Source organism: Blennius ocellaris (assembly GCF_963422515.1).
Source record: "Blennius ocellaris genome assembly, chromosome: 8".
Classification (NCBI taxonomy): Eukaryota; Metazoa; Chordata; class Actinopteri; order Blenniiformes; family Blenniidae; genus Blennius; species Blennius ocellaris.
The window spans coordinates 24,697,937-24,770,025 of record NC_137657.1 but is presented as its reverse complement, the minus strand read 5'-3'; the positions used below and the strand labels follow the sequence as shown (position 1 = coordinate 24,770,025).

The window sequence follows — 72,089 nt, the reverse complement described above, 5'->3', positions numbered from 1 at the left end:
ACACACACACACACACACACACACACACACACACACACACACACACACAACTGTACTTTACCCTCCATATTCAATGCTCACCTTAAATTTTTTTATTTAAAATGTTTAACTACAGAAAAATAAAGCCGACGTGCACTGTAGTCAGACTAAATGTGGCTCATGATTTAACACAATCACTATAATAAGTCAACCATTTTTTTGTTTTTTTCTTCTTCTTTTTGGTCAGATCCAACCAAGCTAAGTTCATGTAAATTTTACTCAAAAAAAAAAACCCTGAAACAAAACAAAAGAACCCACAGAAATCCAAGTTTTTCTCTAGCTGTTGACAGTAATGACTACGTAGTCAAAAAGACCACCTGCTGGGCACAATAGCTAGATAAACACAACAATTTACAAGGGCTCGAGTTAAAACAGGTTCTGAACTGGTTCTAAACCATGCTATGAATGGTTCCCAGCCTGACCCGAGGCCACAGAGAACATCTTTTAGTGATTACTGATAGCACACCAGAAACTGAGCTCAGATCCACGAAGCAGCTACTGTCATTGGTGGAGAGTGCACGTACGCTACAGACTCACTGCTGTTCTTCAGAAGAAACGGGTGCAAGCCCTTGGTTTAGATCTATAGCCCAAGTGCTGACAACAAAGTGGCAGCAGCACGATTGGGTTACATAGTCCTTCCATAAAGCATTGCCTCATAACTGGTGAAAATTGAAAACGTTATTTACCTGCTGTATGACTTTCACCAAATCCTTCAGAACTTGGCGGCGCTTACGGACATCCTTGTTGGTGATGACCGCAGTGGTTAGGTAACGCAAGATGTGGGGGCACATAGTCTGGATGGCATTGAGATATCTGGAACACAGGAGGATAACAGTAATCAGACGTGATCTTTTAAAGGACACATACTATAACATTTTGGCTGCTTATCAGGTTTCTGACATTTCCAACAGATAAAAAAAAAAAAAGCCACTGATAAATGTCCTAACGGGACCTTCATTGCAACACATGGGTCCGAGCTTTAAGCCTTCTCTTTCATTAGAGTCCCATGAGAGGGGGGGGGGGCTGGCAACAAGATATAGATCAGTGAGCAGGGACCTGCCCAGTAGCTGAAACCCGATCCAGGAGGGACTGATGCTTCAACCACAGGTCAACATTCTGAGGGCTGAACACAAGAGAGACAACTCTGTTTCAGGCCGGTGCGAGTCTCACACCGGCTCTGAAGACGGGGCACTCCAGAGACAAATGAGGTTCACACGAAAACACCACGTTCTTTGTTCATATGCTCATCAACTGACATACAGCATGACGCACGTGTGATTGAAAAGTGAAAAATGTGAAAGTGAGAACGATTCCAATCCACTTAAGGGCCATTCCTCCATTTGTCTTTTTCTTAGTAGACTTCATCCATATTCCCAAACCGATCTTTGGATGTCAACTCTATTTTTCTCAGCTTTATGTGCTTGATGAGGGCTCTGAGCAGTTTTCAGGACGTGGGCCGCTTTTTTATGTTTCTCACTTAGACGAGCAGAAGAGATTCCACCACAATTTCATGGCTCGCTACAGTCCTCATGCCACTCTAATTGACACCAAAACAGAGAAAACGGTCTAAGCAGATGTTTTTACAATGTGGTACATGTCTACAACCGAGAGAATAAATCCTCATTCTGGAGTTTTTCAATACTGGCTGGAGCCTCATCGCACCATGCCCACTGCTGCTGTGCGAGGCCTACACATTACATAACAGTATGAAGTAAATTCATTAAAACGTTACATTAGGTGGCTCATGAAAGCCTCTTATGGTTTCCGAAGACCTACTTTTGAAGTTCAGCAACCACTCGGTCCTCCACTGGCCAAATTAAATCTGAGAAGAGGAAGTGGTGTGGGCCCCTTCAGGACTCCCTTCTGGCCAGAAGAACACATGGCGTTCAGAGACGCCGTGCTGACAACAGTTTAATTAGTTGAATCAATTAAAGGGACAGGGGACCTGTGGCAGTTGTGATGTTGAGTCTAAAAACGGCAGTGGGCTACGTGGCAGAGCCGTCATCGGCCTGGTTTTAGGAGCACTCCTTCCCTCACTTTGTAGTTGCCCGACTCCCGTGGAAGACCGCAGTGCTCCATGCTGTGTTCCTGATTAACTGACACCTACTCACTCTCTTGGGGTCTCCAATAACAAGCAATCTTGCATGAGTCACTGTAGCATATCGTTCTTGGGGCATTCACCCTACCCCACTTAAGGGACTTCGTCTTTTTCCTTTTTTTTTTTTTGTGCACTGGTTTGCTGAAGATGCTACTGAGGCATGCAGCCAAGAAATCATGTACAAGTTCAAATTTCTTCTGCTCAAGGGGGACTGGGGGAGAACATAGGAGACGGACAAGGAAACAAGGTCCCATTTCACAGCTCGTCTGGAGAGGAAAATCATGTCGGAGCATTTAATGGGTGATTTCTGCGAGCAGGTCTGCAGCCGCTGCCCAGTTTCCACCTGTACCATGTGTAAAGACCACGGTTTTTCCCATGAAATTTGTGCTGTCTGTCAAAACAGCAGACAAACAAAGCTTGAGACCAACATGTGCTGACTGCAGGGGTAAGGAAGGTCAGATGTGGAGCTGAAGGCCAGCAACTGGTCACCAGCTCCAGCCAAAGGAAGTACTGGTCAAGGGATGGGAAACAAGAGCCAAGCCAAGCCTCAGCGGGGAAAACATGAGGTTTCTAACACTGTGAAACTGCAAAGCACACAAAACCTACCTCAGTTTGTCCAAACAGATGGCTGGGTGAGCTTTTCATGAGTAATTATTGGGCAGGCCTCCTTAATCATCCGCAATAAAATTAAAAACTGAGTAAAATTCAGGGAACCAGACATTGGAGTGTGCTGTGTTGTGGTCGCCTGTCATACTGTCTGTGGAGCCCAATCATCTGTACAGTTATACAAGCCCTGCAATCAGACCGAGGGGGAAGAGGGAGCTAAGACATCAAAATAGGTGGTGTGCAAATTCGAACGCAGTGTATAAACTTTCCGATCTGCGATACACATGGTCTGGTCCTCCACTCAAAGAGTAAACACACCAAGAAAAAAAAAAAAAAAAAACTTCTGAAACGTCTTTGAAAATACCAGCAGGGTTCACCAAGAGCCCACCGCCCAAAAACACATTTAAAGGCTAGTGCCTGATATACAATGACTGGAGACATATTTCAAATGGGAGATGTTTTTTGTTAAAACTGAAGGAGCAGACAAGACACACAATTTAACAGTGCAAGTACTTTAAGACAAACTGTGGCCACAAACACTTCTAAAACGCTAAACTCAGCGACGCTATACAATTTTCCAAGTAGCTTTGGGTGGTATATGCATTTGTAAATACTTTCTAGCATCGGCTCAACAATTTTCAATTTCCTGAGATTGTGGGATTAAGAAAGAGGAAGACAAAAAAAAACAAAAAAAACCCTAAAACACTGTAATATAAATGGTACTTACTGTGGCTGATACAAAAAGAGCTCAATGATATTGTCTCTGCCCTTTGGGTGGTTGAAGAAGACGAAGAGAGACCAGTGAATGAGCCATGTCCTCTGCTGGAGAGACTGGAGCGGGGAGCTCACCGACTGAATGGGTCCAAGGAAGAAATCCATGCAAGCAGGAGCGACAACAGGGGTGGAAGGGGCCGGGGAAAAAAAACAAAATTTTTTAAAATTAAAAATACACTTCAGTAGTTACAAAAAGCTCTGCATTTTCACCAGCTTCATCTGCGAACCCAAGTTCTTAAGTGGTCAGATGAGTGCATGGGCTAAAGTAATAAAACGCCACAGCAGAGCCGTATGCAAGTGAAATGTCAATATGAGGGTCTATGTAAGGGAATCTAAATGCCGTATCAAATTCTGAGAAGTGGGGCATTTACGTTGTTATCGACAGTCTCTCTCAGGCGGGTGAGGTCCTCCATGGCCGCCTCCCAGTTCTGCATCAGGATCTCAGAGGCCAGTTTGCCCCACAGAGAGTTGAGGGCATTCCTGTCTGTGGACGGGACCTGGAGAACAGAAGCATTTTTCCACATTACTCGACAGAACAAATGGCAACCAAGAGTCTTCACTGTGAAACAACATCTGCTTTCATCCACACTGAGCTGAGGCTCGTCACTGTTAGCTTGGCTTCAGTGGTACCGCCATATGGTCCAGTGACTTTTGTCATTTCCAAGGGATAAACAGATTCATTTACAAGCTCAAGAGGAAATAACTCATGGAAGCTTACTGAGGCTTTTATGAATTCAATTGGCTGAGGTTGTTAATCATTCATATTAACAAAATGTGTTACTTGCCTTTAAAGTAAAAAAAAAAAGGTTTGTTTTATTATTATTATTGGAGTTGAGCAGCAGCTCTTTGCCTTTGCTAAAGCTTTGTTAAATTCCATCATAATAAAAAACAGAAAAACCCACTTTATTAATAAAAGGACCAAGATTTACCAAAATGACCATATATTGTAAAGAATCTGGCGAGAAATTTCATATTACACCGTGTTCTAGCTCACAGTATAATATATTCCAGTGTGGTGGACAGAGCAATAGATGCAACATTTTCGTTCCAAGTAAACAACTTCACTTTCTGGAAAGTTAAAAGAAAGTGAAAATACCACAAGCTCCATATTTTTGTGCTACCAGAGCATTGAGATGTTCTGGTTTTAACAAAAGATGTTGAAAAAAATATTAAAAATCATAGCTGTTCCCCATGTACAATGAAGTTTCAAAATGTTGTAACTTTTGAGTCCAGAAACACGAGTGTGGCTTTGGTTGTGGTTACGAGCAGCAGCGTCGGACACTAAAGGAAGTCAGTCACCTGTTAACAGGGAAACCAGTTATTTTGAAACACCGGCCAACTCTGTTCGTCCAAATGTTGCTGGTGATTAAGTTGCTGGTGGTGTAAAAACTGTCTTTTGCCTCTTCTTGATAGTTCGGCGGATAATCGTTCACAGTCAGACGGACCTTTGTCATTCTCATTAATAATAAAGAATATCCCGATTGCGAACATCACTTGTGCCCTCTTGCATAACTGTGGGCGATGTTGCCGACGCTTGTCACATGTTACGCGCCGGGTGGTAGTGGAGAACTTTATCAGAGTACGTGTACTCCTTGCAGTATTGGACCAGATTCTTGAGCCAGTATAAATGTCCAAAGTGGCCAAAAGATGCATAAAAAGTCTAAAGCTGGAAAATCCTTGCAAACAAGAGGACAAATCTCTAAAAAAATAGCTACAAAAAATGAAATTAAAACAACAAAGTATATCTAGATTGTAGCTGTGACACTTCATTAATGCGACCTCAGTTTTTGTATGTAAAGGAATTTTTTTCCAAGTTTTTTTTCTTTGATTCAGGTCATTTGCGTGAGTTGCAGCTCCCGATGAAATTTAAATCGGTAGATAAACCTGAAAATGGCTCTTATGGTCACAAAGGATGCAGAACCCTGGTCGAAAGTATAAGTTGCCTTGCTTACATGGACCACATTTTGCAATAGCAATTATGATAATTTCAATCCAGTTCTGGACAACGATGGCAATATATGAGCTGAAATATAAACCGAAGGTAACGAGACTTCTACCTGAGGATAATTGCTCTCAACATGTTGCAGGCCAGCATTTGATTTTCCAGTACCAGGTGAAAACAAAAAGAAAACACCAGGTAATGAAATGCAGGTTGAAAAATGCCTGGAAGGCCCAATCACACAATTGAGACTCCACCCTGAGGCTCATGGGAAACTGTGCGCCATGGTAGTTCACGATAACACCGAACACCAGACGCAGTGACATGAGTCAAGCAGGAAGTCAGGGTGGGTGTCTGCGGAGCGTCCAGAGAAACGTAGATGCTAACCGCACACCCCCGTTCACCGTCGGACAGCTGCTGGAGTAGACTGTGAGACACGACAGATGTACAAGTAGAGGAAGCACTAAAAAAAGAGCAGGTTTCCGCTGGAACCCCACAAATTGGGAAGATTATTTGGCTATAAAGGGCTTTTTTTTTCTCTCTCTTCACTTGGCAAAGACCAGCCAACAGTCTGATAACATTTCAACAAGCTGCTATAATCCGAGACGACGGCAGGTAAGGGGAAAATATTGGGAAAATCTCGTGCGGTATTCCCCTAGAAAGTGGAACACAGTAAGAGCGTCTGTCCGTCCGTCCAGCCGGCGCATCCGAGCCTTTGATCACGGCGTGCAGGTCAGGTCTCCTTTGAATGATTGGGGAAGCGCAGAAGTCACAAGAAAGATCAGTATTGTGACTCTGGTCGGAGAACCTGGCTACAGTGGCAATATAAAAAGGTCAGCTTTTCATCTGCTCAAGTGTTTTGTTTGCCCCCCCAAATCTCTCTTGGAAGTCCCTGCCTGCTACGTTTGGCTGACCTCCAGGTCATTATGGCAGCTTTCTAAACACACACACTCGCATACACACACACAGTCTAGCTTTCAGCAGTGGCCACGCTAGAAAAGTTTCAGTACCTGGGTTTTTCCAGCAGTTACCTTAAGTTTCCATTGGTTTGTGAAATGGGCACATTTTCGCTGACTGACCAGCAACAATAAATTTACTGTGCTGGGGATCTGTCGGGATACTCAATCTTTATTCTTAACATTCAATCCCTGCATTAAGTGATGATATGAATAAGTTGCTCTTTTCGGGCTAGGCCACACTGTAACAAGACCTGAGGCATGGATTTTGCAAGGCTGGCTTCCTTCGTTTAATTGACTGGGTTTCCCACATTAAATGGCTTTATGGAGCCTCACCTCTCCCATACTGAAGGAGGGGGGAGGGAGACAGACAGACAAGGGGCCTGTGAGGATGGGAGGTCCACAAAAACACTGAAAAGAGAGAGCGAGAGAGAGAGGAAACGGCACACAGTCTCACTAATGAAATCCATTTCTACCTTTTGCATTGTCAAGCGTAAGCAACAGATATCTAGTTACAGGCCCCGATCTCGCTTGAACTTTAAATAAGGGGTCTAACAATTTGAGGAGTAAAAAAAAACAAAAAAACAAACAAACATGCTGAACTTTGAACAAAATACCTCAATTAGAGCAATTTTGGTGTATTTAGACTGAGTTGCAAAGCCATAAACAACTGTTGCTGGAGCAGAAGGACTTTTTCTTTTACAACAATTTCTTTTCTCTGGGAGGCAGCAGAGGTGGTAAGCTTGGATGAATTACTTGACATCTTGTCTCGGATGCATCTCTTCCTACTCCAGATTAGAGCAGATCAGTAAAACACCCATCAAATGGAGTGCCCAACTGCTTTGGGTTAAGAGGGTTGCTTGCAGGGAAGAGGGTTCATCACTGCTCAGAGCCACTGCCAAGTTTTTCAAGACGGGACGCTGGGGCAGAGTGAATGTGCATGACTTGCCGGAATCACTGACATCCGAAAGACGGGAGGCCACTCGGTGCAGTATCGAATGCCAATTAGAACAGAAACAAAAGATGGTCTTAATGTTTTTCACTGTAATGAATAGACAAAATGTTGATCTTATTCTTGCCCGTTCTTTCGGGGCTGGCTTTGGCACGAGGCCTTGCATTACCACAAAGATGAACGCTGCATCAAAGTCAAACAAAAAGTTAGAGGACGAGTGAGTGGCACTTGGAAACCGCCGTCTGAGACGACTGAATCCAGTGGTCATTACGGAACATTCGAGTGAACTGAATTTGCAAACGCTTGATGCAAAATAATGCCAAAGCGCAAATTCTTTTACTGGAAATGTATAATGGTTTCAAATGGAGTAATGACCAGAGTCAATGTGCAGCAGGTATGAAGATACCCGGCATGTGACGGGGTAGGAAACGAACAGTTTATCGATCAATAACCTCAATACTTTGATATTATAGAGCTGAATTTCATAGTTAAAATGTTTTGGTATTTCTTTGTCCGTTGACAAAACAAAAAAATCAAACCAGATGTTGCCCCAGCTTATTTGTTTCACTCTGTTGATGACCTCTATCAGTTGTCAAACTTATATTATTAGAAACACAAATTCCGAGCTAAATGGAAATTAACAAAAATTACAACACAAGCTTTGATTTCAAAATATTCACAGTTACTGTCACAATGATGACAGTTGCAGTCAATATATACTGCGAGGACGTCCCAGATAATTCAGTTTGAAAGTTTCTTAACTCGTAACAAGAAGATTTCTGCTTCCAATTGTCTACGGATCCCAACAGACATCAATAGTGTCTCATAATAGAAAGAATTGGAGTTAGATAGTTGGAAAGCGCAGTCTGGCTCAAACTCCCACATTCTGAAAACTCCTGGTATATTTGGACTAATGTATGGATAGTCAGAGAGTGTAACCCGTTGATCCAAACTCTCATGTAACCACTGAAGAAAATGTAGTCCACTGGAACATCACTGGCACAGCATCAATTTTAAAGCTCAGACTAAACCGTTTGCGTCACAAAGACACCGCTCGGTTTACATGAACATTTATGACAAAGAAAAGGCAACACAATCCTGTAACACTTTTCTGGGGAAACGGAACATGTCAAACAGCTGGAACACAAACCATTTTGTAGATCTCTGAAAGGCCATTTGAGAAACAGCCAGTCAGGACAGTCTCATTGTAGCTATCCCATTCACCGACTCAATACTTTTTATAAGAGTAAAGAGAGCAGTAACAGTAGGGCAAGAACCCAGTCACCATGTCTTTTTATATATGGAGGAATCTATAGAAGAATAGAGTTCCAGCCCTTCATCTGAACTGTAATGACTTCCTTCTGCACGGCTTAGTTTGGCATCATTGGATTTTTTTTTCCTTCAAAAACATTTCTCTTGAAAGTGACTTTATCAAACTCTTTAATGTACAAATTTTACCTTTGTCCTCAAAGCTCAACGCTTCCAATTCAGCGAAGAAAGCACAGTCTGATGAATACGGGCTATTAATCTTGTGCATTTCTTTTTTGACCTCCTCATCACGAGCATACATCCTCCCACAAGCACCTTGCAAATTGCGTATGTAACCCTCCGGATGCTAACCGAGAGACGCCTTGCATAACTAAACGCATAAGCTCAGAAGTCGTGACTAGGGACTCTCTGGCCACAGCACTCAAATCAATAAGCTGTCTACGGAGGCCCGCCCCGTGAGAAGACTACAGACAGATTATGCAGTCCGCCGCGAATTGCTTGGCCCAGTAAAAGATCCTACTCGAGTCCTCCAGCGGCAGTCTCCTCCTAATACAGGAGACGTGCGGGGAATTGAATAGGCAATGACGTCAGCTGTTCACATTCAATTACTTCTAAGTGTTCTTTTCCTCTCCTGTGCAAGCAGTGGCCTTTTGAGGAATTAAAGCAATCTAGCAAACATTATATGATGTTCAACTTTAATATGTCAGACAAATCCCTTAAATAGGGCTTATAAATGAGAGTTGTGAACTGTTACTGAGCTCCTGTGAAGAGAGAGGCGGGCGGGGGTTGACCAGTTATCAGCACATGGTAATGACGCCGGAACACTTACCAAGACTCGGAAGAAGTAGAGGTACTCGGCGGCTCCGGAGTAGTTTCCACACTCGTACTGGAACTTGGCATATCTGTACAGCGTGTCCAAGTATTCCTGACGAAACTTCAAGAGAAATACAGTAAGAGAGCATCAATATCACAACAGAGAGAATGGGAACCGTCGTCAGACCAAGTCAAACAATACTCCAGCATATTTTCAATTCAAACATGGGGCATGCTCTGTAATTCCATGCAGCTGCGGCGCCGACGAAGCCTCCAGTTTTATGTCATATTTGTTTGTGTTTCTGGGTGAAGGTGTTGAAATTTTAATCTCGATTGAAAAACAAAAACTGTAAATGTGTTTTGGATAATCCGAGTGGCGAGTGTAGCCGTTTCACCAAACTTATTTGTCGTCGAAACACAACTTCCCAGCCGCCGCGGCCCACCACTGCAAAATGAATGTTGAGTAAACACTGCTGTATCCTATCAGCGGGACGTTGTCGTGAGTGGCGAGAGAATATTTAACTTTCGCAACAAATCTGCCAAGATGTGGTGGCGTGAGCTAAATCGGAAAGGCATATGTATATATATAGCACTATCATTTCAGGCCTACTTGTCGTCCTACATTTACGTGTCCTACTTGACGTCCAGTATCTCGGGGCCATTGCGAGGTGACGTCAAGCCAGTGACTTGAGACTCGGGTACGACCGTGACAGGAGGTGGGCGCCTCGGCCCGCCCGAGCCTCTCCCACAGGAGGTACGCTGAGGACAGTGCACAGGTCAGCGGGATACCGGAGTGGGAGGACACCGATGGAGGGGAGGGTGAGAAGCCAAACATCACGGTAAATATAGAACCTCCGGCATTCTTGCGGCTCTATCCACGAGTCCCGAGCTCGTCCGTTTTATTCTTAACAATTCACCACAGAATGTAAATGTCCGCAGGATTTGTGCAAGCCATACAAACCCCGAAAATGAGTTAAGGGTTTTGGGAAGTAACTCTGTTTCCCTGCACGGCCCCGGCACCGCCCACTTCACCCCCTGAAACGGCCGCGGGTTCACACAGCAGCCATGGGAAAAGGCAGAAGTGAGACGTCAGCAAGTCCGGCCAACTTACGTTGTGCTTTTCTGCCAAATAGTCAAAGAGCATTCGTCCATCTCTGAAAAAAAAAGAAGAAGAAAAATGAGAGACAGTTCTTGCAGTTAGGGGCCCGTTTGGCTGACATCTTGGTGTTCCCAATTCACATTCAGGTATATTTTTTTTCACTTCTGCTCTAAATCAAGAGCCGTACATAAACCAAGGCTAATTTACTTTTAAAACAGTGTGATAGGATGTTTATTACAGTTGGTTTGTCTACTATAAATCTACGCTAACCACGTCTAACAAATTATGCCTGGTGAGTAAAGTGAAGACTGATTTGTCAGCACAGCCTCCGTCTCTGAGGATTTGTCAAACTTCCTCCAAACGGTTGCATCCCGAGAGCATTTTTACAACTCTGCCTGTGACCCCAGAGCTATTTATGCGCGCCACACTGAAAGCCGTGTGTGTTTTCTGGGGTGAGTTTGCTTTTACAATGGGAATATATGAGCGTGCGTCCGCTGGCACCGACGCGGCGTGCGTTAAATGAACTGCACTTCGGCCAGGCGAGGATTCCTTCGCAGCCTTGAGACGCGCGGTCTCCGCTCGGAGGCTGAAGATGGATGGTTTCTATAAGCTCCTGGGTGACTTCCCCTGCCGTGAGGAATGTCAGCCTGCTGTGCATTGTGGGAACGCCGGTCCTGAAACTTTATCAGAGCAACTCGCTGATGCACATGTTCAAATTCGCCGCACGAGGTCAGAAACCATCGCATACGTCCAGCTTGTAATGGCTACAAGAGTTAAACGAGGCAAAGCTTTTTCTCTTTGACTTCTTTACAGCCACTCCCTTGAACTTCACAATTTTATATTCATCGTCACAATATCGTTTTTCCTGCATCCTAAACCACACTTAAATATGTTTGTGTACATTTGCCTTTATTTATTATTATTGGCTGCATGTAGATTTCAAACATGAGTTTATCGTTTTAATAAAGTAAATGAGAGCAAAATTATTGGTTATCACAATCCACAGAGAGTATTTCCTTGCATATAGGGTTGTTTTAAAAGCTAAATGTGAAGCCAAGCCAAAATATGCACAACAATATGCCTGCTTAACTTTGCTACCGTCAGTACAAAATGAAAAACACAATAACTTGTCAATTCCGAACGTACACTTACAGAAATTCTAAGAATTTGTCCATTTACAGAAATCATTATGTTCAGGTTTCCTCACTAGTCGGCACTGGAATAGTTAAAACAATTCATGTAGGTTGCAGTTTTAAAACAGCAGCAGGAATTTCACAAGGTTTCTTCTCACGAAACCAGCAGCCTGTCAACAAGCCATAGCCTGCAGACTATGTTAGAAAAAGTGGAATATAATAACTCCGCTCATCTCAAGCATTTGGATAATAAGTTGCTTGGAGTGATTTTTGCTCAAGAAGTGGCTCCACTCGTGACAAGCTGGAATCGTTCACTTGGAGACGCTGCGATGCCTCCCCATTTGAAAAACTAATACGGCTCATTATGGATATGACCTTGTTTGACACGCTTCCAATTCACTTTTAAGGTAAAGGCTTCCAGAATTTAATGGAATATTTTGAGCATAAATACACTATTTTTGACTGATTTAATGAGATGGATTTTTGTCTTTTAAAACCGATTCTTGTACATCCGTTTTTTGGTTCGCTGCTGCATGATCATCAATGCGTTCATGAAACTATTTAAAAATAAAAAAGAAGATTCTGCATCAAAATAACTGAGAATTGTGCCCTCTGCTATCGACTACTGAACTCCTGCTAGTAGGACAACTGGAAGTTTATATCGTAACAACATGATGTATTATCATAGCGGAGCTTTGTTTCTGGCTTCAGCACTTGTAAAAACAAAGCCTGAAAAGTCGCAGAGGCCTATCAGCTAATTTTCACTGAAAATATCCTTAGTTGAAAACAGATTTCATTATTATGTAAAATTCCTTGTGGCTCTGCCTGGTGTGGACAAGGCCCCAGGGTTCAAATGTTAACCCTGAGCACAATTCCAGCACTGGATGATCCTTTAAGCCATGCATAATGTTAAAAACAAGCAGCTGCATCAAGCATAATTTCAAACAGAATGGTGGAATAAAACTGTTTGCATGGTATTTTGGCCTCAGAGACAATTCTTCATTTACCCCAGATGAGTTTCCTATTGTTTTACAAATTCATTGGTATGAAGAGAGAGAGAGAGCGAGAGCGAGAGAGAGAAAAAAACATGGCATTGTGTCCAACTTAAGACAGACACGAATCCCCAACCAAAAGGCAGATTACCTTCTTACTCTATGCTGACAGCAGCCGAACAATAAAACTGATCAGTGCCGCGTCGGAGTTGCCATTATCAGGCCTCAGATCTCACCCAACTGTTCTCAGAAATCTGTGGCTTAGAGTAAACAAATGTCTGCAGCTCAAGCACAGACTGGAAGGAGATAAATTGCAAAATGCTTTTGATTATCTGCACACACTTGTGCCAAGAAACAAGCGGAGGATAAAGAGCTCACCATGACCCAACTATGTGTATCGCAATACACAACAAAGCAGTCTTAATGACGTTAACCACAACATTATGACTTTTAGTATTTTTTTTTTAATTTCCTAACTTCGTTCAGCAGAGGCCTTACAAATGTTAAACCCATTATTTATTGAAAATGCTGCTTCGCAGATTCCACAGTTTGCATTGCTGCCATGCCAATAATAAATAACAGGTTTAATAATCCCAGGAATCAGGGCAGTAAGACCAGCAATAAATTTCACAACCTCACAAAGGCAAACCTTATTTTCCATCAAATCAGTTTTACGATATGGATTAAATGGGAGGAGGGGGGGAAAAAAGAAGGTAAAACAATGTTGATTTGGAGAATGCGTTACCTGGTGGACTGCATCTGCCTTGTCGTTTCTGGATCCTCAAACATTTTCACGATGGGCTCCGTCTCCGACTGCAGCTGCTTGAGTTGGGCCACAACCTCTGTCCTCTTCTCCCTCAGAGCTGATACAGGAAGGAGAAACTGTCATTGTAACATGGTATAATGCCAAGTACATGCTCTTTGGCTCAGCAATGAAAACACAGTAAACCTTAACCTTACTGCTAAATCAATTGTGAATGGAGTGAGTGGTGTTGTGCTGTGTATGCTAGTGTATGCGTGTGAAACAACGTTAAGCTGAAGGGATCCATTGATTTGCAACACTTACTATGAGGAATGTCCTTCTCGGAATAAAGGCTCCTGTAAACATCCATGGCAAAGTCCACCATGTTTGTATCACTGAGGAGGTCCAGTTTTCCATGAAGCAGCTCCTTCTCATTGTAGATCTATTAAAAAAGAGGGGGTGGGGGGATGGGGGTGTCAGAAAAAAATTATTGAGGAAACTTTTTATGAAGTTATAAACTAAAGTAGTGATGTCTACTACATTTAAATAGTATTCACTATATATTGATTTGAGCTCATCTTTCCATAACTTCTTGTTATAGTTTTATAAGCGCTAAGGTCATGTTATTGTGCATCAGTAACTAAAAATTTTGATTTATCCAAAATGTAAAAGCTCAAATTGAGTATGTACTGAAAGATTAATGTGCATAACAGATTTTGATAATCGAAATATCACAAAATGTATCTTAAGTTTACGTCACAGCCTCTGTATGCGCCGAGACATTTCCAACTTTAAAAATCAACTGATTGTGAGCTAAGTGGCTACTTGATGTTCAACAATGTTGACAAGCATCTTCCAGTCGGCTACTGATCAAAACTTTCAGACTGCAGTGAAGCTATTTGGACTAGCTTCTGTGTTTTATTGCTAACAGATCAATTCCATGTGCTAGTATTGTCTCAGTTGGTCTGTTTCAGGACGTTTCTTTTGTATTACAGCGTATCTCTGCTGGGCGGCTCCCACGATGATCAGCAAAATTTCCGTTGGCGAGGAAGCACCGCCCAGCAACTACCGACAAGTCGCTGATGCGGCTGAAACGAAACGAGCATTCCCGAACTTGTGGCCACGCGCGCGCCTGCTTTCAATATCAAGCTAATCGTAACAGACAGCAAAACTTCCGGAATAGTCTTTTCAACTGTATAATTAAGTCTTCCTCAATGTCATGTTTTCGTAGCGTTCAATGGCATTTACTCCGCTTTTTTATTCCGCCAGCCATATACTGGACCTCAACTACGAAGGAAATGATGAAAAAACGGTGAAGACTATTGATCGCGTGCACAAGTCGAGCGCAACGCTTTTATTTTGATAGCAAATTTGAACGTTTCCGCTCTCGACGCAGTGAAGTGCTGTACCTTTACGGAGCGGCACACAATGTGGCCAACTCCTCGAAACAGCGTGGCTCTAAAAACCGCTTAAAACACAGTTTTTCCGAAAAACAGCCACCCGAAAACACAACCAAGCGTCTTGGCGATAGAGTATGTCGTACCTCTTTGACGGATAGAAACTCCAGCAGCGGAAACACGAGATGGCGGTCTAAAAAGTGGGCAATTTTGGTGGTGAGGTCGTACTCCGCCATGTTTGCTTCGGAGGAAGAGGAAGTAGCAGTGTGTGACGTAGATGTGTAGCGAGAGACTGACCAATCAGGGGCGTCCTCACCCCCCACCCATCGACGGGAATGAATGGATAGTGATTTTACGACTCTTTTATTAAGTTTATGTAAACAACACTTGGAATCTGTACTTTATTGAATGTGTTTTGTATTTTTATAAACTCAAATCACCTCGCATGAGATTAAACTTTCTCTTTCTTACATCTTTTTGTCTTCATTTTATCTTTGTACTGTTGTACTTCAAGATTAAAGATATTGACTATCATAGACACAGATCAATAGACATTTACACTGTACAATGAAAAGCTTACTTTTCTGGTTCCCAACCTATAATTAACAAAAAGATATAGGATAAACTAAACTAAAACTTAAAGAAGAAAAAGAAGGAACAGTGTATTGACAGACGTAATACAGTATGTACAGCTAAATAGTTACAAAATAAGTTTATGAAGACTAAAATAAAGGCTAAGTCACATTATGAAAAAAGACAACAACAGCAGCCACAAGAAGTAATTCGAATCAGATGCAGTGCAAATAATGTCTCACTTTAGTATGTGGAGTAGTCCAAGTGTTAATGGAATTGCTTTACTGCACATACTATAATATTTACTTGTACTGTTTGTGTAGAATTGTTCATGGAATGCACTTTGTTCTGTTGTCCTGATGAAAATGTGTTATTGTGAATAAAGCTCAAAAGGAAAGCGCAAAAAGAGAAAGAACATGCAGGGATAAGGTTTAACATTTTATGGAATCAGATTAGACCAACAAATTAAATTGTTGTGCATCTGTCCATCTGTTTTCTTTACTGCTTAATCCTGTACAGCATCACGGGGAGCTGAAGTCAATCCCAGCTAACTATGGGCAAGGACAGGTTCCACTGTAAACCGGTTACCAGTCCAGCACAGGGCAAACATGGAGAGGCTGACAACAAGACCATGCACACACAGAGAGGACATGCAAACTCTACACAAAATTGCCCAGCCAGTACCCAGACCATCTCACTGTGAAGCAAGAGCACTCAGCAGTTTATGCTCTTTAGGGTAGCAGCGTGCTGGAGCCATTCCCATCTAACTATGTGCAAAAGCATGCTTAATGTCACCAGTAAATATAAAATAGATAAACCATGAAAAGAAGGATCCTGCTGTGGAGTTAAGACATTTCACAAAACTGTTCACCCGGTCATGTACAATTCTGTTACGTGTGTGTTTTTCTTCTCTTTGCTTTACTGCTTCCTCAGTAGGATACATGGCTGCAACTTTCGCTATTCCCATAACTTCCTTGTGGTGTTGATACAGTGAAGCATTTCATTTATAAGGAGGGATTCCAGTGAACACTTTGTTGAATGTGAAAACACTGGCTTCCCTCCAGACACAACCAATATTTCTGTGTGTGACTTCTTTATGAGACTAAAACCCTTTGAGGGCATATATAGTCACAATGAACACTCCAGTCATGAGCGTGCAAATTCAAAAAAAAAATTTTCTTAAACAAAAACAAGCAGACCATTTCCAATCATTTAACTTTTCCACACGGTTAGAAAGTCTTCACTGAGCATCTCGAAACATCCTCCTTCACTTCAGCAGCTGCCTCATAAAGGTGCCCATGTGTCAAACATTCCCAGCAGACCCCAGCCAATATCAGCGACTAAATGGCCCATCTCTAATAGGTTTCACTGCTGCCTTGTTTTCTAGACAACCACATGGAGCTGTCTTGTATCCTCACACAATTCTTCCCTTGTTAACACCTATTTTGCTTCCATTCTGACTTCTCCGTGCCTGACAGCAGGTACAAATGAGTCATCAGCAACCACCACTCACTGCAGCCAGTTTTACTGGGTGCTTCTGACACAGCCGACTCTCACTCAGTGGCAGCTCACTAAAAATGAGGAGAAAAAAAACTGCTCTTACTGTGCTGAAACCACTTTTTTTTTGTCAATTGCTTTGTTTTCGGGAAGTGTTCTGCACTTTAGAAGAGACATCTGTGCACTTATCTGACCTTTTCAGCAAGCAATTGTAAGCAAATTTATTGTTTCCAACTTCAGCAGTGTTTGCTGATATTTGGTAGTACTTATGCACTGTGATAAGAAACTATAGGTATGTAGTAAATGTAATAGTCGTATTGTTTATCCTAAGAGATGAAGTGATGTTAATTTTATGTCTATGTTTATACTTATTTTTGCTATTTCATTTAATTGGTGTGTCACTTTCGATACAGTATATGCAGAATTTTACAGTTAATCTTTTTTCTTCAGTTTCTTTCTTCTTTTTCCCACCATCACCAATTGTACTAATTGTCTGCACCATCGCAGCATCATGTATGGAGTAGGAAGAACACACCTTCATTCATCAGTATAATGCATCGCGTTTTGCTCGTTTTTGTTCCTTGTTTGTTCCATGTATTTTATGTATTTCATCAATTACAAGTTCCTCTCAGTCAGACTGCAAAAGCTCTATATCCTTGCAGCCTAGCTGCAAGGATATAGCTCACGTACAGCAAAAAGCAGGAAAAGCAGTTTTTTGGTACCAGCATTGCTTTTCCAAAAAGCTTTTGAGACAAGAAATACCAGTGTTGGTGTTTGTCAACTGTTTCCATAATTATACATGAACAATTTTACAATTGGGAGAGATATGGACTATATGTTTTACATCATTTGGGCCAGAGATTACCCAACCTTTGTTTCAAGGTTGAGATTCCAAATCCTGATTTCATCCTGAAACCAAGCAACAAACTCCACTCCCCAAGAAGATGATGATACAGCTCCTGGTGAATACATCTTTTGGATATGCTGACTGGGACACATCATCAGTGATATAACATCAGGGCCTTTGGGTGTTTAGGGTCATTCTACATGAGACACCTTCACCCAGGTGGCCCGACTGAGATTGATTACATCTTAGCCTGTGTCTCAGCAGCATTTGTCCACAGATCTGCTCTTTTGATCCGTAGCCACCTTGTGGCTTTCTCTCCTGCTTTAGTTGCAGACCTGATAGCCTTCTTTTTCACTTCCCTGATGAGGCCCAGCATTTTTGCAGAATGACCACCCTGAAAATCTCCAACTCCAGCCTTGCCTCGTGCACTCATCCACCAGCTCCTGATACATGGCATGCTTCCTCTCATTGGCTTCGTCCTTGCACTCTTCTTAGGGCATTCTGAGTTCCAGACTGATCAACTGCTTGGTGGAATCTGACACGATGATCATGCCTGGTCCAAGCCGTGTTGATGTTATGCTGGCTGGGAACTTCAGCGGTTTGCCAAGATCCACTTCCCGTTGCCAGCCTGTGGTGGACGTGAGGAGGCCAGACCTTGCCCGAGGTTGTGTGTTGGGTTTCTCTCCGGCTCTGTGGTCTTTGGCTTGTGGTAGCCCTTGATGGTGTTGATGGCAGTGGCTGTGCTGTCAGCAACTGGTCTCTTGGTCATGGAGCCAGCGATAGTGCCCGTCACCAAGGGCAGCTGCTGGGAAAGTGTTTCGGGGATCCCCAGCCTGAACATTGGGGACCGCATGGTGCCTCAGTTTTGACTCAGACATAGAGGTTGGCTGGACGTATTGGGACGTCATAAACGGCCTGGCTAAAACCCTGATGCAATGGAGGACTTCTTTCTCGATGTTGGACGAGGTGAGCTACGTGTGGCACACAGTGCAATTCAAAGAGCTGTAAAAAAAAAGCAGACAAAATGTGCCCTCCAAAATTAGAAAGTTAAAGCCAACTGTATTGTTCTGATGCTTGGAATTTACATGCATTCAGACGTACCAAAGAACTTTCTGACATTTTGAGCTGAAAACTATTGCCTGTTGGGATGGTTTTCATGTTTGACTTACTGATTAAACTAGTTGATCACATCATTGCAATGTTCTTCGAAAATAAATGTTAGTATAACATTTCACAATTTCTGATCGGGTAACTTTAGATAATTCAAATATTTCTGTACTGTGGGTTAAGCTATTGTTTGTAGTAGTTTAGAAGGAATACTTAAATAAAAACATTCAATACCCTTTGGTACGAGTTTGCTGTTTTTTGTTGTTTTATAAAGTGAAACATATGGTTCAGTCCTTCTCATAACACTGAAAATTTCATACAGAACCATAACAAGTAGAAAAAATCTCTGTGTGTCCTTCCAACCTTAATTTGCCACAAAATAATCAAAACTCAGTAATTGCTCCTCAATGAGACATAAACATGTGGACTATATTGTTCTTTTACAGTGTAATGTGAGTTGTGTACTTATATTTTATGAGAAGGCTATAATAGTAGTTATTACACAATATTGAATTAGGAAATGTTCACGGGTGCAGGCAAGGCCAAATAGGCATTCTCTTTAGGTTAACAAGCTAAATCAAAAATGACAAGAAATGATGTATTTATATGTGGTGTAACACTGACACGACTGCCAAATTGCCTCGGTTTCTCTTGGTTTCAACCAGCCAAGCTTTGCATAAAAAGGTGCTTGAGGAGTGGTATTCTGGATAAACATGCAGCGAAATTCTCACTCTTGTGTTACTTTTCTTTTCCAAACCCATGTCAGTGTTATTCTGCTCATGACTGAACTCATCAAATATGTCAAAACATATTCCCAGATATTGTTGAATCGATCACAGATTAAAAAGAAGAACAAGCTTCATTCTTGAGGGTGTTAAATTAGTTGATGTTCTTTCCGAAGATGGCAGTAACTTTTGTTCCACACAAAGAAACTGAATAGTATTAACAGTTTTAACTGCTCCAAGATCTTGCATTAGTCACCCGCTATCTTTCCATCATAAGGTGAATGAGAGATAGCACTCTATTTTTTCATCTGTTCACTACACATTGCGGAGAAATTAGGTGATTAATATGATTTTCGTTCCTTTATTCAATTAGATTACTTTTGATTATTGGTAGATTTGGTTGCCATTAGATATAAAAAGCGACCTTTGATCTATGTGCTCAATTCCAAATCAGGTTTTGGGGCGCTAAAGCCAATCCTAGCTGACAGTGAGCGAAGGGCGGGTTCACCCTCCTCATCTCACAATCCATTTATTAATTGTGCATGTATTTTCTATCTATAGAGCACCTTTCATAAAGTGAAATGTAATACAAAGCACTTTACATGTTAAAAACAGAGGCCCTCCCTTCACCCACAGACACAGGGTGCTGTCCACCTGCTACAGTTGACAAAAGGCCATTTTGACTCTGTCATTGTTTTGTAAAAGTCTAGGAAGCATCCTGAATAGAATCATCATCACCTGACCGCGACGTCAGTGCCACGGGAGCAACTTATGACTTGATTTATCCTGCTCAATCGAATCTTTTACAAGGTTTTTCTCCGAGCTTTATAATCTGCCAAATGTAAAGTGTAAAGGCATAGTAGCTGGTGTTATCTCAGACAATTTAATAACTCTTTGTTTTGTAAGATATATAAAAGTTTCAAATATTTGTGCGTTTAATGACCATTTAATTTATCGAGAAGCTATGTATTATTACAGATAAATAACAAACTATATATTTTATTAAATCTACCAACTTTAAATTTTGTGAGGCAAGGACAGGGAAGAACAGGCTTCCAAGGCTTCATGGTGGGGGGAAACCCGTACCCCTGTAATCTCAATGGCCACCCTGTGTGTTTCCCCAATTGTCACTGGATCCAAGCAAAGTCATTCATTATGCTGTCACCCATCATTGTATTATAAAAATTATAAAACTCAAACCTGAAAGTAATGAAGTAATTTGAAAGTGTACCACTAAGCTGATTATGTCCTCAATTTCAATTTGAGGGTATGTTCAGATTGTCTTTCATGTTGTTCTTGATTTGCTCCTCTTAAGTTGCTTAGGATTGTGTTGAATTGTTTACTTACTTCTCTGAAGAAGTAGACGTTATGGAGAACAATGAAAGCAAAGGGATGTGTCCAGTCTACTAATAATGAAGTACCCATTAAGGAGTTTCATTAAAAAGAGAAAAGAATTCATTAACTAACAAAGAAAAGCCAAACAGAAATATATTATGAAGTTAATTTTAACTCTTTAGTGGCAGCCTTCATTTTATTAACTTTTGGGTGGTCGCCTCATGTTTTAATCTGCTCTGTTCATGCCTCCTAGGCTAACTCTTCGGGAGAGTTCAGAAATTCATGTTTCATTCTGATATAAAAAGTAATCCACCTAACATCTACATTGTTCCATCCCAGGCTGTAGTGCTTTTCATCCTAATCGGGTGAGCACAGAGGGACGGACAATCACACACACTCGCATACAGGCAATTGAAAGTCACTAAATAATTTGAATGCACATTTTTGGACTTTAAGAGACCATGCAAAAAACACACAGGAAAGTGACAAAGATAGACAAAATTATCATTAAAGATTTGCCCTTGATTAACCAACAAGATATAAATGTGTTTAGAGTCTTTAGAGGCACTGGCAGACATATTTTTTCACCTCTAAATACAAGCCAATTTTTGGGGAATTAATGCTTAGCTAATCAAACCAGCTTCTGGCTGAATATTCATATTTTATGTACAGATAGTTGTACTCTTGGAAAGAGAGGCAGAAGTTGGTTTTTTTTCTAAAATCACAATGCCAGCTGAGGCATTTTAATTGTGCAGGCTTTTTTTGCAAACATAAGCCTAATGCTACTTAACTTTGATTATTGTTTGTCAGATCCAATGTTTGTGTGGATACAGTTCATGGTGGTCTGTGCTCTAACTTAACTATATCCTGGCAATGTTTCTGCAACTTTGTAATCTCCTCCTGCCAGGGGACTTCACGGTCAACCCAACCAAAAGGGTAACTAATGATTTGCTCTCCCTATTGTATCCAGCCAGGGTAGTGAATGAAGAGGTTTGGGCTAAGAGCTTATCAAAACTTTAAACAACGCCCATAAAAGCAAAGTAAATATAAACAGTCATCCACCATCTCTGACTCTGTAAATCAAAGCATGGCCGTGCTTTTGTAGGATGAAGCAGTTGAAAGCAGTCATGACTTTGACCACACATGATATCAGGTCAGGAACACCCAACACATTTGAGCATGCACAAAAGTTATTCATCTTTCTACGTGTTTGCCTTGTTGAAACTGCTCCTCAGTCTTAATGGGATAAACCTGAAGGGCTCTGGAGCAATGGCCCAAATATTCCATGAAAAACCTCAGTTTTCCAGTTCCATGAAAGCTTTCTTGGTCAGCAGATTAATCCAGAGAGAGGGAGATGAGATGACACTGCCAAAGGCACCGACCACTGGCCTTGTTCTAATACCTGTCAAAACATAAATCAATAAGATCTGAAGATATATGATTCGGCCCTTGATGCTGCAAAGCCAGGCATCCCTGCTCGGAATCTGTATTCAAGCATTTCATGCGAATTTCAATGATTCTTCCGTAAACTTTTTAGTTATGCATCACCTCACTCCGATTGCATGTCAGGTTATAAATCAGTGGCCCTTGCTCTTGACTTGGAGCCCAGTGCTGACTCCAGCAATGCCACACTCGACGGTAGTTAGCATGAAGGTTATCGACCTGGTTTGTGAGCCAGAAAGCAAAACCAACTCCCAGCAAGAAACCAACGGCATCAGGCATGGCAGAACATCTGCGCAACACATGTCGAGTCCACCAAAAAGCGTGCCAGACTTTCACACACATCAGCCGATCCCCACAGCCTGATCAATATTCCATAATCTTTCCTCAACTGCTTCTTCTGTTGCGAAAATCTTTCTCTCTGACATAACGTGAGAAAATAAATATGTGCACCATATCTGCAGTCACGTACAAGAATATTCAGACACTGAAAGAAATCTGATAACTCCAGATTAATGTCTTGGGATGCCGTGAGCTCTGATTACGATTCGATACACATCTCTGCAGTGAGTGCCAGTGTATATGTTTGCATCATGTGGAGTGGAGTTCACTGAATTAAATAAACTTATAAAACACAGAAAGAAAATAAAGCCAGTGAGCAATAGCCATGTCTTCAAGAAATGTCAACTATCATCTTGTGTTTTCTGAGCGGTAACAAGTATATTCCCTGTTTGACCAATGCAATAGCGACTGCTGTATTGAATGAGCTTTACCAGCTGCTGCTGCTTAAGATGAAGATGATGTGATTCAAGGATAAAACAGAGAGAAAAAAAAGGGTTTTTTATTTGGCTCGGAGGTGTCAAAGTTGTCACATCACTGCCAAATCCCCTCTTAGAGATCAAATATTCTCTTTAAAACAATTGTGTGAGGGTTATGCAAGCTTCAACGTATCTTCCAATAGGACTGTTTTAGAAAATCGAATACATTCCGGGAGGAGCAGAGCAAACTGTACACTTGGAAACGACTTTATGGAAGCGACTTGAGCTGTAAGAGGTTGCTTCTCATAATGAATGTGGCCGATCACCTGCAGTCAGTGCTGAGGCCGGTGGAAGGTAAACTCATGCACTGTAACGTTAAATACTTGTTCAAATTTAATGAGAAGGTACGATTGGCCATTAAATCCAATCCAGTGACACATAATATACTACATGTGGAAATACTCCAATCCGCAATAAGCAATCAGGCTACTACACGAGGTGTCAGGGGAGCAATACATTCTAAGCTATGTGCTGCACGAGGACCGTCAATTACCAACATGGTGCTGCTCTGACATGGGCCCGAATATTGTTCTTGGCACGGGAGCTATGACAGAGAAGAGGGGGAGAGTGAGGAAGCTTTAATTGTGATGTGCCATAACTTCCCGTTCAGGGCTCCCCAGTCAGGAGATGGGTGAGGTCAAAGGTGCAATATAGGGAGTCCATCAGAGGCAAAAAGCGTGCTGAAGTCATCTGTAGGGAGTTATTCACATTGAGGTGAAAGCAACTTGGTCAGACAGGGGACCTAATCAGATTTCAAAGTAAACACAGTGCCGCCGGCTCCAGAAGGTTGAGTCCAAACATTGCTGCTAATTGCATCTGTCTTCATTTTCCGCAACTCACTGTACGACACCAAGGAAAGAGAAACCTCGATGGAACACTAGCTATTTCAAAACCACAGAGAGCACCTCAACGTTACCTCAATTTTTAGCCCATAACTGTTCGTTTTAGAGATTGCCAACTCTGATTGCTTGTGTCAGAAATCAAAATATAATGCCTGTGAAGTGTTTCTACTGGAATATTTCTTTTTTTTTTTTTTCACCATACATGGAGACTGAAAAGGAAAATATATATATGCTTGTCCCATGTGCCATATGTGGGGGCTTCCAGAGCATGGAAACCTACGTAAGCACCAGTCAAGTAGTACAATTTGGGTTTTCAGATGACTGCAATTGATCTCCCATATTGTGACATTTCTGTGCAAGAGAGCGGCTCCAAGTTAAACAGGCGCTTTATGTCAAGAGGCTTTTTTCATCACTACTGCATCCAGCTGCATCTCAGAGTCATGGACAGTTTGTTTGCAGAGCACTTTTACCATCATGTCCTGAAATCCCAAGAGACACACCGGTTGCATGCTGTTGATTCAAGGTCATTATTGGGCCCCTTGACTTCAGTGGCACCTTGGCAGACCAGTGTTAGCCTCTTACCACAGAGGACAGTGTGCAATTGTTTTCATGTGGTTTCTTGGGTATTTCATGTTCCAGCAATAAACCCAACCACATATCAACTGACTGCCATGTGCAAACTTGAAAATTACAAACGCACTGAATGCCAAATCTGAGCGTAACTTAAACTGTACACAGTGTTATTATTTGTATCCGACAGGGAACATTTCACTGTAGCACTTGCACTTGCTCACTTGGTTGTTGTACCATATAAGTGTCCCTCAGGCAAAGACGAGCAAAGAACATCTCCTCACTGCCCTTCTACAGCTGAGCATCAACAAAGTATGCATAACAGCCGGCACCAGTGGATATGACATCAGATCTCTTAATTGTCTTTGTAACAACTTTGTGCTTAGTCTACATCAACAAGTGTGTAATGTGGTAAGAGAGAAGTGTATAAGCAAGCATAAGCAGTGAGTGGATGAGATTCACAGAGGCTCCTGGGGGAAATCAGGATAAAATGGTAGATGTGCTTGGAAAGCACATTTCATATTTTCAGAGGAAACTGTCCTACCCAATACTTAGAGAGGGAATTATAGAAAAATGGAAGTAGAGCATGAGAACGACATCCTCTCTGCGTGTCTGCTGCAGCCTGCCAGTCATGGTGCTCTATGTGGCAGACAGCTGAAGTGTAGGTTTACAGGATCATCGACTCACATTTGCTCTGTGTCCAAACCAAGATCTGAAAGAATAATGATGATAATAATGATAATAATAATAATAATAATAATAATAATAATAATAATAATAATAACTGCTTCTCGCTCTTGCTTCTCCATGGCAATAGATGCTGATCTCCTTTGATCTGAGTGTCTGCTGGTTTCCCATAGTTGAATGTTGTGAGCATGAAAAAGCACATGCATAGCACTCTTCTAATGAAAAAGCAGCACGTTTTGATATCAGAACAGTTCAAATCGGTTAAAGATTGTAGGAGAAATTGTGCGGCAAAGAAAGAGTCAGAATAAAAATAATAAACATTTGGATCACTCATGTGTGAATGCTTTCACATAATAATAATAATAATAATAATAATAATAATAATAATAATAATAATAATAATAATAATAATAATAATAATAATAATACGCCGGTGACGTATGCCTGACGTGTGCCGTCACAGGAAGAAAGATGGCGTCCGTGTCAGAAATGTACGATGTTGGTTGGGAAGGTAAGTCAAAGAAAAAGTACTTTTATTATTTTGTCAGTGACCCATTCTGTCATACTTTGAATGCGTCATGGGTTCCCACGCATTAGAATACGGTCGCGAGGAGCAGTCGAGACGAGCAGAGGACTTTAAATACAGGAGTTTACACTGCATCGCTAATGCTAGTTAGCACAGTGTGCTAACCCTTTTTCACTCTCCTGTGGGCGAGGTAACACATGGTAAATACCATCATATTTGTCCTCCGGGGACGTGATGATGGTAGAAAATCCGACGCGTGGATGTACAATGTGCCACGACGACTGGATGTGTGAAGACAGCAGCGAGCGCTTGTGTTAGCATGGTAGCATGCTCGTGTAGCGTCGTTCTGTAGCAATGTCTGTGGCTAACGCATCATCTGCCTTATCTTCTGATCCAACCCAGAACATCGAGATAACAACGCGAATATTTATATATGTGCGTGCGGCATTTTCACGTTGTACCTTGTTCGTGAGTTCATCACAAAATTAACGTTGTTTTATTGTTCACGTGCATGTAAACAAACGCCCAGAATATGGTCAGACACCTTTATTTCATTGGATATGTAGGATCATGTTAGAAATGTCATATAATACACAGTCCTGCATGTGGTGGTGCAGATTGTTCTTAGGATTTCCTATTCTTGATCACAGAGATGAGAGACAAGCTGCGGAAATGGAGAGAGGACAACAGCAGGAACAGTGAGCAAATAGTGGAGGTCGGAGAGGAGCTCATCAGTGACCATGGATCGAAGCTGGGAGACGACAGTAAGTGTGTCAAGATTTCTATTTATCAGTCTGTCTGTCTATCAAAAGTAATTGGAAATATTATGAACTCACAGCAGCTCCTATACTTTTCTGAATAAGATAAGATTTCTCTTGTTAGTTGTCCTTATGTGACATTATGTAAGATAATTGGCTTTTCCATCTATGTTCGCAAATAGAAACATTTTTGATTTAGGTTTTTTTTTTTTCTTCAATCAGAATCCCAAACCGCTCATTTTTCCTCGGTGAAAATAGTCAGACTAATGGTATTGACTGTTGCTTGATCCATACAGCTGTGAGAGATCTGATTGATCTATGTGGGTAATTTTCTTCTTTTGGATACATTTTCAAACAGGATCTCAGGTTTCCTGTGATGTGGAAAACACATACACAGCATCACTGCTGAAAGGCTAAAAATAGAAATATAGAATGGTTTACATTAAAAGAAGATTTAGGAGAGTTAAGGACAATAGCAATGCTGATTTTGTGCTTTAACATGTTGATAATATTCTGCGTTTCCAGAAATCTATTGTATTCCAGGCATTGTAACATGAATAAAGCACTAAACAGTAGCTCTAATGGTTTAAAATAATTCAGAGCCAACCCAGTCTATTGCCGTGCACAGTGCCCGGTACACTCTGAATTTTACCAGTATTTTATTTTGAGGCAGAAGTGCGTTTTACTATGCACATATCAGAGGTCACAATTTCCTTTGTAACATAACTGTCCTGTTACATTACCCCATAAAACTCTCCCTTTTCCCCAAGTCATTATGATTCATACGGTCTTTAAAAGAGGCGGATAAACACTTAACATGCCATGCTTTTATTGAAACCAGCCTTTAAACTGGCTGTGAAATGAGATGGCAATTATCAAAACAAGAACTGGAATCATAAAAGTCAAGAAAACATGGGGGATTTATTTGTTTTGGCTCAACCTGACAGATTTTCTTTGGGGTGGATCCGAATTTTATTATTCTTTTCAATTAAGAAAGGGGGTTCATTTGGCTGAACAAGCCCAGTTTTTCTTGTCAACTGTCGACCACGCTGCATTTATTCCATTAATTGGCTTCTGAAGCCAGGCTGTTAGTCAGTATGTATAATGTTACCATTGACTGAAAGAAAATAATAATTTCTAAAACATTTCTTTGTTTTATTGCAAACCGCGGAGGAAGCGATGGTTGTACTCGTTCGTTTGATGGAAATGTTACAAACTAGCTTTATTTGGTTAAATTTGTATATTTATATCAGGAAAGCAAACTTTAACATGGTGCCCAGTCTATCAAATATTGAAGGATGTAGAAAATGGACACAGTTATTAAATCACCACTTTGACCTTGATTCAAGCAGCCATTGATGGTTTTATTGCTGGTGTAAGTAGTCAGGGTAATTCTTTTACAGCAACAAATCACATTCATTCCATCTTGGGTTACTGTTGAAATGATATGGACATTCATTTTTACTCTTAGTGCAAACAAATGCTTTAAGCTGTTAACACAACCACATTAAGAAGTCACTGCTTGCTTTGGCTTGAGAACTACCGCCTGCTACAGTAACATGACTCTTACCAAAGAATAACAAACACCCCAGTGTGATATCTACATGAACAAATCTCATTTATGTCACAAGCAATTAACATTACTTTATTTTTTATGACTTTAAAGGTAGTTCTGCTTTCATTAAACCTCCTAAACTGTGCATATTCTCTGCTTTTCCACTGGTATCTTCAAAAATCCTGTTTTTTTTCCATCCTTCATCAATGAGCACTGTGTGTGGAAGATCTAATAATGAGGGAAACTAATGGTGGGGGTTAGCAAGAGATTTTCAGATAACTTTAGTATGAAAATGGAGAAGTTCATTATAACAACTTTTTTCCTTAGAAAGGGTGCACTTAAGTTTCTTAAATGTAACATGATTACTGAAATTGAATTAGTTTTATTTCCAGCTCTGTACTAGGAAATGAATAGCATGACTGCATATGCATACATGAGGGTGTTGCATGTTTTTACATTTCAGATAATTAATAACGTTAATGTTGCAGCACTGTAAGGCTTTAAATGAATACATTTTAAGTAAGATCATCGGGATCAGATGCCACGAGGAAAATGCTAAATGTGGTGTTATGTGTTAAATGGAATGGAACAGCTTTTTGAATGAACTCTTAAGCCACTGATTCAAACCATGGAAGCTTGTTTATGCGAGTACAAAAACATCAAATGCAGCTGTTGGGGATAGAATCCCAAGTTTGCACGTCAAGTGTACAGTTCAATATATCATTTTGTCGTATTACAGCAGACAGTGGAATGGAAAGGGCGTTAACACTGTCCTCTCTGTCTGTGTGTCTTCTGCCCAGTATGGATTATTTATGAGCAGGTGATGATCGCAGCCCTGGACTGCAGTCGGGATGACTTGGCCCTGGTACGTTCTCAACGCTCTTCTTCACACACCCAAGAGCTTCAAAAGCAATCGCTCACCCTCTCGCAGCCTCTCCTGTGTTTGCGGCACCCACTTTGCCAAATGTGAAAATCTGATTTTCATTTGGCCAAGTGGTATTACTCTCTCGGTACTTTGGAAAAACAATTTACTGAGAGTTGGAATTAGAGGGTGTAGCAAATGAGTGCAGGAGCTTCAAGTGTTAGCTCATTTTGGTTGTCATTTTTGGATTTAAAAGTAAAAAATTTTTGTTTCAAATCTAGAGAATTTATTTGCATTGAGATATTTTGGACTTTGTGATACTCACAGCTCTGCAAAAGGTCAAAACTTGCATGGGATAGCAAAAAGGACAGAAGATCGTAGTAACCGAAAAGCCTCATCTCCAATCAGTATGGATATGACGACTCCCCCGCCGAAATGAATGACTCATTGAGCACAGAGAAGGCAGAACTCAGTCATTACAATTAGTTGTCTGTTGGCTATCGTTTCGACGGCGCTGCCAGACTTTAAAAAGAGAAAAAAAAAAGCAGAAGGACCAGACGCAAGCTGATGGATCGTGCAAACGATCCAGGTCACACTGCAGACTTTTCCATCTCATTCAGGATAGCACTGAATGTGATTGCAGTCGTTTCTCACCTCCTTCGTGACTGTGATCAAATTTATCGTCAGTGTTTGGGGGGGGGGGGGGGGGACTTAAAAGTGGCTGTGGGAATCCTCACTGGTTATTTTGGGAAAGATGTGGCTACTCGAATGAATAAGTAGACTGAAAATTGTCGTTTCGACTGTCTCTTTCCAAACCAATGACATATTTTTGGGGGGAAATGTAAAAATCCTGACATTTTCAGGTGAATTGTAACAGAAAAAACCTTGGGTACTTGTGTGAGAGTGTAACATGAAGTTTAAATACCACCACCCATAATTGCTCTCTCCATCTACCCACATCCTTGCAGACCTGTCTACAGGAACTGAGGCGGCAGTTTCCAGATAGCCACAGAGTGAAGCGATTAACAGGCATGAGGCTGGAGGCTTTGGAAAGGTAAGCATCGTGGACCGAAAGCTCCAGAGAGAGAGAAAGAGAAGAAGTTAAGACGTTTTTTTTTTTTTTTTTCAAACACAACCTCACGTTTATGTATAGTACTTTGGGAGGAATGGGGGCAAGAAAGCGTTAGCAGATCATAAGAGGTCCAGTGGTCTGGGTGTGTGTGGGGTACAGTGTGTTTGTGTTGGATCGCCCAGCATTCCGTCTGGAGAAGAGGGCAAAGCAGAGAACAGAGGCTCAGCACTCGGTAGTCCTGTGGCCCTTTACCCTGAGTTAGGGATTCCCGGGAAGGAAGTGGTTGTGTCCTCATGTTATTGTGGGGGTCCCGCTGTCGTCTCTGGTTTCAAGTCCATTGTTGTTTTCCTTGTTCTTCTTTTACTCTTTCTATTTCCCGTCAGTATTTTCAGGCTTTATCGTACCGTTCTAGTGCCTGTGTCATGAACATGTCTCGGCCCTGTAAATATTGACTTGTCACCACAATCAGAGGGTCGAGCTCGAGGAGGAAAGATAAACAGAGGGGTATTTTAGTCTGTGCTGAGCTGAAATTAGGGTAATTCAATCTGTTTACTAGTTCGCTCCCATTCCCCTCCCAGATCACCAGAGCTGGTTTATCGGTTATGTCAGAGTTTATGTGATAATTGAGAGTGATTGCCTCTGCCCTGTCAGATTAAATAAACGGCACACTGGGATCTAATTGGCAGCAGACAGAGCTACACTTCAATGACATAACTTCAAACAGTGAGGCACCACGCACGCACGCACACACACACTTGGCTGCTAAATAAATAAAGCAAATCAAAGTGGCTCGTGAGTGGTTGCCTGGTGCCATCTGAAATCTCCCATAGTGTGGCTGAGTAATAATGTGAATGTGAGGGAAGCATCACTGCTGGAAGTGGGGCTGCTCATTGCTAATGGGAACCAGAGTTGCTTCTGTCTGTTGCACGGCTGTGGGCGGGACCATTCGTGATCGCAGAGCCACGCTTTTGGCTGCGAAAGCGTCAGCGTTGCACATTGCCACTAATAGAAACAGGAAAAAAAAAACAAGTTCAGGAGTTGGTCTTCAGTGCCTGATTCGACATGACAAGTGAAGTGCACAGGCCTGCTTCTGCCAGGTTTCTTTACCGTATGATTTGATATTTACAGCCCATAAATTTCTCCTTTAAACAGAATTGTGTGGGCTCCGTCCAATGGTATGACGCTTTGGACGTTGTTGCTTATCAGGTTCATATGTGCATAGTATGGTGTTACGTGTGGGAAGAGAGGCGGACGAACCGACAATTTAGCCGCGGATCTGCATCGATGTAATAGCAGCAGTTGTAATTTTGTTTAACAGTGAATCAAAGTGAACACAATCAAATGAAAATTCAATCTTCAAAACAGGGTGCTTTGCTTGTATTGATTTCATGAGTCATTGTGAAGTGAAATAAGCCTCTGCCCTAGTCGGCCATGTATGCAGCAACTTCAACTTAAATGTTTACTTCTTCCTTCAGATCGCTGCAGATTTCTGCACAGTCTCACTTTAATCACAGAAACCTGCCACACTGTGCACAGAAACTCGATTACCCTGAACTCTGCTTGATTTCCCCACCACCTAATTTCCCCTGACTGCAGACTGGGAATGAAACAAAACAAAACAAAAAAAAAAAAACCTCCAATGGTTTCTCTCTCTGCCTGTTTCCAAAGGTACGACGAGGCCAGCAAGCACTACGATGCCATCCTCCAAGACGACCCCACCAACACGGTAAGGCCGGGAAGCGGGGAAAGAAAGGGAAAAGTCCCTCTGCTTCGTGTTCTACTTTGCTGCACTTTGTGGTCTCAGCTTTTTTGGAGGGCTTTAAATCTGTCGAGGCACTTCGGTGTTCGCGGTGAGAGTGAGCTAAGTTAAACTCCTCTTGGCCTTTCTGGCCTCAACCACAGTGCTGATCAGCCTATCACCCACACAACTGAGAAGTGCTTTAAGGGAGGAGGGTTGGGGGGGGCATTGGTTGAAGACAGAGGGGGTTGATTCATGGTCTCAGTCAGTGGGAGACATGTTTGGTGGAAGTAAAGTGTAAATAAAGGTCTGGTCTTTGAAGTATGTGATATATTGGACATCTCAGATCTCCGCCCTGACTGAACACGGCTAAACTCCAGTCCCACCTTCTCGTTTGCCGCTCACTGGCCTCAGGTGTAAAGCAGGGCGAAATGCACACTAAGCCAGCAACATTGAGATGTCCAAAATAATCCCGCTCCCTCTCTTTTCCTTCTTCTCTTTGCAATTAACAGTTCATCACTACAAAATGACTTGCAGAAGCAATGTCCCGCCTTCACTCTGCCAATCCCACATCGCTATCCTCAAACATAACGTACCTGCTGTTAATTGTTTCCATCAGGGCGTGTGGCCACGCAAGAAAATACATCTTTTAAAGGCTTTTCGAGAGAAATCATAACCCTATTTATTTTGGCTACACCCCCCCCTCCCGCCGCCCCCACAAAGATGTTCCAACACACTTCCTGTGCCGTGCTGCCATATGGATCACTTTAGACGTATTAAATATTTTATTTCATCGGCTTGCAGCATGCAAAGGACACATCATAGACATGAGAAAAGGCACACCATTTTCAGCCTTAAACAAATAGAGAGACTCCCCACTGAAAATAACTACTAATCCTCACTGCGCCCCTGACGCACCCTGTCCCGCCCTGCTCGCTCTTATTGTGGCACCTCCTCGTCTTTATCTCGCACTGTGGGTAACCGCAGCTGTCGCGCCCCCCCACTGCGCTCTGTCTCGCTCCCACCTTCGCCATGTCAAGAAAATCCCATTTTATTTTGTGTTTTTTGTTGCTGTTGGAAGTTTGCACGTCGCATTGGCAAGTCAGCGCTTTTGAAAGTGAGCGTAGGACTGTTTTCATAGGCAGGTCTCCTCTGTTATATTTCAGTTTAAAGGAGTGCCTGGGTCACTGTGTGGGCTGTTTTCTCAAGCATGCGACAAGATGAATACTAGTTATAACCGAAAAAAAAGTCTTGAATTGTTTTCAATGTGTGCTCGACATTTAGTGGAATATGCCTCAAGTATGATTGCAAATATATATATATTCCATTGCAGTTGCTGCCTGGCATATAAACCTGTATCTGTGGTACAGTATCATCTTAACCAGGGGTGGCACAGTTGATTTTTCTCAGGAGCAACACACAAAAAGACTGCTAAGAAGAGCTGGGCCATGAGGTGAACTCAAAGTACAGTATATTACATGGTTTTGATAAGGTATTGTTTCCACTTTGAAGTAATTTGTGTTTTGTGTGGAACTCATTAAAATGGTCATTTTAGAGCAGCTGTGTTTCCTCACAAACTAAATGTGCAACTTGAGGAAAATAGAGCTGCATTTCAGGGAATAATTAAATATATATATATATATATATATATATATATCTTGTTAAAAACCCTACATCAAGGGTTTCAAACTCATTTTAGTTCAGAGGCCACATGCAGCCCAATTTCATCTTGAGTGGGCTGGACTTCTAAAATAGTGCCATGATAAAAAAAACGTTTGTTGTTGTATATGTGAGTGTATGTGACGCAAATGTCTATATTTTCACAAGACCAAACAATTACTACCAAAAATGACGACAATCTCAACATAAAGCCAATTTTAATGAAATCTTGTAGTAAAATACATTGAAATATCCCCTAAAATTATTCTAAAGCTGTTGCATTATGGGTGTTTTTATAATCTCACCCTGGCAGCATGGCTTTGAGGCACGTTTGATAGCAACGAAGTAGCTGGCTTTCGTGGCAGCATTACCGATATTTCGGCTCAGGTTTCAGTGTTGCGTTGTCTCAGCTACTCTGAAGAAATTTGCTTCTAAAAAAAAAACCAAAACAAAATCGTATTGGTTGGAACTCTTCACATTTTGCTTGTTGGTTTCGCGGGCCTGGTTTGGACATGTTTTGGCCCACATGCCTTTTGTTTGACCTGCATTATCCACCAATATAATGTTTTGGTTTTTTTCTGGGTTCGCGATTGTTATTGTAATACATCACATCCTGTATTAAAAAAAAATAAATAAAGGTTTGATTTTGCAAAGGTCCACTGCTTGTCCACAGGCCCCACTTAACCCACATTATGAATCGACAAGCATATAATATTACACTCTCTGTGGTAACTACTTATTTATCACCATGAGCATAAAATAGTCACTGCAGCTGCAGATTCCACGAAAGACTTGTTGACTGGAGCTGCCTGCATTGAGAGTTTGAGGCGGGTGGCAGGTCTAATAAAAAGTTAAAATGGATTTCTTTTGCTTGGTTTTTAAATAAGAATCAAAAATTTGTTATACTACGACACCATATTTAATTTTATTACCATCACGACCACATTAACGTTTATTTACATTGTTGATTTCATAATCATTATAATTCATTTGCTGATCAGGACCCAAGGCCACTATAAGCTTATTTAAATAGCAGATGTTTTTAAATAAATAAGCTATATAAATAATATCCAAAACAACCCTCGTATTTATGATGCCTCACATGGAAATAAGAATCTGATGGCTGCTGAAACCACTTTGAGGTGATTTTGTCCAAGTGAAGACTCAAGAGGAAGCCACATTCACGTCTTTATTCCTTGACACGTTGTCATTTTCATATAGAAAGTGGGTGTTACTACATGTTCTGCAATTGGTGGTAACCTGCAGCAAATTGTTTTGCATGCGTCCACTGTTTTGACAAAGGGAGTTGTAATTTTGGTGAATCCCAGGGCGCTTCCCCGCTGTGGCACAGATCTTATGGAGATTGCAGCGACATCCTCGGAAAGGGAACGGTCCATTTCCTGGTGTCTGCCCGCAGGGTCCCGCCTCCCTTTGTGAGCAAGAAGCTGTCAGTCAAATCCGCGGACTGGGAACAGAACAAGTCAGACAAATGGGTCCTCTATCCCTGGGACGTTAACCTTAAACCTTTTTTCCCACAATCCTCATCCTCTGAAGGTGGAGCGAGACCGTGATTACACCACCCGGGTCACCTGTTTACTGCGCGAGGGCGGTCTCCTCCCCACATGTTCTCCGACATGCTCGAAAGCAGCGGGCAGGGGATGGGCCTAAGAAATGGCGGAAAATTGGCGACCACAAGGAAGACTTGCGCGGCATCCCAGCATGCGAAGCAGAGATTGGAAACTGAGCTGTTGTAATTACAGGCTGTGGAATAGATGTGGTACCCATTAACCAAAATTGTTGAATCAACAAAAATTGCTCAAGGTTTTTTTTTTTGCCATGGGCCTGTCCAAAAAATGTTTCAAACTCTTAGCCCTTCCATTGCTCGCTATGTTCCGATACCTACAGCAACGAGCTGGCAAAATTTGTGTCTGCGTGCATTAATGCAATTTTTCCCACTTTTTTCACTTTTACAGAGTATTTTCAATCGTGCGGTGTCCACAATATTTGCATACACACATTTGCCACTTTTGTATTTATTTTGCACTGACCAGACTTAATCTAATATCGAATTCCACCGCTCTCGTTTTACCCCCATTTTTCAGCATCAAAACGGCAGCATTTCTTAAATAAGCCATTGAGGTCACATAGCCGAGTCCTGAGGTAGACCCACAATCAGTTGCAATTACACATTCATTGTCAGACAAGAGTATATTTGTCTGGATTTGATTGATGTGAAATTTAAAGCCACAATTTGGATTTCATCGACCACTTAAATATGAATATCATTTTATAAGCTAATTTAGTCAGAGTATGTCAAACAGATTGAAATTGCACCGAGGCTGTTGTGTCCGCAGGTGTAAACAAACCTTGAACAGGATTTTTTTTCTCTCTCTTTTTTTTTTTTCCATGTCTGTCCAGACTTGTCCTCGGCTAAAACCCCATTTTTTAATGTCAGCTTTAAGAATGTGCTAGGTGTGTCACCCTCGTCGTGATGGTTCTTATTAAAAAGGAAGGTTGCGGTAGGTCGAAGCATGGAGCCAGGGGTGATGTAAATAATCCAGCCCTCTCTCCTGAGGTCGCCTCAGAGCGCTAATTAAAAAAGAATCACGACAACACAGGGCGCAGAGGTTTTTTTTTTCTGGATCATTAGTTAGAGAAAGGAGGCGAGAGAGGAGGGGTTTGGAATCGCTTCACGTGGTGTGTGACTCTTCGGGGATACAAACTTCCATATGTTTCTTTGAGCCCCAAGTACTTCTTTATCTGGGAGAGGAAAACAAAAAAAAAAAAGTTGTTGGAGGAATGGGTACGGTTAAGGCGGGAGAGCACAAGAGCTAAAAGTTACAGTTTTCATTACTCGTATTTGTTTTATTAATTGTTCTTTCTGTTTCTGCTCTGGTGCTTTCTAATGAAACCTATTCAAAACTTGCTATTGAGGATAAATGACTTTTTTTCACAATGGTGAAGTAAAATGGTACCACATTTATACATTTGTGTCTAAGAAAGTCTATAAACCCCTCTATCTGATTGTTGATTTACTAAAACATCACAGTGAAGACAAACATTGACACTCAGCAGTCTCTACTCACAAGCCTACAAAGTGTTTTATTGTGGTTTTCATTTGATTTATTATGGTAATCTAATTTTGTTGTGGTGCAGGTAGAAATCCTTTCCACATGCTAATAGAGGTTCCCTTTGTTTTATGAAGATGTTGTCCTCTTTCCTGCATGCCTTCTTCGTCGTCTTTCTCCCCCCCCCCTCTGCTTGCATCTAAAATATGGTTTGTCAGCCAGGGCTTTGGTGTCTCAGCAGGTCTCTGTCCCAGCATGATGGATAAGTAGATTCCTTTTTTGACGGCTGTGTCAGAGGAGGCCCAAATTTACAGCCCCCTAGACATGACTCATGCTCAACCCTCAATGGCTTTGGTTATGAGCACAGGAGAGGAAGCCCCACTCAATCAAATGCCAGTCCATAAATTAAATAGGCAATGGCAGGGTAGTGCACTCCTAATGCAGTAGCAGCAGCAGCAGCAGCAGCCTCCTGTTAAGTTTTCACTCACTATCAAAAGGAGACAGAGGTCGGCTCGAGGCGGAGAACGGAGTCAAACATTTGGAAAAGTCAGAGTAGCAGAAGTAATACTTTCTAATTCAGATTGATGAGAATCTAATCCACCTTAAGGTCAGTTCAACTTCAAAACGAAGCGGAAAGCAATTTTCAGCTGATGTAAGTGGAGGCTGGTGTAGCGCTCCATGCGTGCCGTGCCGGCAGGAAGACAGGCGTTGGGGTTTGGAGAAGTGTGCCATTTTCCCCACTTGGTTATGGGATGACTCACCACTTTATCTCAGCCACTGAGCTCACTCCGGATCCCAAACATTGACTCATAATGTGTGTCCATCTTCTGATGGACACAGCCGCTAACTATGTCCAATTATGTCTTGATAAGCTTATATTCTCCCTGGTGCCACAATAATAAAATTAGCAAAGCGGACAAAGTTATGTTGATTGTTCAATGTGTCTTTTGTTGTTTCTGTCTGCGCTTACTATAATGCACTAAAGTGCCATTTCTTTTATAGAAATGACTTGGTGTCGAAGCGGAACTTTAGGACAGAGTGGGGTGCTCTGAAAAGACACTTACACTCCCATTTCTTACACACACTCATCCTCAGACAAACACTCGAGGAGCTCAGCTCCTAATCCTGTTTACTCTGCTCCGCAGGCAGCGAGGAAGCGCAAGATCTCCATACTGAAGGCTCAGGGGAAGAGTGCCGAAGCCATCCGGGAGCTCAATGAGTACCTGGAGCAGTGAGTGTGTTTCTACACGAGGTGGCGAGGGTCAGACTCCCCCTCCTCTTGTCTCCCCCCTGGCTTTTATTTTAATTAAAAATGGCTCTGCTTTCAGTCGTGCTGGCACAATCTGACCATGATATGCCAACAAACTCTTTCTTTGATAGCTGCAACATTCAGTGCTGTTAGTGTTGTACACAAAGGTCTACTTATATAGTCTTTGGATTGTTGAAAATGGACGGAAGAAAAAGTAATGTCATTTTGTGTTTTGCAGGTTTGTGGGTGACCAAGAAGCATGGCATGAGTTATCAGAGCTCTACATCAACGAACATGAGTAAATATATCTTTTTGGAATTGGTGAGAATGTGAATGGTGTGACTGTTGGTGATGCTTTCAGAAATCTTTTGCTAATTATTAAAGACATAATTGACTAAACTTGACAAGATTACCAAAGCTTGGAAAGGGCAAATTTCTGTGATATGTTGTCGTCTGTTCAGCTCAAACATGTTCAGAGGTGTTGAGGGACTTTTTTTTTTTTTTTTTTGAAGAACTTTCTTCTTCTTTCAGGGTTGGAGCGAGACAGCATTTTTTTTTGTGATTACACTCTGACCCATCTTTGCAATAATAATCTATTTCGACCAAATTCAAGCAAGACATTTTCAGGTGTTGACAGTAAACTGGAGTTTCATCATGGAAAGTCACAAAAATGGGTTGTTGGCATCATTGTTTTATCAAGACCAAAGACCAAACGATACGAAAAAGAAAAAAATCAATCATACTGAGTGGAGTGTTTATGCCGTGTGAAATCAGATATAAAATGATTCAGAATGGCAGCTGTATGTTCAGGTTGTATCTGTCGGTTTAACAGGGCTTCACATCACACTGATGGCTTGATCTCCTGAGGGCTGCTGGATGGTCACAATGGAAGGCGTTGGGGATGCCAAACTCAGCCAGGAGCCTGAAAGGAGCTCTGTCCATGTTTGTCACATAAGAGCAGTTTAATAGGATTTCAGTCTTAAGCCTCCTCTCCTCCATATGAGAGCAGAAAAGACTCCCTGGCCTCCCACTGATACTTCAGTTGCCAAGGAAAAATGCCAGACGGACAAGAGCAACGTAGAGGAAAAAATAATTTTGTTTGTGTCACCGTTTATCCGTCCTTAATTGTCTGGAGCTTAGAAGTTAGTGAAGCAGTGTCCGCAGTTAAAACTGTGGTTTTTGTACGTGTGTGTGTGGTGCGCCTGACTCCGCGGTTGCTGCGGTACGTAGGCAGCAGCAGCAGGAATGCGCAGCACGGTGAGAAGGCTACTTATTGGATATTTCATGCTTTTGTCTGGGGAGGCTTTATTGCTGTAGTAGCCAGAGGAAATCCAAGGGTGAGCGGATTATCTCCGAGCTTATCCCAACACTTCTAATATCACACCATTCACTCCCACAGCCCCTTATCTACAGGCGTGTCAATTTCTTTTCTTTGTTTTCTTTATTTGGGGTTACAAACTCCCTGTTTCCCCTCCTCCTCCTCCTCCTCCTCTTCCGGAAAGCCCAGCCATTATCGCCAGTCTTTTCCAAGAGGGACAGAGCGGCGGGCTGAGAGAAAGAGCGAGAGAACACTTGCTGTGAAATTCCCAGGAGAAGGTGGTGGCACTTTTCTTACCCCCCCCCCCACTCCAACTCCACCTCCAGCCAGAGAAAACAGAGGCTGATATAGAAGCAAGCAAGAGAAATAAACTCTCCTCCCCTCGGTGCCCAACACCCTGGAAGCTAAAAATAAACAAAGAAGTGTGTATTTGCCTTGGAGTTGTTGGGGTTGCAGCAGGCGGTAGCATTAACACATAAATAACATAATTAATAGTCTCTCTGTGTTGTCATTGTTTAAAACATTCCTTATGCCAGTAAGAGAGGAAATTATTTTGTCTGTTTGCAAGTAACGTGCTGAGCCATTGTCGGCGTCGACTCCTGGCTTCTTACCCAACTTGTGAGGGCATTCAACAAAATTGGACTGGTCGTCCAAAATTGCAGGATAAATAGTAATATTTTTTTTCCCAAACATACTTTGCACAGTCTGAATCCATTTTTGTCTCATACACAGTGGGAGCTGTGAGGAAAGTCACTGTTGATGGTTTTGCTCTCCTCCAAAAGAAACAAAAGTGATTCTTAGGCTTGCATGTGATGGTGACTCCAGACCGCTCGCGAGCTGCCATAGAGAGCGGCCCGGTGTTGGTAGGACGAGATGCCTCATTGTGAAAGGTAGGAGAGTTAAAGTTCTGGCCCCAGCACAAGATTCTGCTTGATGGCTGATGCAGCGGGGCTCTGTTGCAGGCCACGGCCGCTGCACGAGCACATCTGAAAGTCTTTACGGAAAGGAAGTGGTAATTGTAAGCAGCCCCCAACCTTCCAAGCCCTCTGATCCCCCCCCCCCCCCCCCCCCCCCTCCACATCTACTCAACCCCTTCCAACTGTTTATTTCTTTTCCCCCACCCCCCCTTCTGTGTCCCACCTTCTCTTCCCTCCTCTGCTGTTAATCTTTCAGCTAGTTACCATGGCCAAGTCTAAGTAGACTGATAAGTTCTTCATGTTGACGTGGACAACATTTGGATCACGTTGCCTCACCACAGAAAGAAAAAAAAAATCAGCCTCGTAGCATTTCACTCATATTTCAGTTTAGGCAGTTTGTGTCTATTCCCGCTCAGACAAATGTTGACACAAGGAGGGTTTTTTTTTTTTCTTCTGGTTTTCCTTTTTATTGATAAGGCTCGCACAGATTTTCAGAAACACAGACTACAAAAAGCATTCATCTTTCTTTCTCTTCGTGAGCCTGCTTCTTCTTCTGCAATTTGTGCATGCTGGTTTTGTTGTACAGATGTTTTATGGCCTCGTGCTCCGTGATATATTGTGTCTGCTCTTGTCTTGGCCTGGTCCAGAGAGGGGAAAACTGTGTATTAGAAGTGGAGTGGCAGCAGATTAGTGTGAGGTCAACAGCTCAGCAGTCTGCTGCTGAGAAGTGATCTCATCTGAGTATAGGCACAGTGTGCCAGCTCTTACTGTAGTGCTGACCTCAGGAAGGTAGTTAACTACACATTAAAGGCAGAAAAAACACACAGACGGACAAGATTGATCCTCAGTGTCCCCCAAAGGAGGGAGAATCACCACACTAGATGGGCTTTTACCTCTGCCAGCTGTCTGGACCGAGTACCCTTTACTGTAAGACTGAAGAAAAAAAACTTGATGTCATCTGGTGGATCTTTACACACCTCTGCAGTGTACGTTATAAGTCTGTCACTTGGAAACTGACCCATACTCCGCTGAGCTTCAATGTAGATTTATACCTGTAAATTTATTGGGCATGTATGTTGTGCTTCACAGTTGAGCAAGCTAAAAGATGACACATCCACAGCTGTATCAATCGGCTCACTGTTTGCCTTGTCGATTCCACAGCTATGGAAAAGCTGCGTTTTGTCTGGAGGAGCTGATGATGACCAATCCTCACAATCACTTGTACTGTGAGCAGTACGCTGAGGTAGGTAACCGCCTGGTTGTCCGTCATCAAGCACGGGGGTAAACTGCGAAATAAATATTAACTCTCTGTGAACGATGTCTCTTCGTAACACCTCAAGACACACTTAACGTCATCAGAGAATGTGGACTTGCAAAGGAAGGCGTGTTTACATGGGGGTGCACGTATTGTTTATTCAAATGCTGTGCTGTCATTGCTTGTGCTGCCCCTTTAGGTACAGCTCAATGGGCGTGTTTAATGTTTCCTTACACAGGTGAAGTACACTCAGGGAGGGCTGGAAAACCTGGAGCTGTCCAGAAAGTATTTTGCCCAGGCGCTGAGGTTGAACAATCGCAACATGAGGGCCTTGTTTGGCCTGTACATGGTGAGTACTTCTTCGCATGCAGAGACGATGAGATAGAATAAGAAGGGGAAGAAACTAAAACAGTCGAAAACCCCTTTTTTTTTTTTTTTTTTTTGTAACCCTGTGGTTTTGTCAAGGCTGAGGCTGGCCACAGTGTGTGTCAAGCAAGACTGGACTGTTTGTGTGTGTGTAAGTGTGTTTTTTGGGGTGAGGGGCGAAGAAGGGGCTCTCAGACAGGTCAGCTCTCTGCTGACTCAAACGGTGAACTCCAGCATTGGAAAAGTCTGCCCCTCCGGAGCTCTTTATTTTCGTAATAATACCCCTTTGGTGAGACTTTATGTGTATGACTTGAATAAATAAAGTAGTCACGGAGTAAAAGAGAGAATTGAGAGAGGGGGGAAAGAGCTGCCCCCAAGTATTTTGTCACTGTGAAATGATCCTACCAGGTGCTGGTTTGATTGTAGTCGTGGTTGCAAAAAAGCCCCTTCATCGACATATTTGTTTAAACAGGATGTTGTCTGCTAGCGCCAGTGCATCATATGTAAGAGAGACCTGACATAAAAACACAAACAAAGCGGCACAAGGAATAAAAAAAAAAAAAAAAGCAGAGAGGGGAAGCTGGCCTTACACAGAGAGCCTCTGTGTTTTCCTGTGCTCTGCGCTGGGATTCCTCAGGCAGTCCAAACACCTCACAGCAGCCTGCACCCACTCAGAGCTCGCAGAGGTGCAAGCGGCAAGTACAGGAGGAGTGGGGCAGGGTCAAACCCAAAACATTGGCTCCTGGTAACGCTCAAGCTGGTTTGGAGACAGAACAGGCCACTTTCTGTTGACAAGCCATCCGCTGACACCGGGGTGTTTAATGGATACTTCAGGTGGGCGTTTATTCTTTATCAGTGGCAGATCCGTCTTCAGGGTGCGCTTTGCAGATTATCAGCTCGGCTCGGTGGTCCGAATCCTGACAGGTGCAAGAAGTTCAGCGCAAGGGCAGAAAACTTTCACCATCTCGCACCACGCGATTCAGCACACGACAAACCTGGCAACACTGACCACAGTTGGGCTGCGGGTTGGTTACTGACAACACTTACGTGGGGATTCCCCTCCATAATGGTGTGCGCTGTTATTCGGGGGATAGCCTGTCTGGGTTGACATCATCTGAATTGAGGTTTCTCCTGTGTAAAAATATATATAGAGAAATAAAGAAAATGCTTACTCAAAATTACAGGAGCCAAACCATTTTTTTTAGAAAAAAAAACCAAATAAAGGTTTCCAGGTTGATGAGTGTGTAGTTAAATTTTCAGCACACTGGTCGTGAAGGCTTTGAAGTGCAGGCGGGGTAAGCCCTCTGGGTTTTGCTATGTGGAGATGATGGTAGGAACATGGGAAAGACATGGGGATTTGTGGTTCGGAGGGTAGCCGTCAGTGCAGAGACTGCGATTCACATGGCGCTTCTTCTCTCTTTGCATTTTTTATTTATTTATTTTGTGCCTCAACATACAAGCTTCTTTCATCGCCGTGAATCGATGGTGTTAGAGAAATTAGGCCCTGTTAAGTGACAATTTACGTATGATGCATTAAAACACTCACTTTTTCCTCCCCATAAGTGATTTCCCCTGTGTCATCAGGCCAGGGTCTGTTTTTTCTCTTCATTTCTGCCACAATGACTAGCAGAGTGGTGGATGGTAAGAGTGGTTGCACATTCATCTCAATTACGCTTTTATTGCTGTTTCACCAAGTTTTGATATAAGAACACCCCTTTCCCCTGTTCTCTTCTTTTCTATTTTCCCTCCGTCAGTCTGCAAGTCACATCGCTGCCAGTCCCAAAGTTAGTGCCAAGGTGAAGAAGGACAATATGAAGTATGCCGCTTGGGCTGCCACTCAAATAAATCGAGCCTATAAGGTGAGTCCCCGACTGATTTTAATTGGACTTGATGTTCAAGCACCCATCTTTGGTACATTAGTCTTTCCTCCTGATGGCTTTGTCTTCTGCTGAAAAAATATAGTTTCACTTTTTCCCACATTACTCGTCCAGCAGACACCAAAAACCACCAATCAGACTCCTCGGTCGTGTCTTTGCTTTCATGGGACATTAACACACAATAACCAGACATCCTGAAATCCCCTTCATTTGCATAGAATGTGAAAAAGCATTCACCACCAAGTGACCCCCGAGTGCACAGCAGTTGCGATGGATGCCTTTCGACTTTCACACTGTTGTACTAACAACCCGGGTGTCTTTCAGTGTGTCTGGGTACATTTACTGTTAATGTGTTGACTTAAGGCCACAACGTCTGCTAAAACTTTATCCCACAAGCTGGCTTCACAGATGAGCTTCTCGCTGAGCCACAAGGCGATTCTCAGGGGACGAACAACACGCCAAACTGCAGCCGAGAGTTGTCGTGTTCAGTCCCTCTCAGAGTTGGCTGTTGACCCTTCGGTGGTTTGAAAGAACTGGCAATTTTCTGGCAATATCATGTGTCTTATCATACATTTTTTTCCCCCTTTCCTCCTTATCCTCGGTGTATTTCGCAAATCACAATGTGTCTCATAGGCCAGAGATCTTTAAAAACAGAACATCATATGGGATACATTCAAGCGTCATTTGTGTTTAGCAAGAAATTTACATGCATGTCATTCGAAGTCTTGAAAGAATTTAAGAGTTCGAGAAATGTGGGTTTGCACAGCGACACATTCACAGTATATATCGGGGATCCTGATGTGTGATGTTTCCAAACAAACCTTGTTTTCATATTAGTCACATTTAGTGGCCGTCTTCGTTTGACGGAGTGTAAACACAGACCTTAGTCACCTGGAACTCCGCAAATGTGACGTAATGACAGGACTTTCCATCCAGGTCAACAAGCCACATCCTTCCATGTTCGATGAAGACGCCAATGTCAGCATGACCTTTAGAGTCACAAAACACGTGAACAAAATTATGGTAGGATGAAAAAAAAAAAACTTGTTTGCAGCCATACATTGAATTAGGACAACAAATCCATTCAAAAGCTCTTTCAAGCACAACTTTTATCCAAGTCAATGGTCCAGTTGTCTCGTTGCTCAGGATTTCCAGCATGCAAAGGCATCGCTTCCTCAGAAAGTTGCAGTTTGAAGTTACAACCAATAATGCAGTTTTTGGGCCCACTATATCTAAGAATATATAAAAAATATGATTCAATGATTCGTTCACAAGACATGAACACATTTTGGACTCAATGCAACAGTCTGGAAGAGACTACTGTTTTGTATGATTCATTGAAATGTTCTACAACTTTTAAGTGCAGAGAAACAAAATTAAAACACTGTTGTTTATGCTGGGATGTCACACTAAACTAAACCTTGAATCAGGTGTCCTCAAATTCCACCTTTCAACTATAGCTGTGTATTCACGTATTCGTATCCACACATTAACACGGAGAAAGGGAAGATGGTGTTACTCCAACACTGTCGTCATGACAACCTAAATGCTGCAAAAAACATTTTTAATAGGGATCCTATGTACCATATGTGTTGCTGTTTCAGGCGTCACCAATTAAAGATGTAATGAGTGGTTGAGTGTGTGTGGGACCTGACAAGAGAGAGGGGCTCCCCGCTGGGCCCCTTAAGAGCTCGTCTCACCACACTCGACTCCCCTCACAACGTAGACGCATTTCACACGTCGAGCGTGGAGACAAGCCCGTCTGCTGCTGGAAAAGCTGCATGTCAGGAACATCTCCCCGAACGCCCCGGAGCATGTAGCTGAAGTCTATTATTTGTTAGAAGTTAAAATGAAGTGAACTGTCATCACTGAAGTAGTGCACAGCTCTTTTTTTTTTTTTCGTTTTTCTTCTTTTTAGGTTCACACTTAATATGGTCGCAGATACAGATCTTCAGGATCAGCAGAAAAATGTAGGGGTGATGTGGTCAACAAAATTAGTCAATCAGATGTTTCCATTGATGTGAAGTTGCTTTGATCAAGTACATTGGCTGACCTCATCTCACTGTCGAGGAAAATCTTTGAACTCAGCAGGACACAAGATGAATATCCCAAACAGCTAACTTTCTAATATAAATCAGAGCGAGAAGAGCTGTTAAATTAAAATTAAAAAACATAAAAAACCTTTTATACTCGGGAACAATTTCGTCGTTTTCCCATGCCCAAATATCTGAAGACAAATACCCGCAGTGTAAGACTTCATCTGAAAGTTGTTACAGAGGTTACACAGTAGCTTAACCAGTTTTGTCGCACATGTTTTCCTTGCTTAGATATTTTCTTTATGGCCAAGAGGGTGTGGGAGAGGTTTTACCCACAGACAGAAAGCACATCTGTGTTTGGTGATGTTGGCTTTCATGAGCCGAATAGATCAGGGTTTGGTCCCAAACACGATCTCACATCAATCTCTAGCATTATGTCCTTACTATTAAATTGACGGCTTTTTGTTTCCATTTGTTTGAAATCCCAAGAAATTAGGCTTCTGCTAACAGATTTTAATACTTTTCTGTAGAATATAGTTTATTTCTTGTCTTCATTTGCCAATAATAAAATCCTTTGAACATTGATGTAATATTTGATTTCCGCGTATTAAAATCGTAATGTTTCAGAGTAAAAAAAAAAGCCATGTTCCAGATTTGAATATTATTCGTATCCGATATTAGAAGCTGGAGATGGTACCGAGTGAACAGCTTGTACATTACTATTGAATGAAAGTTGAAATTGTTTCATCAGTAAGAGAAAAAGTGTAAATTTTCAAAATGAAAATATTCCTGATTCATTTCAATTTACAAATGTTTGGCACAATTGGGGGAATAAAATGGTAATCAGCCCCCGACAACCGGTAAATGGGCATTATTCAAGCTTGATGGGGTCTTTAGGCTTCTCTTGGAGGCCGCCACGCAAGTGTTAGAAAGGTTGATGATGTGGCTTCGATCTCGTGTTGACGATAATGAGACACTTCACTCAGTCACACCTCCGTCCTGCAGGGAGAATGATGTGAACTCAATCGCTCAATAACCACCTGTATTTGTTACCCTGTAATAGTGCGGCCGGACGGGGAACTTAACTCTGCTATAAGTGTGTGCGTGCGGGTATAGTGTGCATCCACAATTTTTGTTGTTTTTCGCACTGTGAGACAAGTTAAATGACAAGGTGTGAGGTTGCCTCCTTTATTCTGTTTCTCCCACCTCCAGTTCAAGGACTTGTGAGGCCTTTAGGGAGGGGGGGGCGTCAGACAGCTGCAGGCTGCTGTACGACTGTGCTGCCTGATTGATGGTCCCTTTAAAGTGTTGTTCATGTCAGTCGTCCACTTTTATTAGGCTCTGGTACCTGGTGATTGTCATACCTCAGTGTGAGAAAAAGGTGGGCAGGTGAACGCAAGTGGGAGCAGACGTCGACGAGAGGTCACAACTGACTGGGGGTCCGTTTCTGAGAGCAGGGGGGGGGAGGTAATTACCTCGTGGGGTTGGCTGACATGTAAAAGACCTGGAGATGTGTATGCGCTTTAAAGCAGCGCTTCTTGCCCTACTGCCCTAACTCCAAACAAATTCTCTGATTAGCTCCTCTGTCACGGACCACAGGCTCCCACTGCGTCAGGACTCTTATTATCAGATGCTCTAAATAGATGTGGAGCTGTCTGGTCTGCTCCTACTGTTGTAGAGCTGGGCAGGAGTTAATGTGGTGGTCTCACCTCAGGCTGAGGAGATAATTGACTACCGGGCCCGGGGTAATGGCGCATTAAGCAGCAAAGCAATGAAATGCACTGATCGTTATAGTCACCCCACCGCACACACACACCCTAAATCTAGAAGAATGACTCACCCTTGGAAATTACATAGCCAATTGTACACCTTAGCCAAGTGCGCTCGCTTAACTGGGAGTTTGGCAAAAGGGAAGGAAAAAACTTTTGCCATGGAAAGACAGTATGGGCTAGGTTAAGACTACAGTTAGTTCCTGTTTGTTGAGGCTTGCGCAAGACGAAAGGTTGAATGAATAAATGTCTCACTCATAAAATAAGGGCTTTATGTAGAATATATCATTGCTTTTCCCTGTGGTTTTCCACAAATGTGATGTCGACACACGAGGATGCGCAACTTGAAAGTCTTGAATCGATTCCCTTTGCATGTTTGACTCTGGGTAATTTTGACCACCCTAAATTACAGTCCAGGAAGATTCTCGAGGTGGGAAGTACCCAGAAAGAGCAGAGTTTTAGGGTTGGTTTTTTTTATGGTTCGTGTCAATATTCACACTTTCAATACGTATGTCAAACTGTGGCCATGTAGGATCCAGATTCCAGTAAGAATGTTGCTTTATCATGGTAAAAGTTGGGTCCAGTTCCTCTGTAAGAGTAACAACACGAGACAGGTTGAAGGTTTGAAACCAAATTAATATGAAGACTGGCCCCAATATTAATGGTTGTGCAGTATGCTGATGATGTACAACTGTAAAAAACTTCAAATGATAAAAATTGGAAATAGCATTGCCATACAGTGATAGTTATTAATTGTAAAGAATAAATAGATAACTGAGAAATATCTAGCATATTGACTAAAATCTTTCTTAAAGAAACTTCAAGATGGGAATGATGCCGTTAAAAAATCCTTCTTGGTTGCTGATTGCAGTTGTTTATATAACGTTTTAGAATCGCTACATTTGTGCTTTTGAGACAAAAAGACGAAGAAAACACCAAGCAGACACAGGGAATGAAACATTGATTAAAATCTTCTGGTGTTTTCCCCTTCACTAACTCTTACTATAATAGTTATGCGTCCAACTATTTTCAGATCTACAAAAAAAGTCCCTGCAATTCACAAAGTCCTGGTTCCTATTTCTGTCCAGCTGAACATGCAGCAGCCCTCTTGTTGCTCTCTTTCACAACTTTTGTTTGGACGCCGCAGGTTTCAGAGTTAGTTCTGCTGTTTCATCAGATCTGCTTGCAACAGTTACAGGCTTGACAAGCCAAGTAAAGGTGATGATTTTGTCTTCTTCCTGCTCACTGTTGAAAATTACGTCATTTTACAGCAAAACTCCCATGTCTACTTCTTAGCTTCTCTGTATGGACTACATGTTCTCACTGTGCGATGCAAGTCATGCCACTAGTGGGTGCTATGGTTCATCCTATCACCCATTTATGCACACCGGGAACAGTACACTGTAAACATTTAATCTTCCTTAAACTTGTTATTGTGCATCTACTTCTGCATATGCAGAACTATTTACTCCATCTTCTGCTATCTACACGTAGACTTAGTGTATCCAAAACATTGTGCTCAGGAAACAGTCCTCAAAAAGTTGTTTTCAGTGACTCCAAAAGCCGTGGGCCAGCCAAAAAAAAGTTCGCCATTTTCAATTAAAATGGACTTTGTGACGTGGAAGTGAAAAGGCATCATTTTTGTGTTTTCTTTTCGGGTATGTTTCACGTTCACATGGCAATGTTTTGAAAATTATGTGCGTTTACACAGAAACAGCAGAAACGCTGACATTTATGTAGTTATCAAGTTGGAGTAGTTTTTGTAATGAAACCAGAGAACCATACGCTATAAACACTAACATAGTGAGTACGCAGACATGACTGTGGACAGACGATGAAGTTGGATTGTTATTACGGTGACAACTATAAAACTACCAAAGTCCCAGGAGAATATGGACTGGAAGTCATGACATTCTGGAGGCTGTCGTTGTTGTTCTTGTCATCTACTCACACATGTGCAGATGTGTTTTCATATCCATGCAGTCAGCGTTCAAAAAGTTGCCTTTTCGGTGGCTCTGAGCGCCGTTGTCGTGTAAATAGGCACTCAAAACGCAACAGAAGTTTTCCGTTGTCGCTTGAAACCGTGTAAACGGGACTTCAGATTTCCTCCTGTAGTCTAGATATGTATATGATTTTAAGTGTTGACAAAAATGGTGTCTTATCAGTCCTGTGGTGCTCAGAACCACTGACATTCGGTTGTAGAAAAAGTATGGTGCGACTGTGATGGAAAAACACGGCCATGCTGTCTGATGTCAGTTAGACCAGTTCAACACATCCCACTTTATAGTTTACTTCATGAGATTTATTTTTGTCCATTGTCAGAGGAGGTTAATTGGACTGACCTCTGGTTATATTCCTGGTTCCGCGCCCCGGGTTGAGGAAGTCGTTGGTCCCTCTGGTTGTCTTGTCTGTTGCGAAGTTAAATTGGGGAGAAACATTGTGCATATTCTCGTACATGATCGTGGATCATAATCCGGCAGCACTTCCTGTGAAACCCCGTGGACACGGGTCGGAAATGAACGCGGGGTGTTACGTAGCCCCATTCTCCAGGGTGTGGAAGTGGACTAACGCGAGCATCCGGTCTCCGAGCGCTCTCCAAACCAAAATGGCACTTATGCAACAGTTGAAGGAAAAGCCATCTGATTAGAGGTATTATTTTACTTTTCATGACCCATTTACCAACTCCGTCTAATGACCACTGTTGTCTCGCTAATTATTTCTGCTCCGAAGCCTTCCAGACCCCCAAACACAAACGTTTCATCGCGGCCTCTGAAGCGTGTCACGGAGTGAATGAGGTTATCGCTGTCTTTAACGGAATCGGGCTCTCCATTACTTTAGCTGGCAGAGATCTAATAAGCTTATCCTCTCTTCTCTTTCCTCTTTGTGCCCCTCACCTTCCCCCTCCGATGTGCAGCTGGCCGGTCGTGGAAACAAGGAGAACAAATGCTCCATGAAGGCGGTGGAGGAGATGCTGGAGTCCATGCAGATCACGATGTCGTAAAAAGGAGGGGAAAAAAAACAAAACACAACCCGCCGTGCACACCTTTCTTCTCACCTGCCGTTCTCTCGGGGGAACATGGCAGCTCAAACAGCCTTGTAATGTGACCAGAGTCTTTTAAAGGTTTTTTTTGTTTGTTCTTGCTGTTTTTTGGCCCTTAAAACATGAATTGACTGGATTAGTCACAGAAGGTATTTGATACCCTCAAATGTGCGTAAAAATCCATTGACTAAAATGAGTTTAACCCGCAGCCAGTACTGTACCATCTCACCTTTACATTATTTTTTTTTTTTTTGTTTTATTTAGTTTTAAAAAAAATATAACTTAAGCTAACGTCACCACTCATTACATACAATATTCAACCCGCGTGACCCGGAGAAAACAACTGTACAGTGAATGCTATTTATAGGGACATTGTGGGGATTCCACCTGTCTGCACTGACGTCTTCTACTGTCTGTAAATGAACTTTTTCTCATCAAATAAACACGTGTTTTTTCTTCCTTTTGTCAATTCTGTCAATTTTTTTATGAATTGGAAATGATTGTTAAGAGAAATGTTTAGTTTATCAGATTAATTGTACTTGAGATGGAACAAATGTTTGTCAAAATTAAAAACAACAACTGAGCAACAGGTGTGTAAAACATTTTTTTTTTTTTAATCCAGCTGAAGATTTCCACTTTTCGACTTCCACCAGCAAGATCAGCTTCAGGAGAACACTTAGTAAAAACCTATTTAGGAATCAGTGAATGTTCATGACAGATGGGGAAGGGAGGCCTGTCGGAGGAGCGGGGGCCCGGTCGTCTGCACCGTCACCGCCGTTCATTGGGTTCAGTAATTGCGAAATTCAAATTGATCCAAGCGATTGTCTGAAGTCGTCGCTCACCCACCCGTACAGGGTCAGCTGTTACTTCACTCTTCTTTATTTATTAAGTCATTGCAAATGTGTCATAATTTCACTTTTTTGGGGCTGCTGGAAAACCTGAGTGTTGAGTTTATGGTCTTTTTTTGGACAGTTTTGTAAATTGAGAGGTCACCAGCCCAGAGCTGTGAGCGAGTTAAAGCCATTTTCTAAAGTTTTTAATACTGTTTGGCCTTGGTCAGTGGATGAATGTGTCTGCATTTGATTTGTCTCACCAATCTGGCGGAACCAATGAAAGCCAGGGGACATTTGAGCATAAACTGTTTCAAGTTATTTTTACAGGAGAAAAAAAAAAGGGGGGGGGGGGGGCTGCAGCTGAATGAAGCTGTTTTTTGAAGAGTGGAAGCTTTTTGATTTGAAGCAGCCTTCAAGATGTAGTACCCATGTAAATATTGTTGTACTTGCAAACGTCGTTTATTAACTTGTAAAAAGAGGAATCGAGGTTGTCAATCAGTTTGAGGGAAGTCATTTTTGTTAAGAGAGTTTGGGCTCCCAGTGCCAGCCACACTGAGGCAATAGTGCCATCTGTAGTCTGGGTGAGGAACTGGTTTGAGTTGAGGGAACTCCTCAGACTTCCTGCAGGAGTGAGTGACAATAAGCACCTGGAGTCAGGCTGCTAATGTCATGCTCTCTGCTTAACCTGCATGTAATGTTGTTTCTAGCCTGTCCACAGCTCCTATTTGCTAAGGGAGAAAAATGTGAGTTACGTGCCATTTGTCACTCACGAATCTGATACATTTTCCCCTTGTGCAGCTCTGCTGTCCAAACATATCCATGTAGAGTCAAGAAAAACAGCATCTTGGCTCATGCCTTTGTTGTAGAGTCGGGCTGAACCGAAGCATCACTTCTCACCTCGCTGCACGAGACACCTGCTGCTCCCGGCCATTTCCCACAGCGCTCCCAACAGTTCAGAGCATGAGAACATGTTCTCAGTCCATACCTGGACAGCAGTGCCAGACTCGCAGACTGAAGGAAAGCGAGGAGAGACGTTCCAACCCCCACTAAGTCTCTGGCTCGGCTTAGTGTGAGCAGGGGATTCACTATTAGTCCTGCTCACAATCCTGGATTCCCTTGGAGATTAGCTCCTAGAAAGGCTATTTGCTTGTCCTCAGCTGCTCTGCAATGGCCAGGTTAACCACACGGGATGAGCCCCCAGGCTGATGAGCTTAATTCTGGATAGAACCGTGGCCTGAACAGCCTGTTTATCACGAGCTGATAATAATTTACAACAGGGGTGTCTAACGCAGTTTAGTTCAGGGCCCACATCACTGATATCTCTGGTTGGCTCTCAGTGTTGTGTTGTGTCCGCAACTCTTATAAAATTTGTTTAAAAATCAATGATTTCTTTGAAATAATAAAAAAAATGTTTGGTGGTTTGATGGTGGGCCAGATTTAGCCCACAGGCCTTATGTTTGACACTTTACAACCTTCCAAGTCTCTTCAACATATTGATAGTGTAAGTAGGATAACATCCGTAGCACCCTCATGGATGTGTTGGCACAAAATTTTTTTAAAAAGGACCTTCACCATCAGGAGGTAGATGGTGTTTGAAATTAAGAATCTCGATGTGACCACAGTGGATGGATTGCTGTGAAGGTTAGTGCAGACATGCATTTACACCAATAAAGTCCTTCTCCAAGCACTCATGAAAAGGCTGAAAACTCATCCATTGCACATGGTTTTTATTCTTGGAAAACAATTCAATGATTTGAAGTCTTCGCACAGAACACTTTGAATGGAAAAATTGGCTCCGCCTGCTTTAGCTTACTTGCTTTCATGTTGCTGTGGCGCAATATTCAAGATCTCAAACAATGTGTGGTTCAGTCTGACAACCAATTAAATGTTTGCTTTTTGGTTTTTTTACCTACTCAACAATCCAATCTTATCTGTATCCTCTTTAAACAACATAACGTTGTGGGCACAGCAGGGTCTAACCTGAAAAGGTATCCAGTCCATTACAGCGTAAACACAAGAAGGAAGCTTTATTTATATAGCACATTTCAGCAACAAGGGAATTCAAAGGGCTTTATATCAACAAACAACTATGGCTACCACTCACATCTGTGCGTATGTCAAGTTACATTCCCCTATTAACCTCATGCACATGTTTCTCACAGGTGGAACAGACAAACTATGAACAGAAATATCCCCAAGCCTGGACTTCCTCACCACGACATCACAGTACTGTAAGGTCACTGAGGTCACTTGGATGGGATTGCTTTATTCCACTGTGACTGAGATACAAAAGAAATGGTTGAATGAAAGTCATAACCAAATTATGTTTAAATATACAAAAAAGGAGTCTGTTTAATGAAGCTTCAAATATTCCCCCATTGGTAAGGTTGCACTTCTAATTCAACACTAAACGGAATATTAATCTTAGAGCCCGAGCCGTTTCAGAAAGTTGTGTTTTTGCAAGTCTCCACAGAGACAAGTCAGAGTGTTTTCAAAAAGTTGTGTATTCAGTGGCTCTGAACACAGATGTCACATAAATAGACACTCTTGCTTGATCTGAATGTGGACATGACTTTAGGAAAGGGGAGGGTCAGGGAAACATACAGCAAGAAGAAGGTGGCACAAGCTGCTCTGTGATGTTCGGGAGGGAATGGAAAGATGGAGCCGTCGACTCATCCATCACTGTCAGTCTTAAGGGCAGAGGCGGGGAGAACTGAAGATGGATGAGGCATGCGGTGCTAAATCCTGCCCTGTCCACTCACACAACCTGGGCCTGGTGATGAAATAGCATTTTGGCCGTGTGCGGGTGGACGTCCTGACCCGCGCCCTCTTTTCTGGGAATGAAGATGCAGCAGGAGCAGAGTTGAACCAGTGAGGATGGATCAGTCAAACGATAGCCGACATGGTGGGAGAGTTCAGAGGAGATCACCGCTCCAGTCAATGTGTGATTGGCCAGAATGCGGTCCCAGGAATCTGCTAGTCCGAGCTTTTCCAAGCCTTTTGATCCGTTTCAATTAGCTTTGAATATTAACATATGTATGCTGCCGCAATAAATGCACATTTATTAACTCCGCAGCATTTGCATTGATTTGCTTGGCTTGTCGTGTTAAATTCATGCTGGTTTTGTGATACAATTCATTTTGTGGAAAAAAGTGTCTGACAAGCCTGCTTAAGTTTTTTGGGGGCCTTGGATGGAATGCAAAAAAGAAAAAAAAAATCTGCCTGCATCTCATTCATCCATCCCACACAGCTCAGTCAACGCTTCCAAATCGCTTCATTACAAACTGATAAAGAGGTGGGACTGTTAGGTGGAAAAAGAAAAGGGCTGGAGGGGCGGATTTTACATAAATTGGAACCATTTCATTGGGAGCCAATACCGTTGTCTGGCCAAAGCAATATTTTTTCTGCTTATTGCACAATGTCTCCTTGTTGATTCTGTCATTATTTCCCCCCTTTGTTCTACACAATTGTACCGACTTGAATGCAAACCTAATTTTTTCTCCCGAGGGCATCGGTGCTGGGAAATAATTTCCTCACGGGGCAAGAGAACATCTTTCAAAGAAGCATGCGAGTGTGTGAGAGCAGGGGAAGAAAGTGTGGTCATGAAAGTGCGATTATGAATGTGCAGACAATGTGCAGGCATGCCTTTGTGTCAGCTTCGCTTTGTGTGCACATGCGAGCGAGAGTATGTGGTAATTTCAACAATATGAAGCATTCTTGCCTGCCGATGGAATTAAAACTATTGGCTCGGGGCGGCACTTGCACTCCTAAAGCTTTTCGACCGGGAGGCTCCAGACTGCTGCGATCTTCTTCCAAGGAATATTCTGCGGCCTCCGCAGGCCTTCTCTGGTTGTTGCCCCGACATTTCAGCTCCAGGCGGTGCTGGCAGAGGCCTGGACTGAGCACATGTCGAGGGCTGCGTCCTGTCTGCTGTCACAGAGCAGGGCATGTGTCAAATCAGAGAGAGGGCAAGCCGCTGGCTCCAGCAGACAGTTGTACTTTCCAGCCCAGGCTTCCCAAACCGCAAATCCCTTCTCAGAGCGTCTTCTCAGCCAGAATGCTCGGGCCTACCCCACACAAGGCCTGGGGCCTAATTACAAAAAGGAGGGAAAACCAGATTTGGCTACTGATTGAGCTTCCTGGGTGAATGTTAATAGCAACCACAGAGGGATATTTTATACTCTGAGAGGGATGCGGCAGACACTGGGAGCATGTAGGAGTGAAGGAAGCCCCGGGTTTCACAGGCAAATCTTTACAATCCGGGCAAGAATACATACAAGATGTAACATGTTCTGTTATTCCATGGGCATCGAGAAACATCGCTCTTGTGTCTACACTGACTGAAGACATCCAGGAATGATAAACAATGTTGCCAACGCTCATTCCAAATTGGAACAATGGGACCCATATTACTCTGTGGGTTAGCTTTGGTGGTGTGCAAGAACTTCCGTGTCTCGTGTTTGATTACACACATATTATGGTGTCAGCAGTGGAATGTACATCCACTGTATGTCTCTACTGCACAGAGATCATACTGTACTGGTAGATTTCAATGCTTCATACACTTTGTGCTTTTATTCCACTTTGCATGTGATTGTCTGGCCCTCCATGCCAGCCCTATAATGGACTGGCAACCTGTTCAGGGTGTACTCCGCCTCCTCGCCCATGTTGGCTGGGAGACGCTCCAGCTCCTCCAAACCTTAGTCTGGATAAAATGTGTGCAGAAGATGGATGAATGTGATTCTACCTTACTACATTTCATAGGAAAATATTGTGATATTACCACGACTGGATTGATGTGACCATATAGTATTGTTCACTTTTACATCTACATTAAACCAAGTGGAACTTAAACTTAAAGACTGGAAAAGGAAAGGGGGAGTTGGTTGATTTGGCTTATTGGAGGAAAACTACTTTCTTTCTTTTTTGTTTTTAAAGCTTGGGAAGGTGGGCATCGAGGTGCTGTTGGGGGACCTATGATTGAATATAACTTTAAACCAGATGAATGGCTTTTATCATCTCCTGGCAAGAAAACAGATGAGTGTATCTCAGCAAATACAGAGCAGGAGTGTCAAACATGTGGCGGGTGGCCAGGCCAAAACCGGCCAGGAAGAGGGCCAGCCCACAGGATGAACTCCCAAAATGTAAAAAAAAAAAAGATAAAAGAAAGCATTGACTGCACAAACACATACACTACTGGACACTTTGTTACGTATTTGTTTAAAGTGAATTAAATGCACAAGAATTGTCTGAACTAATGGGACAGTCCTGAGTGGTTTATAGGTTTACCAGGGTACCTCTCATAATCGGTCTTCTCTATTATTTTCTTTCCTGCTTAGTCCAGCGGGGGACATGGTGGGTGGCCAAAGAACCATTTAGTGTGGCCGTGGTGGGCATGCGCAGTTGAGGCATTTTAGAACAGTTCCATTGCCATAGCGTTTTCTATAAGTTCCACCATGGTAGCCAACTTCAGAAAGTTGTATGTTTAAGGGCTCCACACCCCAAAATCAATCAAAGTTTTCGGTTTTCACGTGTAAACAAGGCCTGAATTTCTTCCAATCTGCCCAAAAAATAGCATATCTCCCGTCCTTGGCCCAACCTAAGACCTTCTACCTGATTTAGACAACCCAGTATCACTGAACTGAACACTGCAACAAATAGCCAGTGTCTTTAAGAGATATGATCATTTTTAAATGACTCACTCATAAGTAATCAATGATATGATACAAGCTACATTAAATCTCAACACCCAGCAGGAAAACCTCCCCCTTTCTGTTCACAAACTGCTCAAGGTCAATAATTCTGTAATGGTCTGTAAATGGGTTTGACACCTCTGCATAAAGGGATTTCTTCTTAAACATGATCCATGAATTTTGATGTTTTCATAAGTTGAACTTGTCGCTGGAGGTTGTTTTTTTTATTGTTATTGTTATTTTGATTTTATTCCCATGTTGGCTCGTCTACTTGTCTCCCTCAGTTAATGTAATAGCCAGTGTTTATTGTTGCCCCATGTTTAATTGTGAGCGTGGAATCAGCCCTTACATCTGACCCCAATAAGGAAATCAGCATGTATGCCAAAATGTCAAACAATTGCTTTTAGTAAATGATGTAAATACCTCAAAATAAATTCCTCTGCCAGTTGCACCGTGAGACTTCAGGTTGAGGTCGTCAGCTTAATTTCAACGCATTCAGCTCCAATAGTATATTTTCAGTAATCACAGGAAAAAATGTCATTAATCACATCCAGATGAGGCACATGTGCACTTTAATTTATTTATTAGTGGCTGGTTCTCCAATCCAACTCTGGGATGTCTCTGGGACGGCTGGTCACTGTTTCTTCAGCTATGATATCTTGGCGATGCGTTGAAGTACACAAAGATTTCCCAAAGGAAAAGGCCTGACTCAGCCGTGTGTCGTTTGATATGTGTCAATTATGTCATCAGTGTGTGATTTGAGCCTCCATCTGCAGCGCACACTGACATGCAATGCGGTCTGCTGACTCGCTTGGGCTGTGTTGTGCACTTCCCTCCATTTGCCTGCTCTCTCACTTTGCAGCATAGTAAGGTTACAAGATTACATCCTCCCTTCAAATATATCCAGTCAAGACCCATCGCTCTCCTCTTCCGTGACACCGTCTGTAATACACAGGAAAACATACTTGGAGTTTCTGTTGTGGAAGTTAAGGGGGGAATTTTTGAGGAGCTTTGCGCGATGGATGGGAATGAACTCTACCATGTTATTGCCACGTGCAATTTTATGTGCGGTCACGTATACACTCGCACACCAATGGATACTTATGTCACACGCACGCATTCTCGTCAGTGTAAACTTGGCAGACAGGCAATGCTACCATCTGCTTGTGGGGAGCGGGATATGGCAGGCCGACGGCCGCAAACAGCCAAGGTAATAGTGATGGGTTACACTCAGTCTCTATCTCCCAGACAGTGCTAGACTCCTCAGTCCGCAGCATTTGGACATTTTACAACATAGGCTCCGGCGTAGCGGCAAAGCGCTTCTCCAGTTCACTGGCAGCTACTGCAACGTTTCCCCGACATCTACGTAGATTTGTGTGAACCTGACAGAATTGCCTTATTCATGCACTTCTTACCCATGTAAATCTTGGAGCCATTTTCCGCCAACACTTCCAGGTAAGGATTCTTTTTTAATAAATGCTAATTGAAGTTCTGCATGTGTAGGATTTCTCTTGGATACACGAAAAGTACGGGTCAAGAGCACCGAGAGAAAAGCTTGAAACTGTGAAATACAGCCAACGGACTATTAGGAAAATAAAGAACAAAATGAAAGTCCTGGGTTTATGATTTGGGTTGACAACCAAGTGAACAGTTAGAATCCTTGCCAATGAGTAAAAAGGTGAGGCTACAAATCTACTACCTATGGCAGCATTTTAATGAACATTTTGTTCATCTGGACTGTAGACAGCAAAAACTTTTAATTACGCATTTCTCTATTTCAGGCCCACTAAACCATCCAGATCTTCATGGAGCCACTAATCATTCTTGTTAAATCCAGTTTTCGTAGGTCACATTAAAGTTTCAGGCGCTCATCCAACCTCAGGTTTCTAATGCTAATATACAGAAGGTGTACATTTTTACATATAAATCATTACATTTTCTAAATGAAATGACACAGATGACCAACTGAATTGCGGTTGCCTCGCTGACCCTTCCTCGGTATTAGTGTTGGCAAAAGTTTGCAGGTTTTTCTCCATTTTTCATTGCAGCCAAGAGCCAGAGAGTCTCATTTCACCACATATTCCTCTCAGGTCAAAGTGGGATCGTACACATAAAAACCCATCATGTCGGTTGCTATGTGGAAGACTTCTGCAGTCTTTCTAACTTGAGTTTATCGTGACACATTTGACTTTTTCAGTGTGAGAGGTGCGTGCAAAACACTTTATGGATTGTAATCAATATTATCTGTAAAAGAATAAACCCAGCTGTTTAGAAATAATACAATATTTTATGTTAATGGAGAATAATCACAAATGTACTTTATAGCTGTTTCAATGACTTGATTAGTAATACAGCTCTTCAGTGATGAGTTTATTTAATACCGCCAATGTATTTACAACGTATACCTTTGATTCTAATTGTAGGAGGAGTGTGGAAACACTTTTCAGGGCAGTTGTTGACAAAATGTATCACCACATCTGCTGAATCCCTCAAATCCATTAAGACCTGAAGCAAGATTTGCCTGTATCCTTTTATGGGTGCAACATTTTTGTGTTTCTGCCATTGGAGCTGGATGTCATGATGTCAACTTTTCACATTATTTCAGCAGATCAGGATAGAATTTAATTGGATTAGTTTGACTAAATGGAAATATATCAATGTCTTCGCATACAACCTAAAATATAATTGTGTAGTGGACTTCAAATTTTAGTGGGTTGTTCATCTGCTTAACACCAAAATCTTTATTCTTGCCCACAGCTCATGGATTCCGGATTGGATATTTCTTGCTGGAATGCAGTTTCAAAGCAAATCAAGCCTTTGCTTATACACAGCTTCAATCAAGCCTTGGTCAAAACACAGCTTCACCATTTTCAATTTGAAATGAGTGATTTTAATTGCCATTGTAGACCAGAATCAGTGGTGACAAATCTTACATCGAATGGGGTGTGTGTTTCACACCCATTCATTCAGTGACAGACACTTGTGCTCCTCGAGCTGGCCTCCATGTTGCTGCACAGCCAAAACTGACTGGAACTTTGGCTCTCTGGAGACCAGGGGTGCTGAAGCAGCTAGTCCTACTTAGCGCCTTGGTGTTCAGGTTATGCTGGAAAAGTAGTGCCTTGTCTGACTATGACCAACTCATGACTGCTAAAGTAGTTATGGCTTTTTTCAAAATCCCTCTCCAAGAAAAACAAGTGGTCATAAAAAAGTTCAAGATGCCTTGAGGGTAAATATTAATATAGTGCTCTTGCACAAGAAAAATGATACGCTGATAGAAGTTCAAACCGTGGCTCATCTGTTGCCCCCAAATATGATGCAAAATAGCTGAGGAGTTTGTTTTTGTGCCTCTGTGAAGTTTTCCCAATTACTTGTTGCGTGTGACCTTGTGATCTTGGGTTGACAACCAGCTCGCTTAAATCACGGAAAACTCATTATAGTTAAAATATATATATATTTTTTAAATGGTGCACTCACTCTACTCTAACATCAAAACACTGTCCAGGTAGCCAGTAAGCATTAGCACAGTTGGTTGCATTCTGGCTTTGCTGGGCTTAGAGTTAATAATGGTTTACAAATATGGTTAGGTTTTGGTTGTGTGGATTTGGACTCATTTGGACTGAGGGCTGGCACATCTAGCCAGACACAAATTGGGTATGGACCATGCATGGTGTCCTCAATTTAAACAAGATGAATATCTGGTTCAATTTCAGAGGATAGATTCTGGCCAGAGTACTTGGGCCAAGTTTTTTTTTTTTTTTTCTAAATTTGCCAGACTTGGGCAATCATCGCTCCAAACAATTCTTGGCCAGATGAATATGCAGCAATGCCTTTCATATTAGAAACGAATGGAGCAAATGGAGCACAATAGTAGCCTTTGTTGATTATGTTTCTGAACTGATTCTATATGCTTAATATCTAAAGGTCACACATTGAAACCACCAGGATTTAAAGGATCTGTTGGTATCTTCTCGGCGCCAGGTAAAATAACATTCCCCTCAATTCATTACCAGGTCGAGTGGAGTCCATGCCTTGATGGGTCAGGGCTGTTTTCACAGCAATAAAGGAAAATACACAATAATAGAAGGTCATAATGTTGTCGCTAATAAGTATAAAATATTTACTCTCTGGTCAAAAATGTAGATTTTCCACTTGGGTACATATTCAATGTTGCCTATTTAATCTCACACAGCTTTATGGAATCATAACTTCTTTGGATATTACAGTTGTGTATCAGCAGATCTTGAAGACCGCTAATAACACCACAGTGGATACAATGACGAGATCGAGTTCTTCTTTAGACTATCAGATTCTGCAAGACTCAATAAAATTTACCTTCACTGGGGTGATCGAAGCATTTAAGTCTCGCTCAATAATCTCTATTGCCACTGCCCACTCACATTAAGTCCACTGTATCATGCAGCAATGCAACACTTGTAAAGATCTGGATAAGTAATACATATCATATGCTGAAGAATGCACACCCTTCTGAGGGGTAGGGTTACCTTTGTGGTGACCGTGTCAATAATTGTGCTCTATATACTTCTGGAATGGCTCTGCAAGAACTTTGCCCTCCTTTGGAAAAATATTGATGCAAATTTGTTTTGTTGTGGAGGCTATGATTCAGTCCAAAATTGAGAATGGTACGGTTTCCTAGCAAGCCCAAATTGGGCTTTTTTTTCCCTTTGAGAGGTCTGAGAGCGGGATTAAAAACCCCAAATTATTAAGTTTCTTGCCCTGGTGCGTCAACACTTTTGTGGTTCTTATTTTCTTTTGATACGTTGTTGGACTGTTATCAAGTCCTTAAAGGAATACAGCCCTGCAAGTCTACCTGAATGCTGCGGGGGCGTATGAGAAGTCAGTGAGATGTGAGCCCTAATGCCCTAATGCCATAAGACAACCTCAGTGTGACTGATTGTGATCGAACAGGTTAAAGTCAATTAATGCAAAGTATGAGTATTAGTTATGTTGATTTTTGAGCCATTGTAAAAGAGGAAGGGACTAACCGATTATCAGTCTCCTTTAATACAGACACTATACCACAAACACCATCATTCATGAAAGCCAATCAAAAGTTGGCACATTTTGTTTGAATGAATATTTCTTCCTGGTGGTATTTCCATATCAACATCAAGCCTCTTCGTCATTGTTAGGCACATAGAGAGAGAGAGTGAGATTTATTTAGGTTTGGATTGAATGTTTCTCATTTGTTAACAGTAAAAGCAAAATCTAATGGTTCATCATAAAAAAGAATAAAAAAAAAGAAAAAAAACCAGAGGTTTTATTCATGACTGCCCAGTTCGGCACTCCACCAAATCAACCCAGAATGCATTCCTCGATCCAGCTCACTGGCATCTCGGTCCTCACTCTCCTCAGTCTTTGCTGGCCCAGCTCTTAGTCTGGTGAACGGGGATGCTGTCACTCATCATCAGCCAGTCAAGTGGGAAGCCAGAGCTTTATATGGACGCTGAAGTGGAGAGGGGTTGGGATGACAACAAGCCGGCACGAGTGAAACCCCATCTGCAGGCAGTTTTATTTTTAGAAGTTACAAAACCTGCACTGGATTTGTAATACAGACACTTTCATTGAGCATCACTAAATAATTGCGACATTATCATGTTGTGCTCCTTTCATTCATGACAGTGCGAGTCATGTACTGTATAAGAAGTGGCATGGCTGATCACACTCATACATTCTCAATGTTGTTGCTCCAAGGTCAGGGATTTCATTATGTTGTCTTGCATTCAACCAAATTTCCCATCGTAAATGGAAAACAGGAGGGGAACACAAACGCATGGAATGCAGAGTGGTATACAGGTGGTCATTAACTATGACAAACAGTGCACTTGAGGACGGTCCAAACATAGGCTAGACAGACATAAAAACTTAAAGGTTGGACCAACAAGTAGTGCGAGCAAATGACAAGATGGAGGACATATTGTATACACATCGGGAGTAGAGAAACAACAAGCAGCAGTAGATACAATCAAAAATGAACATGAAACATGAACGTGAGCAAGAACAGTGAAGTAGAAACATAAACCAGAGACAGATTGTAACCATACATACCTGAGAGACATGAGAGTTAGGGCGCCTTCACACCAGGATGGACTGGGGATTCGGTTGGCTTGGGCAGGGAATGCTGAAAACTCTCACACCTTCTTTTGGTTTGATTCACTTTCCTGCTGCACTTTTGAAAGTGCACAAACCCACTGAGCAATTTAAAAACGTTGTTTTTGTGGGTGGCCGAAGCAACCGCGAAATACACTCATCTGACCGTGTATTGAAAAGTGGCTGCACTTCGTCATTACTCCATGTCTGCCCGCAAGATATTTTCCTAACTTTTTCTTTGTTGTCTTCACATTCCTTGGGCGAGTGCTGTCAACATTTTTTTTTTCTCCTGAATTCAAAATGCAACACGTGCTGTTACACTCTTGGGTTCACTTCCTGTATTTGCTTCATAGGCTAGTTCATCGTTATATTCCACTGTAAACGCACTGTTCAAGAGTTCACTTGCAGGGGAAATGAGACCCACATTTTCAAGCAGACCAGAATTTGCTTGTTTGGTCTGTGCAAGAGTGAGAATGAGCTTGTGGATTGAAATGAAGTGGATTATCTGAGGAAGTTAACTCTGAACCAAACTCCACTGGATTGCTGCTGCCAACAGAGATTCTCTCGCTGAAAAACCTGATATGCTAAATGCAACAAAATGCTATTAAGATTTTTTCATCATATGAAAACAAAACACTATGGAAAAGAATGCATGTATTTACAGATTTCTTGCAAAACGCAAAAGGCAACAGACAGCATGGCAAAAGTTGAAATTCCAACATTTAATCATTTCATGAATTCTGGCAATTTATTTCAAATTTGATGGCAGTGACACGTCTCAAAACAACGGTACATGGGAACGAAAGTCTTGACCCCGGCAGAGGAACATTGTGTAACCAATAAGGGTGAATGGTCAAAGTTATTATCAATTTTATGTTGGGGAACAATTTTCTTGTACAATTTCTGGTCAGAATATTTTTTTTTTTTATTTTTTTAATTGGTGAATCTCTTCTCATGTTTACCTTTGAAACTATTTTGAAGGACTTTCAACCTTCAACTTTACTGACAAAGACTCTTTAATATGACTGGGGATGAGTGAAGGCCACCCAAATTCTACGGAGCAGCAACATAAGTAGCTTATATGGGTTCATTTATCATCAGCATATGAATGCAATTGTCAGAGTATGACAACAAGCTGTTCAGTGCAGTGCAATTTCTTATGTAAAGGAGAACTGTGTGTATATGAAGCTATTGCATGACAGAACAGACAAATTATGGATACATTTTGGACAGCATGCACAAGGCCAAGTAATTTTCCTGACCACAAAGACAAATCAATTCAACGGCTGTCAGGGCCTTTCAGTAAATCTGATTCTTCAATAAAGGAAGTGCTTTTCTGGGCCTCGTACATGGTTTTCCTGCTGTTCTTCACAGTTTCTATTAGACAGCACCAGTACACACAGAGGATTCTGTTGTCACTCGCTCAGAAAAAACAAAAACATGAGAGGTTCCTGGGAATCAACACATAGCGTGTCTGACCATTTGAACACAAGTGGTTGATTCTCTGTTTTCCCAGAATGGAGAATCAAGTGCTGATCTCTTGACAAAACCAATAATCTTTCACAGCTTTGTGTCGAATCACTTCTAATCATGCTGTCTTTACTGAGGCTTGGTGTTACACATGGACACAATACAGTGTGATTTTGGTGGCAGTACCAAACAGGATGTTCTTTCACAAATGATGGGTGAATATCTGAGCTGAATTAAGAGTGACGTGACAATTGCTGTATGACGACAGGCCAAGTATTTAGGAGTAACCTAATTGAATTTAGACCATTGGATTGTCCATCTGCTATTGGTTGGTGGCATTCTTAGAGTAGAATCAAATGTCACAAAAATCATGAAAAATTCTGCCACAACTAACAGTTTAGCTGACCATACTTTATTTGGCCGACTGATAGGTAAATATACAGTGAATGAAAACTTGTAATACTGAGGAATCATCCACTCCAACTCTGCGAAGCTTTGCTTTGAAGCAGACATGTCAGAATAAAAAATCATGAATCCTGAGCCACAGAGAATTCAACCGAAGCACAGTTGAAGTTGATGGGCATTTAGTTTCACAGGTATTTGATAATCGGACAAAAACCTGGGAGAAACTGACACTTTGGCATAATTATGGCCCTCGATGAAAAACTAGAGCAACCTCACATTTTCCAATCGATCCTGTGGGCAACATAAATATCTTTAGCAAATTTCATGGCAATCCACTCAATAGTTGTTGAGACATTTCATTCGAAGCCACAAATTTTAAGATTGTTGGTGCAAACTGCCAGACAAGAAAGACAAGGGTTATTGGGTTTGGGAATCATGGCTCGCTGTCCAAAATGTTATGCCAGTCTATTAAGTAGATTTAATAATATTTTAGTTGCAAAGCAAAAACTTCTATGTAGAAATCTGCTGATTTATGAAATAAATCTGCCATTATCATCTGGATAATATAAACACCAGTGCAAGATTCCATGGAAACCTATTCAATATTCTGAGCTGCAGCAATCCAGACTTCCTGTTTTTGAAGTGACATCTTGATTATCTTATGGTTCAAATCAGTGAATAGATCATTAAACAAACATGCAGACACCATGCTATCTGCAACTCCATACATGCCTACTAATTTAATAGCTGGTGAATAAATAGATTGATTGGCAGGATATGCTGGCGGGATTGGATCTGTTTGAGCTGAGGAATCAGAATCTGCTCTAACTCCACGTCAAATTTGACTCTTGGAAAGTGTCTGGCTTAACTGCAAAGGATTCCGAATTACTAAACAGAGCCATTAGTGCTGGGTAGAGCAGTGGTCTGGCCTGAGGGCCTCGTAGAGCGGCAGGGGTCCTGTGGTAGGAAGTTGTGGCCTGTACAAGACAGGCAAGGGGCTTGGGAAGCGTGAAGTACAATCCACATGGCCTGCTGGCTGGACTGGTGCATAGGAGAGATAGGGTGTCCGGGAAAATATGTTGATATTTTGAATTCATCACATTTGGAGACCACAGAAGACACGGAATCTCAAAATCTACCTTCTTCCAACAGTCATCTGACAAGCATAACCGGGTCATTGCTTTTGTATATTATGCAAATGTTATTTCACCCTCTCCCTTTCGCTTCCTCTCTGATGGATGTCTGTGACCAATGGGGGAGGTGGATTTACAGTACTGAATGTACTGTATACCATCCAAGAGCATTTTTTGAATAGGTTCTTTCACAATCTGAATGCCAAATACTGTCAAAGAAGAATGAGAGCACGTCTGCCCGCCTTCACAATATGTTGATTTGAACGATACAGCCTATTCTTGCCTCCTCTGAACGGTGCTTAACTGCTATCAAATGTCAGCAGAAATGCTTCACATTAAGCGAACTTATGACCATTGACTTTGGCCGAATATGGTGGGAAAAGTATTTTCTTCGTACATTATTATTTTTTTCGCTGTCTGACTCAGGCCACGTCCAATTGTTATTGTCTCTGTGCTGTGGTAACTGAGAATGTGTTGGGAAGCCTAAAATACTTTCCACATACGAACGCATGCACACACACACACACACACACACACACACACACACACACACACACACACACACACACACACGTACCCTTTTTGTATAAAGTTTGCATGTTCCCCACGTGGATGCATGAACTCAAAATTCCCTGTAGGTGGGAATGTAATGTTTCTTGTAACTGACGCAGCATCAGACCCCATGACCCTTCGTTGGATGAAGCGGTGAAGAAAGTTGATCAATGGATACCTTAAAAGTAAAGACAGGGATGGAGAGAAGATGAGTGTCAGGAAAGTTTACAAAAGTTTGCGACATGAGGCTGAGCTGAGATTTTCATTGGGAAGAATCAGGATGAACACCTCATGTTGAGCAGTTTAAAGAGTAATCTAAAGAGTTGAGATGGCTTGGTTATGGGTCTGTGAATATATTGAATGACTGATGTTGGAGATAGAGCTAGATAGCAAGAGAAGAGGAAGATTTCAGAGGAAATCCATGCATGTCATGAAAGAGCACATGGAGATGGCTGGCATAACAGAAAATTAGGCTGGGGGATGGGATGAGATCAAAGTGGATGACCTGTTGTAAGTATACAAAGGTAATAATAAACATCAAGCATCAAAATGGATTAGGATGCATTAGTATGAGCTATTAAATTGTATTTCAAAAACTTTAAAGAAACATTTTGAGTTTATAATCTGTTTCATTCAGTTCTCAAGGAGTGTTTTTCCATGAATTTGAACCTGAGTAATAACAGAAAGCCCAGTGTTTCTTTTTTTCAATTTGGATATAATTAAAAGGCAACTATCAGAAGACCTGAGGGCCAGATAAGTTCATAGATTGGGTAGTGAATTTGATAAATAGGTCGGATCCATGTCATTAAGAGCTTTGTAAACCAATAAAAAGGCTCTTAAAATCAATTCCGAAGCAGATAAGTGGACGGTGCGGAGACTGGGAAAATGTGGTAACATGAGCTCTTTTTCTGGTCATAGTCAACACAGGTTGAACTGAGTCCTGAAGCAACTGTATTGGGTGCAAATTCCTCTGAAGGATACCAGAAAGTATACCATTATTCTGTTCAAATCTTCAAGACATTATGCAATTCAATGAGAAACAAATCATTACGATAAACTGTGTGTTTATGGAATGTTATGGTTTGCTCAGTGACAAGCAACATTAGACATAACCAGGGTGAAGGTAGAAGAAAGTAGAATGCTGTCTTATCCGGAGAGTTAAAGAGTCGAGTGAGTGATAGGTTTGAAAAATAAGGCAATGAAAAAAGGTACAAAACAAATGTTCCTCAGATAAAAAACATGACTTTTCAAACATATTTCTCTGTCACTTGTTTGCGGGAATTTAATATCAGAATTTGAAGCTTCTTTGAGAGAATTAAGACATAGGCCCATCAGGAACATATCGTGAAATAAGAAATAATAATTAGTGCTGAGGGCCATATTAAAGCAATGTATATATTATCTGAACAGCAAAATAAATTATTGGGTATGCCTCTCACTGAAACCTGAGGTTCATTGAAAGGTTTTACATGGACACTTATCAATGGGTCCGTTCATATATACCGTACTACTAGAAATTGGAAAGGTGAACCAACTTTAAATACAATCAAGGTTCACATTTTCATTATATTGGCCACACATTAAAAAAAAACAATGATGGACTGCGATCTAAAGTTGAATGAAGGTATATAGAAGATGTATTTATCGGACGATACTCCAGAGTTCAGACACCCTGATGCAACTTGTAAAAGCTTCTAGAAACAGAAGTCTGACCCTCTGTAATTTGTTAGGAGAAAATCCAGTTGTTTCTGTAAAGACTTTTTTCGTGAGTAGTCCACACACTCACATGAGCTGCGTATCTCAGCACAGTTTGTACTTGTTTTGTAGAGACCTAGCAATTATCACTTCAAACACATCCCACATCATTCTGAATCTAGGGAGATATTTTTTTCCTTTTTTTCTTTTTTTCTTTCTTTCTTTTTCTTTTTTACCTTTGGTCATATGTACTTCTCAGTCTATTGATATCCCACAAACCGAAGGGCAACATAAAAAAGGGAACTGCTAATTTGTTTACTTTTAACAGCTCCACTCTCTTTTGTGTGATCTGTATTTTGGGGAGCTTCTGGCACCCACCAGTGGGGCTTTCTTTTTGGTGATGTTGAGCCAAACTGTCCTCATCACCCCCGTGGCTACATTTCAGCCATGCTGTACTGCATGATGGGGGGAAAAAAGAACTTGAGCTGTGGTTCTGTATAATTCCTGGCTCCTGAAACAGTGATATCTTTGGAATAATGGTTGTGGTGAGCTGCAAGATGGTGCCATGTATCAAATCCGGATTGATTTTATCATTACATCAGTCTTCCTGATTGTCCATTGTCATCTCAACCGTTCACTAATACTCCCAATGCACACGGATACCTTTGTACAATAATTCAAAGTTGCTGAGTGAATAAGAAAGTGCTGAAGTGTATCTTTACCTTAGACAAATCAAATCAGTAGCATTAGTTCAGGAAGCACCGCATAAAATGAAACACTCAGGGGCTTCGGGAGATGACGGATTCTCTTGGTTTATTTTCCCTCCTCCACTCTTGCATGGTTCTCTATGTCCCCAAGGAAAGGAAGGTACATCTGAAGATGATCACTGAGGGTTAGGGTTAGTATTCATACCTTCTCTTACAGGGGCCTGACTGATGAAGTTCCTCATGCTGGGATAAATATTGGTCACAGCAGGGATTCTGTTCAGGAGTTGACTGCACTTCTCAAAAGGATCCTCTCAGTAATCACCGAAGGGCTAAATTCCTCATGTGCGTGTTAACGTCTGAAGTGGAACAGCAGGTGTTATCTGTTATTTAAAAATAAAGACACTGTTCCATCACAACATATAAATGGTTCAGGGCAAAAAGACATGATTTGGAGGGACAGAAGTTGGAAAATAAAGATGTTTGTGCGTATGAAGGCGGTAGAGAGGATGATTTCATACAGATGCACGATAAACTGTGACCCTGAAGATGCTCTTTGCTGTTATTATGTGTACTTTGGTGCTTCGATATCAAGCCAAATCCGCCTTGTACACATAATGATAACCATAAGCAAATAGTATCCTCTCTGGGATAGTTTTTTTTCTCTCGACCTGACGTAAGAAAATCCACTTTAGCTGGCTTTTGATCAACTTCAAAACTACCATTAGTTCACTGGTTGTGCAAAGCATTAGCGTAATTTCTGCCATCGCAATGGGGAGGCACTTGTTGAAATCGCATCAAATCGAATGATGCACCACTTACGGATATCTTGCACAGATGTGTTTTGGTCTGCTGGCTTCACTGATGGATGAGGCTGCAGCTGATCGGGTGAGTCACCCTTCAATAAAATCAATGGACTCTTCATTTTCATACTGGCATCAGTAGGAGCTGCAATTTGCGTCTGGCGTGCCAAGCAATAAATACTAGTTTTGTCCTTGATGTCATGGGGTGTTATGAATGCAGCACCAAGGACATCAACTTGCAGCACTAAAAGAGTGGTTTTATGAGGAAAGGCAAATGAGGATACAGTGGAATCTGGTATATTTAGCATAGTTGATTGATCTGTTTATCTTTTCTAAATTGTTAACTATACTTATGGTCACCAGCTGACTTTGGGAGAAGGCAGCTGGATACACCCTGGACAGATTACCAGTCCATTACAGGGCAAACACAAAGAGGCAGACACTCTCATGCACACTCACATTCACTCATGTGGGACATTTAGATTGACCAAAGTTTGTGTTAAGATAAAAGGAAAAGATAAAAACAAAACCTATGAGAGACAATTGCTTCTGACAAAGCTTAACATAATATTATAGTTTTATAAATACAATTTAGACAATCCTCTCATCCATATTCTATAGCCGTCTCATCAGGAACGCAAAGAGATTCAAAGAGATAAAGTTTTGAATGCAGAAGACGCTCATGCACAAAGAGGGAGAACATGCAAGCTCCACTAAGAAAGGACACCAAATCTGAAGTTGTTCTCAGGATTTGCTATCAGTGAGATCAGAATGCTAACCACATACAGTACATAGTGGTGTTTTCTCTCCTGGATCATTAGTGCCTGGCCATTTTTATATCAGATTTTATACTCTGTTACGGGCAGTTAGGGTTGGTGTGTGGGTGGGTGTGTGTATGCGTGTGTAGGTGGGTATGTGTATGTGTGTGTGGTTGGGTGTGTGTGTGTGCGTGGTTGGGGGTGGGTGTGTGCGTGTGCGTGTTTCTATTTTATTTCAATTTTTATTTTATGTGAAGCTCTTTGAGTTGCATGTTTTTTTTTGTATGAAAAGTACTTTATAAATAAAGTTTGATTTGATTTGATTTGATTTGATAGACGGCACCAGTGGGGGGCTTGGGGGTGCTCCAGCTCACCCTCGGATAACCAAAGCAGCCCCATAGCACCCCCAATAAACGTGATCTGTTTTAATGTGCTTTATTTAGATTTTATTTTTATATGTGAAGATTATAATTTGTAGCCTGGTTAATTAATAAATACACAAATGAAACATGTTTTTATGTTTTTTGTTAAAAACAAGCAGTGTAATGTGATTCAGCCAATCGCTGCAGCACATGCATTAACTTATAAACTTACAACTTCCTGTTATGACCAGCGAATGTTTCCTGGTGACTGTAACTGACTCATAGTAATGAAACATGGAGTTCTTTTTGCAATAAAAAAAAGTGATAAAATCACTGATGCCTTCGCTCTCAACCACAACAATCGACGTATAATTTTATTATGACGTCTCATGGTGACTGATGATTATTGCCTATTTGGTGTTTGAGATCTGAATTCTGACTGCTTCTGGTTGGTTCTATGCAGTGTTCATTAATACGGCATTAGATCCATTGAATGTTAGTGTCTTTGTGTTTGAGGCCCAAATGAAAACTTCCTGTGTGTTTTGCTTCCTGCTACTGTTGAGGCTCCATCAGTGACATTCTTGTGTTAAAGTTTCCATTCAGTGTTGTGTTTAGGTGGTAGGCTTCAATCCCTTCCATCTTTATAATTTTGGCTAAATATCTTGCATTTTGTGTCGCATAACATTGTTTTAAATAACAGGAGCTTTTACTGTATGTGCACGACTGTTACGTGCACGGTGCAGTGCGCGTATATTGTCGGTGTTACAGTAGAAAATAAACTAGAGACCTGTTCTTCTGGATCCAGACTTGGTGGAAAGCTGTTGTTTATTTTTTTTGTACCTTTTATTTAGCCAGGGAATTAGTAATCTCTTTTTTACAAGTGTGTCCTGGAGAGCTGGGGGTGGCCGAGGGTCTTGCTCAAGGACCCCCAGTGCATGTTATTTGGACTGTGGGGGAAACCGAAGTATTCAGAGGAAACCCACACATACATGGGGAGAACATGCAAACTCCACACAGAAAGGCCCTGTGTTTGAACCCGTCTCGCTGTGAGGCAAGAGCGCTAACCATTGAACCACTGTGACACCAAAGTGAGAGGAACCTTAAACCAAAATGGCTACTACACCTACAGCAAGATAATAACCCAAAACACAAGTCCAAGCTATGCCAGATATCAGGAAACAAGAACAAGATGGTGAGCTTGAAAACCTGGAGTGGAGTATGCAGATTCTAACCCCATTGAGCTGGTTTGGGATAAACT

The 72,089-nt window shown here is 41.9% G+C and overlaps 2 protein-coding genes across 2 annotated transcripts in view; one reads left to right on the top strand and one right to left on the bottom strand.

The window, feature by feature from the left end:
* eif3ea (eukaryotic translation initiation factor 3, subunit E, a) overlaps positions 1-15,056 on the bottom strand; it is a 32,325-nt gene extending 17,269 nt beyond the window's left edge. The window contains exons 1-8 of the mRNA XM_080500416.1: positions 14,956-15,056; positions 13,737-13,854; positions 13,416-13,533; positions 10,558-10,600; positions 9,463-9,567; positions 3,889-4,014; positions 3,471-3,595; positions 726-852 (exon numbers count right to left, since the gene is read on the bottom strand). Coding sequence (XP_080356542.1) covers positions 726-852; positions 3,471-3,595; positions 3,889-4,014; positions 9,463-9,567; positions 10,558-10,600; positions 13,416-13,533; positions 13,737-13,854; positions 14,956-15,045 — 852 coding nt within the window. The 5' untranslated portion in view covers positions 15,046-15,056. The remainder of the gene's footprint in view (positions 1-725; positions 853-3,470; positions 3,596-3,888; positions 4,015-9,462; positions 9,568-10,557; positions 10,601-13,415; positions 13,534-13,736; positions 13,855-14,955) is intronic.
* A 10,661-nt stretch (positions 15,057-25,717) lies between these two features.
* emc2 (ER membrane protein complex subunit 2) lies at positions 25,718-50,876 on the top strand. The gene is made up of 11 exons (XM_080501207.1): positions 25,718-25,761; positions 26,427-26,540; positions 28,890-28,954; positions 29,920-30,005; positions 31,692-31,749; positions 37,634-37,719; positions 37,976-38,035; positions 41,134-41,215; positions 41,466-41,576; positions 43,348-43,452; positions 50,190-50,876. Exons 1-11 carry the CDS (start codon positions 25,722-25,724, stop codon positions 50,274-50,276), a joined length of 894 nt encoding a protein of 297 aa, XP_080357333.1. The 5' UTR covers positions 25,718-25,721; the 3' UTR covers positions 50,277-50,876.
* The last annotated feature ends 21,213 nt before the right edge of the window (positions 50,877-72,089 follow it).

Excerpts from the sequence above, each read along its gene's own strand:
- emc2 (XM_080501207.1), top strand. The coding sequence starts at position 25,722 with ATGGCGTCCGTGTCAGAAATGTACGATGTTGGTTGGGAAG. Across the intron at positions 26,541-28,889 it reads ATCGAAGCTGGGAGACGACA|TATGGATTATTTATGAGCAG; the intron begins GTAAGTGTGTCA and ends TCTTCTGCCCAG. Across the intron at positions 38,036-41,133 it reads CTCTACATCAACGAACATGA|CTATGGAAAAGCTGCGTTTT; the intron begins GTAAATATATCT and ends TCGATTCCACAG.